The 72089-nt window shown below is 38.3% G+C and overlaps 1 protein-coding gene across 4 annotated transcripts; it reads left to right on the forward strand.

Moving 5' to 3' along the window:
- The first annotated feature begins 1209 nt into the window (after positions 1–1209).
- rabgef1 (RAB guanine nucleotide exchange factor (GEF) 1) lies at positions 1210–40975 on the forward strand. Of its 4 annotated transcripts, none has more exons than XM_043718538.1 (10): positions 1210–1362; positions 9837–10019; positions 10966–11123; positions 13243–13362; positions 19140–19312; positions 22392–22479; positions 28859–28991; positions 29526–29617; positions 37378–37634; positions 39087–40975. In XM_043718538.1, the coding sequence occupies exons 2-10, from the start codon at positions 9841–9843 to the stop codon at positions 39483–39485; spliced, it is 1599 nt and encodes a 532-aa protein (XP_043574473.1). In that variant the 5' UTR covers positions 1210–1362; positions 9837–9840; the 3' UTR covers positions 39486–40975. The 4 variants fall into 4 exon arrangements, with proteins under 4 accessions (XP_043574473.1, XP_043574474.1, XP_043574475.1 ...); XM_043718539.1 differs by having other exon boundaries at positions 1211–1362; positions 19143–19312; XM_043718540.1 differs by lacking the exon at positions 13243–13362 and having other exon boundaries at positions 1213–1362.
- The last annotated feature ends 31114 nt before the right edge of the window (positions 40976–72089 follow it).

Raw genomic sequence — 72089 nt, forward strand, 5'->3', positions numbered from 1 at the left:
ATTCTTTTCGTAACTCAAAATGGTACTTGATGTGACAGGACAAAACAATTCTCACTATATATTTCTGGATATATGTAACAACAAATGTAACAATAACTCACTCTCTCAAATTAAGCTATGGCCGGTATATTTGGAGAGTATAAAATAGAAGAATGGTCAGAAATAATTTTGTTCAGTGTACCAATCCCAACAATGGCGCTTTATGCCCTCAAACATCACAGGTAGACATCTAACGGCCAGAAACAACAGTCAGCAGGTTGAGATATCTTCCCAATTTACAGCAGACAGAGCATCATTGCATTGACGGGTTCTCTCTGAAATGAGAGGACAAAATTGCCTGATCACGAGTTGCATTCATTGGAAGCTCTGATGGTTGGGAACAAAAAGGGGATGGGGCGCAGATACAGGTGCTATCATTTAGATGAATGGATAGGCAATCCGTCTTGATATGAACTAGTGCAGTGGAGCTTGGAGTTACACAACATTCGTTTTATGTGTTGGCCAGGGCAGTTTTGAACAAAGTTAAAAATCACGCAACTCCAGGTTATAGTCCAACAGGTTTATTTGGAGGCACTAGCTTTCCGAGCGCTGCTCCTGATAAGCGCAACCACCTGATGAAGGAGCGTCGCTCCGAAAGCTAGTGCTTCCAAATAAACCTGTTGGACTTTAACCTGGTGTTGTGTGATTTTTAACTTGGTCCACCCCTAGTCCAACAGCGGCTCCTCCACATCATGGCTACCATAGTCTTGTACAAGTGCTGCGGATGCCCACAACCAGACCGTTGAGAAGGTGGCACAGTGGTTAGCACTGCTGCCTCACAGCGCCAGAGACCCGGGTTCAATTCCCGCCTCAGGCGACTGACTGTGTGGAGTTTGCACGTTCTCCCCGTGTCTGCGTGGGTTTCCTCCGGGTGCTCCGGTTTCCTCCCACAGTCCAAAGATGTGCAGGTCAGGTGAATTGACCATGCTAAATTGCCCGTAGTGTTAGGTATGGGGTAAATGTAGGGATATGGGTGGGTTGCACTTCAGCGGGTCGGTGTGGACTTGTTGGGTCGAAGGGCCTGTTTCCACACTGTAATGTAATCTAATAATCTAATCTAGTCACCATGTTAGACCATAGCGCAACTTCCCCAATCGTGCAACTTTGATACTTTACGGGGCGGGAAGAAACTGTCCAAGGGCCGTGACGTCAGTGCGTCTACACGTCACTGCGCGGCTCTGTGCGCGATGACGCAATGAGGCCCCCACGCCCAGGAGTCGCGCGCCTCAGCGGTTGGTGAAGCGAAGGAAGAAAATTCCGCCGGGAGCTGGAGCTGGAGGAAGAGGAAGAAAGAGACAGAGAGCGACTCGGACAGCGATCCAGGTGAGACCCGCTTTCCGATGGTGTCGCACGAAATGATTGATTGCGGTGTTAGACCGATCTTCACAGCCCGGTCCGTGTCGATTGAGTCGGGTAGCGGCAGTTGGGGACCGGCCGCCGGCGAACAGGCAGCTCCCTGCTCCGCAGGGCCGGGCTGTCCTCCCTTAGCAGCCATCGATTGCTGTGGGGAAAGGGTAGGCACCGAGGCGTGGTGTGGGTGTGGGGAGCTGGTACACAAACACCGAGAGAGAGATGGGAAGAGTTAATGCGATCTGTGTTTAACTGTACTACTACATCGCAGTGTTGATCAGGTTGATAGCGCTCCTCCTCCTCCTCCTCCTCTCAGAGTAGGTCACAGGTTCAAATCTCAGTCCCGAGACTTGAGAACGTAAATAAACCCGGATGAGCCATTTAAACTGAAGCAAAACAAAACAAAGTTAAACGTACAGCGGGGTCAAGTAGCTAGCATCTGTGGAGAGAAGCAGGCGTTTCGATCGAGATTGTCTTTAGTCAGGACTGAAGCCTTGATTTTAATCTTCGACGGGGATCCACGGCACTTGTCCAACTCCAAGCTTCTCCCGCACCAGTTCACATCCAGATGGACTGCATGCCCTTTCAGCGAAGTGAATCCGGCCGCAGACGCGCATCTTCTCTCCCGGGGTTTCCTATCAGATGTCACTGTGACCCGTGAATTTAGCCCTCACGTTTTAGAGACCTCAATCCCATGTGGGTTGGAGAATAAGTTACCAGAACAAGTTACTTGTACTCAAAGTGGCTGCTGCATTTCCCTTAATTTCAACTCTTAACCCTTGAAAAATAGTCCAACAGGTTTAATTGGAAGCACACTGGCTTTCGGAGCAACGCTCCTTCATCAGATGATTGTGGAGGGCTCGATCGTAACACAGAATTTATAGCAAAAATTTGCAGTGTGATGTAACTGAAATTATACATTGAAAAACTGATTGTCTGTTAAGCCTTTCATCTGTTAGAATACCGTGATAGTTTCACTTCTTTCATGTGTAAGTTAGCTGTTAACAATGGTGATAGCTAGACAATATGTTGAAGGTGTTAGCCCCCAGTGCTCTCTGTCTATGACCTGATGTTTAGATTGATTCTAATCTAAAAAGTGAGATAACAGAGTTTTACATAAATTCATGCAGTTTTTGAGCTCAGAGTTCTACATGAATGTATGCAATTTTTGAGCAAAATGCAATGTAACACCTTCAACATATTGGTAAAAACAATGACTGCAGATGCTGGAAACCAGATTCTGGATTAGTGGTGCTGGAAGAGCACAGCAGTTCAAGGAGCTTTGAAATCGATTTCGAAGCTCCTTGGATGCTGCCTGAACTGCTGTGCTCTTCCAGCACCACTAATCCAGAACCTTCAACATATTGTCTAGCTATCACCATTGTTAACAGCTAACCCGAGAATGCAACTTTAAAAAAAAAGGGTTTGGTGATTTACACATGAAAGAAGTGAAACTATCACTGTATTCTAACAGATGAAAAGCTTAACAGACAATCAATTTTTCAATGTATAATTTCAGTTACATCACACTGCAAATTTTTGCTATAAATACTGTGTTACGATCGAGCCCTCCACAATCATCTGATGAAGGAGCGTTGCTCCGAAAGCTAGTGTGCTTCCAATTAAACCTGTTGGACTATAACCTGGTGTTGTGTGATTTTTAACTTTGTACACCCCAGTCCAATACCGGCATCTCCAAATCTTGAAGAGTAGGCTGTGAAGTAATTTGCAATGCCCTGGGTTCTCGAAAGGAAGGCAGTTTTTTATACTTCCGTTAGAGATGAAAATAATATGCAGAATTAAACATTCTATTTCCTCACCAGTTGGGTCCTGCTTGAATAGTTTGTGAAGTATTTTGAGTTGTTTCTGCAAAGTGTTGTAACGTCCTGTCTAATTAGACTTTGTCTCTCAGGCGTGAGTCAGTAGGTCGTTACTTGTCACAGAAACTGCTAGTGTTTTGACATACTCTTGTAGCTATTTATTTATCTGACTGGTCCTGTAGTAGTTTCTGATCAGTAGTACTCTCCCAACTGTTTATATTGGATAATTTGGTGATAATAATGCAATCAAACCTCAAGGGCTGGTGGTTTGATTCATCAAGGCAATGAAAAAGTTATGGCTCAGATTTAGACTAAAGACAAAAGTATTTTTGGGCAGCAGTATCTGGTGACTGTACATTTACAGTGAAAACTGGTAATGCCACTGAGCAATTTGGCATTGAAATAAATGGAAGGTCATGGAGTTGCAGTGCTTTTGAGATTATACCATTAAAATTCCTAGAAAAATTGGGGCCTGCCCAGACAGTGTAGCAACTTTTAAACAGCAGGTTGTTAATTACTGTACACCAGACTCTTCCAACACTGAAAATTAATTTTCATCTAATTTTAATTATAACTGAAGGTCTGAAATAAAATTTAAATGCTTATTTGTTTCAGAGTAACTTTTTCTTTCTTATTTCTCTAACTTCTGTCTTTCCTTCACTCATTTTGCTTTTTGCACACGATTTGACTATGTTTCCTGGTTCAGATTCTGTGTAGAATCAAATTGTTTTGGTGAGACATGATTGCTTACTCAGTTCCCAAAAATCCCAGATTCCCCCCAATACAGGTTGACATATTAAAAATGGGAGTGAGGTGCAGGGCTGGATTGTAGGGATGCGGAGCTAATGTTATTTAATATTTTGTTTTGCAGAAAAGGTGTAATTAAGGATGAAAGTAAGGGAACTCCAATTATTGACTCTAAATTACTGATCGAGATTCATTGGTACAGGAACTGTCTGTTTATCTTGTATGCCGCTGTAACTTTTTTGGAAATGGATTTTACATTAAAAGAGATTGATCACAGTAAGAGCCATGCAAATTGCCAATATTCAGGCAGAAACAAAGGCATATTCAAACAAATGTAACATTAGTGGGCAATTAAGTATTTAACTTCAATAGCTATCTTCACATCTATCACAATATTTCAAGGTGACTGATTTTTGTTTACAATGTTTGGCTGCAGGCCTCAGCTGGCAAATTGGAAAGCCCCTGTTTTTTTTATGCTGTTACCATGACCTAGTTGTCTGTCCTGTACTTTAATATTGGCAAATACTGAGGTACTACTGTTATTTATTCCAATGCATCAATATTCTGAGGAAAAATGCATATTCTTAATTAAATCTTGATTTAGCAGTGGCAAGTGGGAATGTTTATCCCTGAGGGTGTGGCTGTCTATTCAGCATCTTTTCTTTTGAGTTGGTATTACAATTTTCAGGTTTGTCTCGGGTATACTGCCTGGCTCAGTGGTACGTATTTCTCCCATAAGCAGTCCCCGAGTCTTGTGATAACGGATGGGTTCATACTTCCTACCACTTTAATTACATGATGAAACTACCAATGCTAATTAAAATAGTACCCTTTATGTGATCTGAGAAAATGTATTGTCTCATGTTCAGTTGCTCTAGTCAACACAGATCTAAATTGTTTAGATCTTTTAGACTTTAAGCAGATTACTTTTTTTCTGATTTGTATGACTGTTGTCCACTTTTATTGTTGACAGGACTCTTTCCAGTAGCGCTACCAGTTCTCACATGCACCCCAGGAAATTATCTCCTTACTTTCCTTCCTTGAAATAATGGGGGTACTCCGAATCCAAAGCTAGGAGGATAACCTGTGATACTGAATGAAATGCTGGTTTTGTACTCTACCGGGGAATTGCATTCAGTTTCAGCAGTTTCCTTTCTGAGAGGTGAATTAGGTTAAAATTGTTCCACCAGAGTCAAGGTTGAGTCAATTGACCTATAGTGTCTCATCTCAAAATGTATGAGTGCACTGAAATCTGTTACCTGTTGCAGCCACAACTGCAACATAGGATCAATGCAAAGATTACATTCCCAGTAGTTGTGAAGGTGACTGTGGCAATGAGCATTTGGGCTGGAGACATTTATTGCATCTCAGTTTGCCATGTGTTGTTGCATGAGGAAGGTCACTCTCACTCTTTCTGTTTGTTGAGAATTGACTACAATTGTTATAACTGCTCCGCTTGAGAGGGTCCTTAAATCATTATGATTAGGTTAAAGTGTGTTCCCAAGTAAGGAGGGATGAACTGGTTTTCCTTTTAGTTTGGGTTTTCAAGTTTTTTTTTAAAAAGGAACTCCTCCCCTCATGTATGGATATCTTTTTCCCAATCTGAATGCGTTTATTTAAAAGGAAGCCAAATTTACCAAGTTAGAGTTATTAACTATTAAAAACAAGAAAAGATAATAAACATGACACACACACAGTTTAGAAATATGAATTACGTAATCAGATCACAGTTAAAAAGACATGCAAACCAGTTCTTAGAAGCATGATGTTATGACATGGGGATAAGAAGCCAAACAAAATAACTCACTACCACTGGATTCACAACACAGTGAAATTAAAATATTTATTGACCCACAAATTTGCTCAAGTGTTCCCAACCAGACTTTATCTTGGGCACCAGGTTTGTAACTTAAACATGAGTTAACAATTTATTATTAGTAGCGTAACTTTAACAGAACACAGATAAACAACAGGTATTCTAATTAATATCTATGATCTAAGCCCAATCTTCTTTGATCATCTTACTGACGCACATAGTTATGGGATAAATTATAAAGGAAAATAAAAGAATTGTAATTTGCAATTCAGTAAATGTTTCGATGATGAATGAAAGGCTTTCATGAAATGCTTCGATGATTGGTTGTATTAGAGGCACATAGGATTATGTATCTTGCTTGAATTCTGATGTCACCAGTTAATGAAAATGGCCTCAGCAGAAGTCGTCTTAGAACATTCAACAAGTCAATAACCAAGCTGAAACCAGAGAGAGCAAGACAAAAGCAACACTGTCCAAAAGATTTCAAAACACAAAACTGCCTCCTGCTCAAAACCCAGACAGAACCAGTTTTTTTTATTTTCTCCTTTTTTCTTCAACATTATCTGTGATTAGCTGGCCAGCACCTCTCCTACTTGATTGACCAATTCAACATCCAACCAGCTGTCAGTCCCTCAGAAAAGCAGCGTTGAGGTACCAAATTGTCTACAGTATCCTTGGAACAGTAATTAGCCTGCATTAACTTTCTAGCCTTCTTTGTTCTCTCCTTGTATTATAAGAAAAAAGCTGATGTTCAAAGTTCAGTTCTCAATTTCAATTCTCAGTTTCAAACCAAAAATGAGAAAAATAAGTTTAAAAAAGTGATGATCCCAATGGTGAATGTGACATGTTGAAGCTGTTGATGCTGATAATTCCAATGTTGGTACTGTTGCGGTTCCTTTTGAAATTCTTGGCTTAGCAAGTTACCTTAACAGGCTTTTGTGCGGTTTCCTTTTTAATGGTGACTTCAGTGCTTAGTTTTTAACAACCAGTATGAGAGTGTCTTTCTTTACTTGCAGTGCAGAGATATCTAATGGCTGTTTTCAAGCTATGAGCTTCTAAGCACACTGGCACATCTGCTCATATACACACATACAGGTCCAGTTGTTGCAGTTGATTTTTAACCTCTTTTTGTATATTCTTCAAAGGGTAAACACAAACATGCCTGCACTTTAGACCATAATTCTGCTGAGAGGGGTAGTCAGTCTTTCATTGTCTTTGCAGCAGCAAGAAATCACAGTGTATTTTGTTTTGAATTCTATCTCCTGCTCTGAAGGTTTGTTATTTGAAGTTCCTTTGGCACCTTCTTCAAGTATAATATTTCATGGTTCCTCTTGGGGCTTTGTGATCCACACAAGGATTTGCCAGACAACCATTAGTAATATGCCCTCTTCTTTGAAAAAAAACTTTGAATGTTTAGTATGTCTGTGCGTAGTGTGGCGTGATAACCATTATCATGAGTACATTTCATCCTCTCTTAACCTGAAAGATGCAGGCAGAGTGAGAATGCAACTTTGCTGGGATTCTCAGTTTCCTAATACGCATGTAGCTGATATGTGATCACAGGCAGTGAATCATGCAAGTTAATGTATAAGATGTACTGGAGCTGACCATTGGTGTGCTGAAATAACACTTCACTCATCAGACATTGTTGTGCTTGCGCTTCATCTGTGCTGCTGAAGTTGGACCTTAAAATCATAAGACATAGGAGCAGAAACTGAACCATGGAGTCTGCTCTGCCATTCAATCATGGCTGATAAGTTTCTCAACCCCATTCTCCCCATAACCTTTGATCCCCTTGACAACCATAAACCTAGCTATCTCTGTTGTAAATATACTCAAAGACCTAGCCTTCATAGTCTTCTGTGGCAATGAATTCAATAGATTCACCACCCTCTAGCAGAAGAAGTCTCTCCTTATCTAGGTTTTAAAGGGTTTTCCCTTTACTCTAAACTATGCAGTTGGATCCTAGAATCTCCTGCTAATGAAAACATCTTCCCAACGTCCTCTCTGTCCAGGCCGTTCAGTGTTCTGTAAGTTTCAATTAGATTATCCCTCGTCCTTCTCAATTCCATCAAGTATAGATGAGGGCCATTATGTGTTAGGTCTTTCATTCCTGCGGTCATTGTCGCGAACCTCCTCTGGACTCTCTGCAGGACCAGTACATCCTTACTGAGGAATGGGTCTTTGTAGGCTTCCAACTTGGCTTCCAACTGCCCTTTGCTGCATTATATGTTTTCTCTTTTGCTTTAATGCTGTCTCTGACCTCCCTTGTCATCCACGGTTGCCTCATCCTCCCTTTTAGGTATGCTTCTCTTTCCTCAGGGTGAATTTTTGCTGTGTTACTCCCAGAAACTCTTGCCATTATTGTTCCATTATCTTTCCTACTAGGCTCCTTTCCCACTCAGCTCTGGTCAGCTCTTCCCTTCTGCTTTGGTAGTTGCCTTAATTCAGTTGTAATACCATTGCATCTGATTCCACTTGCTTCCTCTCAAATTGTAGGTAAATTCTATCATGTTATGTTCAATGCCTCCTAAGGGTTCTTTCACCTTAAGCTCCCTTATGAAGTCTGCCTTATTGCACACCACTATATCAAAATTGCCTGTGCCCTTGTGGGCTCCACCACAAGCTGCTCCAAATAACTTTCTCGTAGACATTCCACAAATTCCCTTTCTGGCAATCCACTACCAACCTGATTTTCCCAGTCCCATATTGAAGTCCCCCATGATCACTGTAACCTTACCTTTCTTCCATGCCTTTTCTATCTCCTGATGTATCCTGTGCCCCACATCCTAACTACTGTTTGGAAGCCTGTGCATGATTCCCATTGTGACTTTTTAACTTTTCGGTTCCTCAGCTCTACCTACACAGATTCTACATCATCTGACCCAACATTGTCTCTTGCTGTTAATTTAATTTCATTTCTTACTGGTGAGGCAGCCTCCACTCTGCCCACCTGCCTGTCTTTTCGATAGGATGTATATCCTTGGATATTTAACTCCCAGTGCTGATCCCCTTGCAGCCATGTCTCTGTGATAACCACCACATACCTGCCAATTTCTATCTGCTGCAAGCTCATTTACCTTATTTCATATACTGAATGCATTCAGATACAATATCTTCAGTCCTGTATTTGCCATCTTTCTTCTCATTGTCATCCCTTTATTCTGTGTGCTTGAAATTTGCATCCTAACCCTTTCTCAAACACAAAATAGGGCAGTGTGTTTGGAGACTTTAATAACTGCTCCTGAGTTCTCCTTTCTTTTATTTTTTTTTTCATCCTTTTCCATGCAGTTGAATCCCTCCCCACATACGTTAACCTGCTGCTTTGTTTCCCATTGGCCATGACACTTCTTAACTTTTACCTTTCCCTTCACCTTCACTTCCTAGTTTAAAGTCTTGTTGACACCCTATTTACCCTTTTCACAAGAACATTGGTCCCTGCTTTATTCGGGTGGAGACTGTCCCAGTGGTTCAGATCTGTCCTGTTCCAGTAAAGTTATGGTTGTTTATAAACCTGGACACACATTCTTACTGATAATGTGCAAATCCCTATGCCAAAGATATGTTGGGAGTGCTCCACTTTCCTGGCTATTGGTCAAAGGATGTATGGAAGGTCTCTTCTGCGGCAGAACTCCGATGCAAACATGCCCTCCTTCAAGCTGGTATATGCACTATCTGAGCCTCTTATTTGGCTGCAATCATGTGCCCATATCACCATGTGCAAATCCCACCTTCATGTCATCTCTAAGTTACCCAAGTATCATTGCCTGACATGGTGACTACAAGCGTAAGATCAAGTGATATTTGTGATGTATTCATTACTCTAACATTTTAATTTTATTTTAAAGCTGTGCTCTGAATTTGTAAGCCTTTTGTTTTTAATATAACTACAAGAAAGAAGTCAATTCAATGACCAGTAATTTTATCTGAACAATCATTATTATTTTAGGATTTAGTAAATTATTTAATGACCTTTTATCAGTGTTACATAGCTGTTTTATGCAGACCTGTGTCTATCAGGTTTTAGTTTGTCTTTACTGTAACTTTGTTTTGTTTTCCAATAGAAATATGAGCTTGAAATCAGAACGAAGAGGAATTCATGTGGACCAGTCAGAACTGCTGTGTAAGAAAGGGTGTGGTTACTATGGAAATCCTGCTTGGCAAGGTTTTTGTTCCAAGTGTTGGAGAGAAGAATACAGCAAAGCGAGACAACGACAAATTCAGGAAGATTGGGAGCTTGCAGAACGGTAGTGCTTCTGATTTGATTATTTTGTACTCTACCAGCAATATCCTTGACACATTCCAAGAATGACATATAGGAATTTTTTTTTTTTGTCAAGCATGACATCTGTCAACATTGCTAGTTGCTTTTGTTCATCTGTAGTGAGTATTTCTTTAAAGAAATAAATCCCTTAAACAATAGACATATTGGGGAAAAAAATCTGTCTTTAAATGCCAAATGATAGGGGGGTACTGGTGATGGACTGGGGTGAACAAAATTTAAAAATCACACAACACTAGGTTATAGTCTAACAGGTTTATTTGGAATTACTAGCTTTAGGAATGCTACTCTGAAAGCTAGTACTTGCAAATAAACCTGTTGGACTATAACTTGGTGTTGTGTGATTTTTAAATATGATGTGGTTCTAGGCTACATAGAACAAGTGTTATAGGTCTGGAACCCTTATTATGCTGAAGTTTACAGCATGGTAACAGAGCACCAAGCTAACAGAAAATAAAGTTGAGTGGATATAACGCATTCCACATTGTGTGAAATGTAGTTCGAACTTTTTGAGCACCAGGACAAACTCTTTTGCATTATTGATTTAATTTATGAAGCAGTTAAGTTTCTGGACTAATGTTCCCATTGAATTTGTGCAGCGTTTCTCTGATTTTTGCTTTCTCCTGTACATTTTTTGCAATTGGTGTCTCTTTCTGCTTTTGCTTCCTTCTGAAGGAATTCTTGGACATTGTTTTTTTCCTTATGTCTGTAATTGAAACAACCTTTCTATTTAATCGAAGTGGATATTTCTGACTAAGTAGGTTATTGGTTAAGCAATAGGTTAAAAAAATTTAAGCATGTAAAATCTATCTAAGCAGGTTAGTTTGTTACATAAGATGATAGACCCTCTGCAGTATGCATTAAACATTTGCTTTTATATTGTATATTAATCTAATATTTTGAATACAAAGTTTACAGCGTGAAGAGGAAGCTGCTTATGCTAGCAGTCAAGGGGCTCCATCACTCACCTTTTCTAAATTTGAAGAGAAAAAAACAAATGAGACAAAAAGAAAAGTCCAGACTGTCAAAAAGTTCTTCAGTCCATCATCCCGGGCTGCACCAAAGAAAGGTAAATAGCTTGGAAATGCTTGAACTGAGCATAAATCTTCTTGCTTTTCTGAGAACAAGCATCTTTTACAATTTAGCCTTGTGTTTGCCGAATATTTCTGATTGCAAATGTTAGTATAAAGTTCTTGTACTATTTTTAAAACTATAAAAATAATTCTTGTGTCAGTGTTTTGCATACTTACGTGTGGAGTCATTATATTGACAAGAATCAGGAAGTGAAGCTATTATGGAAACTCTAAGAATGAAATTGACGAGTGATTTACAGGATAAATGCAGTGTATGTTTACTCCCTAATTTCTTTGATCCCGGTGGAAAACAATAAGCTGTTTACACCATTTCAATAACCCTTCAAAATTACACCTCTTGTTCTGGATGTTATGATTTAAAAGGTGGGTCTTGTTTTACATAATGTGCCCACAATAAATATTTTAATGAAATGTTAATTTTGTTTGAGGTTTATCATTTGATTACCTTCCAGTTCTACAATATAGCTGATTTGAAAAACATTCTGAAAAATGATAACATATTTCCTATTTCCCATTTGCTGAGTGTGCCCAGTATTTTGCATAGAGGTCAGATTTTCAGCATCTACATAATTTTTTACTATCTATGATCAGGAGCAACAAAATTGCTATATTAAAATGGCTGTTGAACTGTATACAGCCATTAAAAACAACTTAAGATGGAAAACTACTTCAGAGAAGGTGATACCACTACTAGTGCAGCTTGCATCTCTGGTCCATGCTAAACTGAGAGTTTAGTTACGGGACAGGACAAAATCTACCTTAATCCGGTGCTTCAGGTTCCTGTTTGTTTTCTTCCCAGTGGCACCTTTATTCTGTTTTCAATTTAATTATATTTTCTTTCTGTAATGCATAATCCCAAATAGATTTCAGCTTGTTCTTACTCCCCAAGTATTATCTACTCAAGAAGAGAAATGTTGGTGCTTGGGAATTGCACACTTTGCATTAAATATGCACAGTGGTGATAGAACAAGTGCTTCCATTTGCTTTCTCACCATCTTGAGGCCTGTTTTGGTGGGTATTTCATGTTCAGGTATTTGTGGACAAATGACCATGAATAAGATTGTTTCAGGGAAGCTAGATGGTGCAGTGATTTCTTTGAAATCTACACTTAAATCCAGTCTCTTGCACTCAAGATTAAAATTTCCTCAGCTGGCTATAAAGAATTTGTGTTAAATTAGTTTGCACAGCTTCCATTCATATCTTAGTTGACAAGTCTGCACTGTTACTCATTTGGCACAAATTAGCAGACTCAGCCACTGGGGTCATAGGATGTCTACCATTCACAGCACAGTTTACTTTGTTTCCAAAAAATCTGAAACCTTTTCTGGTTTTCAAGCTAAAGCTTACTTAAATAACTTAATTTTTCAGTAAGTACGCTCACTTATCTGCACATCATTAGTTATATTCCATGTTTGGGCTCAGTTTGCATTTCAACATGAGACAATGATATTCACAGTGTGAAAATAGGCCCACTTTTACTTAGTTTCAGTATTGCACTTTCTTTCAGTAGATTTCCTATTTTCTTTTGTCTAAATCTATTTGAAAAAATAAGTGGTTTATTTAAAAACTTAATTTAATCCTGTAGCTGTAAAATTCCTCTGAGTTGTTCCAATTCCCACCTGTGCTACGGTAGTAAAAAGCATGTTTGTATGCATAGGTTGGCTTCCAACATATTTCCAGCAAAGTAGTGCCATTAGTTTGGGAGTAACTGAGTTTTCCTGTCCTTGTAATTAAGGAGGCCATTATTTTTGAATGGTAGTTAGATGTATTTTAATTTCCAAATTGCAATGCTGCTATTTTCCTAAGCTAATGATAGCTCTCCAGTGGAAATTGTGTTTAAGAATAAGAAACAAAAGCATGAGCAAAGAGGAAATTAAGTCTATTGCATCATTTCATACTTTTTAGTGTTGTCCTCTCAATTGATACAGGATGAGCGTATCTAACAGCTGTTGGTATTTAATTTTCATTCATTGTCTTGCGCTGTGTGATCATGCTCTGGATAATTACATGTTTTTTTTGTGAATTTTTTTTACCCATTCATGGTATTCTCCCATTTGTCTCTTGCTTTCTGTTCTCTTCTGCATTTGTATTCAGTGAATCAAGCCAAAGTTCATAAGCATGGATTAGGTGGGAGGGAATGCAATGCGGATAACATTCTTAGGGATTTGAAGGAGATTTTTACTCCACCGTGGGAGCTGGCTTCTCCTACTGAAGGTAATGCAGCACTGCTGCAAAGCTGCCTGTGTATGCTGACTGGTATTGAGAGTTACCTTTGCTTAGGTAACTGGGGTTACTTTTACTGTCCATAGTTGTTGAACAACTAATTTGGTAACTTTATTCAAATCAAACTTTTATTTCATAACTAATTTTTCACTTTTTGTGAGGAGAGCTGAGATGTCATTGATTAGAATTCAAATCAATGAAAAATAACAAATTCAGAAGTGAGATTTAAAATTTTATTTCTTCAACCATGATATGAAAATTAAAATACCTTCCATATTTTAACATTTATACCCATTGTCAAGTGTTATAAAGTTACCTGGGACCAAGTCTAGTGTTTACTTCATTATAGGATTGCTCAAGCTGCAGCCCCAGAAGTTTCTGTTCTTTTGCAGACAGCTGTATTTGCTGATTTCTTTTTTGTAACCAACCCTGGAAGAGCATAATGAGGTGTTCCTCCTCCGTTTGGTGAAATACCTCCCTGCTATTATCAGAAGCTTGTTGTGTTTTGAAATCCCGCGACTTGATGGCAAACTATTAGAGCAAAAATGTATTATGTTCTGATAGTGTCAGATCTGCTCACTGGTTCCTATCTTTGCGAGCTGGTGGAAATAAAAATGCTAGTTTCAATGAAACTATTTCAGGATAGTTAATCTGAAGCATTAAGTATTTTATTGAAATTTTTGATTTTTGAATAATTTGAAATTATTCTAGATTTTGTATTCCCTTTTATATATCCATGGCCATATATTTTTACTAAGCAAAACCGAAAGTCAGAATAAACTATTTTACCTATTTTTCTGATCACCCTGTTATTACATACCTCTGGAGCAGGAGGGTCTTGAATATGGAAGCCATATCACGGTTAGGGATATTACCATTGTGCCACAATCTACTTAGTTATTTTTTATTTAACCTCTTTTTTTTAAATAAACCTGTTTAGAGATGTTACTACACACTTCTAAGGCAGGTGGGATTTGAACCCAGGTCTCTTGGTCCAGGTGTAGGGACACTACCGCTGCTTCACAACGTATTTGACTTTATCATTATTCCTTGACATTTGCTTCAAATGAGACTTATTTTATATATTTGCTGTTTAAATTTGGAACAACTATGGTTACTAAAAATTGAATCCCTGGTGTCTCTGTTTTAAAATGTATATTTTTACATTAAATATACATACCTATTTTCTTCCTTAATCCTCAATGTACTGCTTGTAGAATAGATAGATTATTCAAAGGAATTTTTTGTGAATGATACCAAGATCATTAAAATTATTGCATTATAATGTAGTGTAATCAAGTATCAAAGTATGTTCTGAATTTAGAAAAATGTAAAATAAATTTTATATTCAGGAAATCTAAGTTCTTGGGTATTAATAGGCAACATATGCTTAAAGATGGGTTATGTTGCTACATCTATTCATAACAGCAAATTAGATAATTTTAGCTGGATGAGAAGTTATCTTATGAGGAAAGGTTAGTCGTGTATCCATTGGAATTTAGAAAAATGAGAGGTGATGTTCTTGAAACACAAAATCCTGTGGGGATTTGACAGAAAGAATACTAAAAGAGTGTTTTTCTTTTTCTCGGAGAGATTAGAGCTAGGAAACAAATTTAAAAATAAGGGTGCTCTAATTTAAGACAAATGAAAATTTTTTTGTTGTTTTGAAACTGTAGAACTCTCTTCCTCAGGGAGCAGTGAAGACTGGGGTCATTGAATACTTTAAGGCTGAGATATATTCTTGATTGTTGGGGCAGTCAAAAGTATCAGGTTTGCCAAGAAAGTAGAGGTGAGGCCATGATCAGATCTTATTGAATGGCAGAGCAGGCTCCAGTGGACTACTCCTAATGTGTCATTCCAGATTTATGCATGAACATCTAGTTTACGTTTCCAAAATTAGTTTTGGAAAACTAGTTAATTTTGGAAATGAAGTTTTGAATCTACAAACAAATTAGTGTACCCAACCCTTAGGTTAGTCATGGATACATTTCTACCAATACTATGATTATTCATACAATACTATCAGACAGTGCTTTTACTCACTACTCCAATGAAGAGCTTTAAATTTAACATATGTGTAAAGTAGAACATGTTGAGAATTATTGAAGTTATGATTTGAGTTGAATAGTTTGTGCTGTCTTGAATTGGATTTATGGAAAGCTAGTTAATTATTCTTTTGAGAGGTTATCACATAACCTTGCTGTCATGTTTATATAACCAAATATCTAAAATAAATTTTGCCAATAATGTTTCAGTAAGATCCTGAGATTCAGTTATAATTTCCTGTAAATGTCTGGTGTGGTTGGCTAGATATTGGTCTTTCCTTCTGAGATTTGAACCCAGCCCACACTATTGTATCATTTCTGGCTGTAAAGGTTTCTTGTAAAATGAATTCAGCAGAAAAAAATCCAGACCCTAATGAGCATGGATTGCAATATTAAACCGTCCATTGGAAAGGTAGAGCGTGCCTGGTGTTGGAGAATGTCAGTGATGCAAGCAGAGTAATAAGGCCCAACTGAATTTGGGTGATAGTACATGTAAGTGATATATATGTAGATTAAGTCTCATTTGTAGTCCGAAAAGCAGCATGTTAACTTAGTGATTGGAATGTTAGCAAATTGTATGATACAAATTCTGATTTATAAACACTGCATTTTTTTGCAAAATTGCTTTCATCTTGGTGTAAATTTCTCACTTGGTTTTCATATACATGTATGTGAAGAACATGTGTTTCCTTTTCTGTTTTTTTTTGCTTGTGTTCATTTGTTACTATCTTTCCCTTAATTCACTACTGTATTTTGATGATGAATTGCAAGGTAGGTGCTAATCAATTTATCATGGGGCTCAAAATTGTTACAAAACTGCCAAAACAATTTGTCTTTTATATTGCAATCAGTTTTTAAAATCTTATTGATTCAGGATATATATATGCAGTCTGACATGAATTAAAGTTGTATTAGTTAGCAAAGTTGTAGGACAAGTTCAATTTATTTTGCAAATATGAAAGGATTGTATCTTTCTTACGATGAAATGTTTGCCTAAAGTTTTCAATGTGAGAAAAAGGTGCTGGCAAGACATGTGCATTATCAAATTATCCAGCCAATATTTTTCCATCAAAATATGACTGATATCTAATTTCATGAAATGTTTACATATGTATAACTACAAACATTGTACTACAACTGCATAGCTGATGTGATGTGGCAAAAAATTGTAAACAAGTTTGTGATCAGCTTTTAATTACAAAGGAAATGCATTAGTTAATAATGTAAACACCAAATAACTCTTTTTGCATTTTAAACTTGAAACCAAGGCAGAACTAAATACTAATTTGTACCTAATTGCAAAATTAAAAATTAGGAAAATAATGTTTCATTTCATTATTCTTTTTGGTCTATTTTTCCTTGATAGGAACCATGAATAATCTTTCAAAACTCCTATTAAATTTAAAAACAGATTCACATCTGCTGCAAAAATAAACCTAATTTCTGCAGCTCAGATTATTCTGCATGATGGAAAATATTACATCATTGTGGGCTTAAAATGATGCATCAGTTTTATAGCTTTCCCACATTTCATACTGTCATCAATAAAATTACTTCTGTATATTCCTTACATATGATATATCTCAAATTAAGCTTTCAGACTCTGATACAATTTAAAATTTGTGCTTTGACAAGAAAAAAATGGTAATTGGGTTTTCTTCCTGGGAGTTAACTGCATGGTTATTTTTTAACCTGAAACTAAATTAATAACAGTTCTGAGCTCTTTGTCTCTTGTTAGTAATAACTTGCTTTTTTATGGTTATTTTTCTGTAGTAATAGAGGCCATTTAGTGGGAACTTATTTACACAATTATTCAATTAAATATGTTACATGTTCTGTGTGAAATATTTTATGAACATGCCAAAATGGTGCTTTAAATATTTTACAGACTTTACGTTATATGAAATAATGTTATTGGTGTTCCATTATATTTTTCAGCTGTAAAATGAGGGTAAAATTTGCAGTTAGTAATGGTGGTGAATGAGCACATTGTCTTCTTGTGTCTGCTATTTTATGTCGGAAAAAACCCATTTATTTTAAACCAGTTTATAAATCAATTGAAATATCTGATAGGAATGATATTAACAGATTAGTCTGCTAAATGTACAAGAAATTCAATTTTTTGGCAGATATTGACCTTTTCCAATAAAAACTGAATCTTTCGTGGTGAAAACTATGTTGACTTCTGCTGTGTGAGTTCTTTATGATATATTTGCTCTTGCTATTGAGATTTCTTTGCCAACACAAGAACAAGAAAAGAGGTGATGTGGCTTCTGAGATATTATTTAGTGTCACAACAATAATCGTTGGAAGTAGAAATTGCTTAATCACTCATAATAACCATTGTTTTAGTTTTACTCTTATTGCATACTTGCCTCTCACAGCATAGATCATAGAGATGTACAGCATGGAAACAGACCCTTCGGTCCAACCTGTCCAAGCCAACCAGATGTCCCACCTGCCAGCACCTGGCCCATATCCCTCCAAACCTTTCCTATTCATATACTCATCAAATGCCTTTTAAATGTTGCAATTGTACCAGCCTCCACCACATCCTCTGGCAGCTCATTCCATACATGTACCACCCTCTGCGTGAAAAAGTTGCCCCTTCGGTCTCTTTTATATCTTTCCCCTCACACCCTAAACCTATGCCCTCTAGTTCAGGACTCCCTGACCTGAGGGAAAAGACTTTGTCTATTTATCCTATCCATGCCCCTCATAATTTTGTAAACCTCTATAAGGTCACCCCTCGGCCTCCGACGCTCCAGGGAAAACAGCCCCAGCCTGTTCAGCTTCTCCCTATAGCTCAAATCCTCCAAGCTGAAAATGTATTGCTGGAAAAGCGCAGCAGGTCAGGCAGCATCCAGGGAACAGGAGAATCGACGTTTCGGGCATAAGCCCTTCTTCACCCGAAACGTCGATTCTCCGGTTCCCTGGATGCTGCCTGACCTGCTGCGCTTTTCCAGCAACACATTTTCAGCTCTGATCTGCAGACCTCAATTTCTCCTCAAATCCTCCAACCCTGGCAACATCCTTGTGAATCTTTTCTGAACCCTTTCACGTTTCACAACATTGTTCTAATACGAAAGAGACCAAAATTGCACGCAATATTCCAACAGTGGCCTAACCAATGTCCTGTACAGCCGCAACATGACCTCCCAATTCCTGTACTCAATACTATGACCAATAAAGGAAAGCATACCAAACACCGCCTTCACTATCCTACCTACCTGCTACTCTACTTTCAAGGAGCTATGAACCTGCACTCCAAGGACTCTTTGTTCAGCAACACTCCCTAGGACCTTACCATTAAGTGTATAAGTCCTGCTAAGATTTGCTTTCCCAAAATGCAGCACCTCGCATTTATCTGAATTAAACTCCACCTGCCACTTCTCAGCCCATTGGCCCATCTGGTCCAGATCCTGTTGTAATCTGAGGTAACCCTCTTCGCTCTCCACTCCACCTCCAATTTTAGTGTCATCTGCAAACTTAGTAACTGCAATTAGGAAAAATACAGTAAGTATACGGTGATAAACGTTGCCAAGTTTAAATAAAATCCATTGATTAAAACTGTATCACTAAAGCAACATTACAGATATTGTACTAAAAATGTAGTATGCTGTAACAAGGTTATATTTTGCCTTCAGAGACACTAAATCTGAAACAAACCAAAGGTATTTGAATACTGGGTTTCTCATTTATAATTTTTTTTCTTGTCGAAAGTAGCAGACAGTCAGGAAGTTAAAGCCTCAAGTCCATCCATAAATAGGCAAACCAGCCTAGAAACAGAACGAGCATCTAAGGATTTTATTGATTTCCTTAAGAGCTTTCGCAAGCCTGGTCAAGATATACTAAAACAATGCAGAGGATTTATTGAGTCAATGCAACATAAAAAGGTAACATTTGAAATCACTTCATTTCAGCTATTGTTGTATATTTGTATTCCACCCTGTCATATGTCTTCACGCAATAGCTCAAACTGCATTTGTCTACTCTGTTTCCATGTCCATTCAACCATTTTACATTTGTCCACTTATATAATTTAGTTTTGAATGTAAACATACTTTCTACCTCAGCCACTAACTTTGAAGTAAATACGTTAACAGTTTGTATAAAGAAGTTTTTCTTGCTTTCAGGTCCAAATCTTATATTCAAATGCATTTTCAAAGCCCAATATTACTAGTAGAGGAGTCAAGAACAATTTGCTTTTGTCCACCCTGTTCATCTTTTTCATAGTTAAACCTTTTAGTTCATTTGTTCTGTTCTGATGAACAGAAGCAGATTTTACTTCTGTTTGAATTTTGTCATATTAGAGTACCTCATAGAGAATTTCTTCACTCTCGAAAGCTTCAGTAGTCTTTCTGTACTGTAGAGTCCAGGATGGCAGACAATTGTATTTAGGTACATTCAGTATTAACTATAAGTAAGCAAATTTTGAGAAGATTTGTACCTCAGGTTGATGATAAGTATGTAAGTTAGCTCACTGAGCTGGAAGGTTTGTTTTCAGACGTTTCGTCACCATGACTAAGTAACATCATCAGTGAGAGTCTCCAGTGAAATGCTGGTGGTATGTCACGTCTCTCTATTTGTAGGTCTTGGTTTCTTAAGGTGGGGGATGTCATTTCTGGTTCATCTGTTTTCAAGGGAAGGTAAATGGGATCTAAGTCGATGTGTTTATTGATGGAGTTCTGGTTAGAATGCCATGCCTCTAAGAATTCTTGTGCATATCTTTTTTCGCCTATCCTCGGAAGTGTGTTTTGTCCCAGTCAAAACCTACCAACACACTTAAACAGCAACTAATGAACCGAAAGGATCCATTTGATACTACCAGCAAAACTAACGTCATTTACAAAATATCATGCAAGAGCTATAAAAAACACTACACCGGACAAACAAACCGGAAACTTGCCACCAGGTTACATTAACACCAACTAGCCACCAAAAGACATGACCCACTATCACTAGTGTCCATACATACAGACAGAGAAGGACACCATTTTGGCTAGGACAACACACACATTCTAGGACAGGTGAAACAAAGACACGCACGAGAATTCTTAGAGGCATGGCATTCTAACCAGAACTCCATCAATAAACACATCTACCTTCCCTTGGAAAACAAAACTGGAAATGACCTCACCCACCTTTAGAAACCAAGACCTATAAGTAGAGAGGCGGGACATCTCACCAGCATTTCAACAGAGACTCTCACTGATATGTTACCTGGTCATGGTGACGAAACTCTGAAAACCAACTTTCCAGCTCAGCAAGCTAACTTATTTACTTATTAACTATAGGTATATATAACATTTGGTTTTGAGTAGATACAGATTCCAGTTTGATCTTAGTAAAATTACTGCCCCCAATAAATATAACTAAGATGTATAAAAGTTCAATACTTTGTAATTGTGATTTGTAATGAATATATGTAATTCATTAGATATGAACAGAGATCTAAATGTGGAAAAAATAATTAGGTTGAAAGAAAAGGGAATCCATGTAAGCACTTTTGCAGTGTTGTCACTGATGTAATGTGAGGAAATCCAGCAATCAATTTCTGCACAACCAAATCTAACATATATAAGCTTTAGTGAAAGTGTTTAAGGAACAGTTATTGGCTATAAGAGAATTCTTGTACTTCTCTTTGCGTAGGCACATCTATTACATCCACCAATGCTGGATTGAACATCTTACCTGAAAGTCAAGGTTGCAGCACTCCCTCATTGCTGCATGACGAGACCAATTTGGATTGTGTGTTCAAATCTATGGAATTGGCCTTGCACCCACAATCTTCTGTCTTGGAGGTGGGGTGTAATCACTGAGCAAAGGCTCATGCTTAAAGCTGTTTTTTTTTAATTTAGTCACTGTAAATTCACATAAACTAGTGCAAGAAAATTTTAAATCTTGTCAAACAATGAAGGATGGTAACTGCACCAATTAAAATCTGAGCTCACAGTTAAAATATTATAAGCTGTTTTTGCTGGTGAATCTCAACAATTAACATAGCATCTTATTGCACAGATGGAGGTAATTTAGTTCATCAAGTCTTTAGTGAGCTTTCTGAAAGCTGTCTTATTCAAACTAAAAAACCCTATGGTTTGTCTGCATCCTTTTTGTCCTAAATCAAATATCTATTCACTTTTTTTTTGAAGCAGTTATAAATTCTGCTTTGATTTGCTGTCTCAAGTAGGGCATTCTATATCTTAAGTGCAAAATGCAAAGATTTATTTTTCCCAGCATTTTAATTTTTAGTTTTTGTTAAATATCCTCTTTAGTTATAACATTGCTGACCTGTTCGCTTTGTCAAACATCTCTATTAAATCTTCGTTGTCATGAAAAGTGCTATTGTTTATTGAATTGTTTTCTCTATTTGCGAATAAAAGGTCCATCATTCTTGTGTCTCAGTAAAACTCTTGTACACTGCCTCCATGATCTTGAAATTCATGCTATACTAAGGGAATCAAAACTGGACCAGAATTTTTTTTGTACACGATAATGTCTTAGGGGCCATCTCCAATATTAAAATAATAAATACTGAATTAGTAACACTACAATTTAAAGTTTGCTGAATGTTGTGAAGCTTCCAGGTCCTTCACATTGATTTTCTCACCAGTGAATGAGGTAATGCTGTCACTGAGTGCCCCTGTCCTATCTCAGTACAACTGCTGCAGAAAACTTCATCCATGCCTTTCACATTTCTATCAGACTCTTGCCCCATTATTTCAATGACACTCAATAAATGCCTTACAGAAAATGTGTTTTTCCCACTTTCTCAAATTCTTTCTACATGTTAATGTCCCTTATTGCAACTTTAAATTAATTTTAGGTGTTCATTTTTACTCTTAAGGCACTACAGAATTGCAAGTTATTCCATTTGTTACTGTAAATCTGTGGTTGGTTTTCAGTTATACCAGCAATAAGTTATTTGCTTGTATTTGAACTAAAGTTGTGACATTTGAACTTCTTTCTTCCTAGGAATTGAGCATTGAGGAACAATCTGAGTGTGTTCAGGACTTCTATCAAAATATGGTTGACCGACTGCAGACACACTCCACTTTTAAAGGTACCATGCTCTGAGTAACTTTTTTTTTAAAGCAGCCAAGGGCATAAGATTGACTCAAGGATATTTTGATATTCCTGACTTTTATAATATATACTCTGAAGTTAAAACAAAATTTTTCTGAGCGCTCTTCTAAAAGTTTTCTCGATACTGTTTTCATTCTCACAGATGAACTTCTTTCAAGTTGCATTTCCAAGATAACTTAAGGTTTTATTTTAAAAAAAATGTGGCGTCTCAGCTCAGACAATGCATTAAAGATGTGAGGTTAGAGTCTGTCTGTATTCCAAACTTAAGTTCGACAGGTTCTGTTTCCAAAGTAGGAATTCATAAAATGTCACATGGACTGACTTTGTTCAATACATCACATCAGTTGTGTGACACTGATCTCTTACTTTAAATTCTGTATCCTATAATCCTACCCCACTAGCTACCTGATGAAGGAGAGGCGCTCCAAAAGCTTGTACTTTCAAATAAACCTGTTGAACTATAACCTGGTGTGCGATTTTTAACTTCATTCTCACTAATTATGAGGTGACAGTATTTAAACTTGCGCAAAAGCAAATTTGGAATAATAGATCCAATCCAAAGATGTGCAGGTCAGGTGAATTGGCTATGCTAAATTGCCCATAGTATTAGGTGCATTAGTCAGGGGGAATGGGTCTGGGTGGGTTACTCTTTGGAGGGTCGGTGTAGACTTGTTGGGCTGAAGGGCCTGTTTCCATACTGTAAGAAATCTAATCTAATCTTCATTCAACACCATTTCATTGGACTTAAAGACACAGCACACAGGCAAGTACTAATTTCCTAGACACCATGTTGTTAAAGTTAGCACAAGAAAGTAATCATAAGTTACCAGCAAAAATTTATTCTCAAACAAAATCGACTGACATATGTTTCTGTGCAAAAGTCATCAATCTACATACTGGTGAGGTAACTGCTGATGTATTTCCATTAAGCATGCACAAAACTGGAAGCTTTTAACATTCAAACAAATGATTAGGAACAGATGTAAGCTATTCCAGTCCTCAAGCTTGTTCACTAAGAGCAGTTGATCCATGTTCCCAACTATTGCTAATAACTCTTTACCCACTTGCTTTCAACAAACTGTCTACGTCTGATTTAAAAATATTTAAATACACTCTTTCTACCAACTTTTCAGGGAAAGAGTTTCAAAGATTCACAACCTTCTGAGTTTTTTTGCTCTGGCTTATATTGATGACTCCTTATTTTTGCAGTGATCCTTAGTTCTAGATTCTGTCTAAATGAAAACATCCCTTCAACATCCACCCTGTAAAAGTCACTTGGGATTTTATATGTTTCAACTAAATAGCCTCTAGTCTAAACCCCAGTGGATTAAACCTTAGCCTATCCAATTTCTCTTCATTAGACAGCTTATTCATTTGAAGTATTAGTTTAGTAAATCTTCTCTAAACTACATTCAATGCATTTCTCTCCTCTTTTTATAAGGAGATGAATACCTTTTGCAATATTCCAAAAGCAAAAACAGAATTTCTGTTAAAATGTAACGGGTCTGGAAGTATCTGTGGAGAGAAAACAGACTTAATGTTTTGGGTCCAGTGACTTCTTCAGAATGAACTTGAAATGTGAACTCCATTTTCTTTCCACAGATGCTGCCAGACCTGCTGTTTTTGTTTCGGATTTCCAGTATCCACAGTTCTTAGCTTTTTTTTATTGTGCAGTACTCCAGACGTGATTTCAGTGATGCCCTATATAACTGAAGCATTGCTGCCCTACTTTGGTATTCAATTGCTCTCACAATGAACAATAACATCCTATTAGCTTTCCTTATTAGTTGCAGTATTATTTTTTGTGGTTCATTACCAAGGCTGTTCAGATTATTCTGTCTCTTGGAGCTCTGCAGTCTCTCACCCTTTAGAAAATGGGCTTTTCTTCTTGTTCTTCCTGCCAAAATTTCCAACAATCCATGCAGTTTGGCAGATTCTTGCCCACTATCAAGTGATTGTATATAGATTATGTCTACTTCGCAAGTAACTCTTCTACCGAGCTTCTGTCATTAGCAAATTTGGCAAACATACCTTCAGTCCCTTCTTCCAGCTCATTTATATAAATTGATAAGCTGCCAGAGGAAGTGATGGCAGCTGGTACAATTGCAATATTTAAGAGGCATTTGGATGGGTATATGAATAGAAAGGGTTTGGAGGGATATGGGCCAGGTGCTGGCAGATGGGACTAGATTAGGTTGGGATATCTGGTCGGCATGGACGGGTGGACCAAAGGGTCTGTTTCCATGCTGTACATCTCTATGACTCTATGTTAAAGGTGAGACTCTACTACATATCCCTGTGGCATACCATTTGTTACCTTACCAACCAGAAAATGATCCATTTATGCCAAGTCTATTTCCTATTAGATCCTGATTTTCTATCCAAACAAAAATTCTACACTTAAAACCCATGAACATTTTTGTTTCTGTAATAATCATTGTGACGTTATCAAATGCCTTTTGAAAATCTAAACACCGTACATTCACTGGTTCCCCTTATCCACAGCACATATTACTTCCTCAAATGTTAAACATGATTCCCCTTTCACAAAAGCGTGTTGGCACAGCAAGATTACTTTAAACTTTTCCACGTGCACTGCCATCTCCAACAATTTGTTCTGTACTAATTTCCTTGTAGTTGTAGTTTTCCATCAGGTTTTTCATTTTCACTTTTTGATTTAAAGCTAGTTCTGGGATATTACTTGTATTCTGTATAGCAAAGACCTATGCAAAACATCTGTTCAATTCATCTGACATGTCCATTTTACTTTTTATTATTAATTTCTGTGACTGACTTTCTGCCAATGCCCACTTCGTTAACTTTTTCAAGAAAGAATCTACAGTAAATCTATTCTTCCTTACGGTTAGCTTTCTCTGTAATATCTCCTTATTAATATTTTTGTTATTCTTTTATGTTTTTTTTAATCTGTCCAATTTCTGACATGCCACCAATTTGTTTGTGCAGTTATATGTTTTCTCTTCAAGTTTGATATTGTCTTTAACATTTTAAATTAATCATGGATGTTGATACTTCCCTTTTGGAATTTTCCTTCTCTTTAGAATTTATCTATTCTGTGTATTCTGAAATATCCCCTTAAGTGTTTGGCTCTGCAACTCTATTAACCTTTCCTTTAGCTTTGATTTGCATTTTTTCAGCTAGCTCTGCTCTCACTTTCATAATTGCCTTAATTAAAGTTTAAGCCATGAGCTACTTGGGGCACCTTCACTGTGTGGTTATAGATTAATCCAACTCATAAAATGATACCATGCTTAGTCTAACTTGCCCTCTGGTTTGCTCCAAGATGTGCAGTTCTAAGGAACTATCCTGCAAAAAGTTATGTGAATTCCTATTTTGCAGGCTAAATGTAAATCAAAATTCCCATAATTGATGCTGTACCTTTCAGATAAGCTTTAGCTGTTTCATCCATTTTACCATGTGGTTACTGATATAGGGTCTGTATACCAAAGCCATAAAGGACTTCTTGCCTTTATCGTGTCTCACCTCGATCTAAACCTCCCTGGTTTTCTGAAATTCGGTCATTCTTTTCTATTTGACTAGCTAACACCATATTATATTAATAGAGCCGCTCTTCCACCCTGTCCTTCTTAAATCCTTCAAAAGTTCCCAAACTGTCATCTTGCAGCCACGCCTCTCTAATGGCTGTTAGTTTGTGCTGTCAGCTTGTTTATTTTGTTTTGAATTTTATCCTATTATTTTTATAATCTGTAGTCATATCTGTGAATTTACTCTTAGATTTGTACTGTCTACACCTTCCTGTCACGGTTTATTTATTATTTTCCAAATTAACACACGTCTGTCTTGTGAGATTTGTATTCTTCAAGGGCTCTGTTTGTCTTCAGTTTCCTAAACTTCATGTATGCCTCCTTTGCCTTTTTGAGTAAGTTCTCAATTTCTCTTGTCATTCCAAGATTTCCAAATCTTGCCATCTTTATCCTTCAATTTCACAGGAACATGATAGTCCTGAATTCTAATCAACTGGTCTTTAAAAGATTCCCACATGCCAGATGTGGATTTACTCTCAAACATCTGTCCACAGTTTACATTCCTCTATTTCTGCCGAATATTGTGGTAGCTAGCCTTCCCCACACAAGGGCTATTCTTACCCATAAGTAACTTAAAACTTACAGAATTATGGTCAGTCTTCCCAAAATGTTCCTCCCATCAATAGTACAATCCCATCAATGTGATTGCATCCTTCCTATTCCTGAGCTCTACTCATATGGTCTCACTGGACGAGACATTTGAGCTATGATATTCTCCCTTATCAGTAAAACAACTCCCCCACCTTTTTTACATCTCTTTCTAACATGCTGGAAACGTCTAAATCCCAGAACGTTATGCTGCCAGTCTTGATCCTCTCTCAACTAAGTGTCTAATAGTGACAACATCATAGTTATATATATATTAATCCAAACTCTAATTTAATCTGCTTAACCTGTCATACTCCTGACCTTAAAATAGGTACACTTCTGACTGCTAGTCCTGCTCGGTTCAGTAACTTCCCTTATTTGTTTTTCCTTTTAGTCTTACTGGCCTTAGTCTCAAATTCCTACACTGCCATTTTACTTGTTGACCTGTGGTGGTTCCACCCGCCTCAGCCACATTAGTTTAAATCCAGGATTACAACCCTAGAGGTCCTGCTAATCAAATTCCTACCTGACATGCAGGACCATCATTTTATGCAAAATCCCAAGTAACAACTGCCACAAACACTACATTGGGCAGACCGGCAGAAAACTAGCAACCCAGTACACAAACACCAACTCTTGCTAAAGTCAATACCCACAGACAAGGAGGGCCATTAATTTGACTGGGCTAATGTAACCATCTTAGGACAAGTTAACCAGAGACATGCATGGGACTTCCCAAAGATCTGATTTTCAATCCAGAATGCCATCAACAAGCATGTAGAAATAGACCCCATATACAAACCACAGCATAGAAAAGCTGGAAATGACAATACTCACCTTAACAGACCAGATCATATAGATATCTTTCTGCCTTTATCAATTGGTACCAACATGGACCTATTTCAGGTTGCTCACGCTCCCACTTCAGAATATCCTGTGCCCACTCAGATACATCATTGACCCTGGCATCAGGAAAGCAACACACCATCCTGAAGTCTCACTTATGACCACAGAAAAGCCTGTCTGTGCCCCTGACTATAAACCACCTTTCGATGCTCCCTGTGGTACAACAGTGCCAGTTGTGGTGCACTGATCTGGCTGTTGCTATCTCCTGAGAAGCCATTTCACAATAATATCCAAAATGGTGTATCTGTTTGAGAGGGGAATGGCTACAGGGGGCTCCTGTACTGTTTCCAAATTTACTCATCTTCCTGGTGCTCACCCAGCTCCTCCCTGTCTGTTTAGCCCTTACTGGTGGTGTGACCAGGTTGCTAAATGTGCTATCCATTACATTGTCAGCTTCATGGATGCTCCATAGTGAGTTCATTTGCAGTTCCAGGCACACTCATGTGGCAAATAAAGAGCTGCAGCTGAACAAATGTCCTGCCTATGTCATCACCATGGACACTACTACTGGGCACCTGTCATTAGCACACCTTTTTTTCTTTAACTTAATTTCAATCTCCTTCATTGTTCAGGAAGTTCTATATTTGATTATCTTCCCTTTCCCTTTGGAAGGAATAGATCTTTATGCTTGAACTATCTCTAAGGATAACCAATTGTTCAGCTACTATTTCTCCCACCAACCTTTGGTTCTGGTCTATCCAGTCAGCTCTTGCTCCATTGAATTTGGCTCTCCTCAATTTGATTACCACTCTTAAGTTGACCAATGTATTTTCTACTACTAACTTAATTGTTAGTACAGAATTTACACCTTCCACTAAATGTTCACCTACTGTCAATTGATTGGCTTGGTCCACCTCTTGGCAAGAGAAATTGTAATTATTTGCTAAGCCAAATCAAAATGAGGTAAGAAAACTATCAAGGCTTTGCTTAAGACTCTCCTTTTTCTTCCCACCCCTCAGCACAAATAGTATTCCTCAACCTTGTCTGCCAGGATTTGAAAATAAGTCATGCTTGTCAGTTTTTGTAGCTAACTATTTGCATGCTGAATTTTCAGTTGTAAGGAATTGCACAGGGCTGTGTGCTTAATGTTGTTTCCATCATAAGTGTTTTTGAAAGTCAGTGATCATTTTAGATTTCTTCTGTTACAGGTTGCAACAAAATCGCAAATCATTTACTGTCCTTTTGCAAAGTATTCACATTTTAGAAAATCAACTTTCGTTTAGGTTGTGCAGTTGTTATCTGATAATAAAATTATCTTTACCCTGCAGGCAAGTTTTATACATCTAATTACTGTTCCAGGTTCCTCTGAGCGGATAGACAAATTGATGGACCAGATTGAAAACTTCATCATGACGCGACTGTACAAGAATGTGTTTTGTCCAGAGACAACTGATGATGAGAAAAAAGATCTTGCAATTCAGAAAAGAATCAGGTAAGCATACTCACTTTGGATATTCAAAAATATCAAGTGCTTTGGACATCAAATTAAAGATTGTAAACAAAAATAATTGTTCAAGCCTTCTGCCTTTTTGAATTCCCTGGGAATTTGAGAAACTCTTATTCCCCTTTGCTTTCTCCAAGGGAATAACTTGACCAGTTAGAGTCCTGATAAAGGGATTTTGCCTGAAACATCAATTTTCCTGCTCCTCAGGATGCTGCCTGACCTGCTGTGCTTTTCCAGCACCATACTCTTAACTCTAATTATTAGCATTTGCAGTACTCACTTTTGCCAAGTTGATATTAATAGAAGTTGTTGTCATTTGAAATTTGGTCCTCTTTCATTTGTCCTGGCAAGTGCAAAAAGAAAAGCTTTGGGAAGAAATCTCTTTTCAGCAATATTTAAAGACGAGTATTTAGTAAGTTCACAATCTGGAAGATATTTTAGTCATTTTTGCCCTCACAGATGAGAGGTTCTGCAATTTTAGGTTGACAATACTTTTTCCTCTTTTTATTTTATAACCTACAGGGCATTGCACTGGGTGACTCTTGAAATGTTATGTGTTCCAGTGAATGAAGAAATTCCTGAAGTTTATGAATTGGTTGTGAAAGCAATTACAGGTTTGTTCAAGTTTTTTTTTAACCAGTAAGACTATCTGTTTTACTACAATAATGCAAATTTATTTTAAGATCTCTGTTACAAAATAAAGGTATATGTTTTCTATGGAAGCAAAATATTGCAGATGCTGCAAGTCTGGACTAAAAACAGAAAACATTCTGTGGTGTGGAAATACTTGTAGAACGAGAAAAATAGTTCATGTTTTAGGTTCTGAATGTCACCAATGCAGAGAACCACCATCATGTGGAATTCAGGCAATTTGATTGATAGGAGTCTGGAAGGTGAACAGTTGAGGTTCAAGAACATAAATGTCCATTTTGGCTGTCACTGAATTCATGGGGCTTGAAATTTGAGGAAAACCTGGCATCGGAGTTGTGGAACACTAACGGAAGGGAAGAGGAGAATTATGGGACATCAAGGGAAGCTATGTGAATGTGGTTCAGAGAGGGGAGATGAAAATTGGGAAAATGTGCATACTGTAGAATGGGGAATTGTTAGTGGGGTTCACCAGGAGTTGAACATTTAGGAGAAGGGAAGTTCTGATGGAAAAGTGACTGTTGATCAGAAATTGGACTAAAATGTGTGTTAGGACCAGCATATTCAGAGAGTCAGGGGCTGCAGTTCAGAAGTGTTCTGGGAGCAGCCAGCAAAGATGTAAGTGAAAAGAGACCTTGGTGAGGGCAAGCGACAAGAGATTAGTTCCATTGATAGGCAAGGTGGGAATTTATGAATGGAAAATAGTGATTCTAACGGGAAGAAACAAAGGGAAAGGGAGGATGATTCTTGAACTGACGGTTATCAGACCATGACTTAATCATATTGGACATCAGATTAATACTTTACTTGAAGGGAATGGGATGTTTATTTGTACAGTAGGAACGTAAAAAGATTTTGGAGTAAAGATGGGGGAATAGATCTACAGGAATGCAAACAACAGGGTCAGGTTATAGATGCTGTTCTTGTACTGTGGAGCTTCTATAATCAGATACTGTAAAATCTTCCACTTATTAAATGCAAACTCCAAGAGTGTTTTAGACCACTGTTGTTGACCTGAGTTTAGATGAATACATCTTATGAGATGTGTTCCAAATATTGAGCCCCCTCTAATCTTTGGTTTAAATGACCCTCTGGACCCTGGTTTTGACATGCGATATCCAAATGCAAATCAGCTTTGATTAAGGTTTCCAGCTCAGGAGTTTAATATATGTTTGGGAACTCAGATTGAAAGTGGAGGAAGAATAAATTTCAGTCATATTCTGTATGGTGACTTTTATAGTAATAAAGACAGCTGAAGACTGCTTTTCTAAAAGAAAGCAAGTCACTCGAGTTAAATTGCTCAATCAGCGACTTGGGAAGTTTATTACTAAAGATTTACAAAGTTGAGTTTTATGGTATAGAAACAGATGGTTAGGGGTTACCAGACTTCAGAAACTGGGAAGTCATCTTAACAGAAGGGCAGTTTCTTTTAGGTTGTAGAAGTTTTCTGACTGTGACCCTTGGTAGAAATCTCCAGATTGTCAGAACTGAGGCGAAGACATCAGTCTGTCTGAGCAGAAAAAGAGCTTCAGCTATCCAAGGAAAAGGTCTGGAAGGAGTCATTTGCAGAAGAAATTAGGGTCGCCTGATATTTCACTAGGTTTGAGTGGCAATAAAGAATATTGATGGGAAAAGGGTTGAACATTTTAGCTGTCTATGTTAAATTCTTTGTAAATTGTTTTATATTGCTTTTAATCTTTTAAAGTAAAATTGTGTTCTTCTGTTAAAAGAATATTGGCAGCCTTGTGCAAATGTATTCAATAATTGTCCACTATGATGATTAAACTGCTGAAAATATACTCATCATCTATCAAGCCAGGTTTAACTTGGAGATCTGACTTACCCAGCTGAGATCATAACGTTATCTGCTCTGATAGTTGATGTGTTAAAATATAAATTTTTTACATTTAGAACAGCATCTGGAGGTTATCCTTTGGCCAGATTCCATACCATCAGACTGATTGACTAATTGTAATTACTTTGCCTGCATGGGAACAAATTGATTACTACTTAGTCATGTGAGGTCAAGGATGATTTGGTTATACTTATTTCAGGGAGTACGAAACTGGCAAATAAACCTGATGCATGATCCATAGCTTTTACCACAAGTTGTGTTTGAATGATCAAATAGTTACATTGGAAGTTATAAACTCCTTCCACTACCTGGACTTTGTTTCTGTGTGCTGCTATTGAATCATCTCAAGCTGGTCAATGCCTTCTCTGAATACTCCTTCTCCATTTTTGCCTCTTGCATGACAAAGACTCCCACGAATCAGTGGGGATCTTGGACTCTTCTAAGATGCTTTGAGAGCATCTCTAAAACTTTTCCTGTTCTGGGAGTCTATTGTTGACATGAAGTTCTGAGTCGAGCAGCAGTTTTGGGAATCTGATGTCAAGGATGCAATTGACCCAACCTGACCACCAAAGCTGCTTTTAAGCTGATGAGTGCTTTGATGATAGAAATATTGGTTTGGGAGAGGATATTGCCATTAAATTGTCCATCCTGCCAATGTTGTTGGTACATTTCCATTGCCTCGATGTCAACTATAGATGATCAAAATCTTTGAAGCATGTAGGAGTGTGAGGGTCCCTGCAATTGGTACATTATAACTTCAGTCCTGTGTTTGATGCTAAGTCAGCTAAAAGCTGAGGTGACACAAAGGCAATAGTGGTGGACTTTGCCATTGATGTCTTCCTTTATCAAGCAAAAGCTCCTATGTTGAAAATTATTCATGGATCAGTGCAATGGGCATTGATGTTGCTGAGGAAGTGAGTTGAAAGAGGTAACAGTGAATTGGAGTTCTGTCTCCCAAGGTGAGCACATTCACCAGCTCTGGCTATGAACTGGAGCTGTATGACCATTGTTGGAATGATGATAATCTTGGAGTGGAGGCCATGAAGGTTGACTTAGTTTCTGTTACTCTGTAGATCATCTCCACTGGTGTGAGAAACTTGCTGGAGTAGAAATGCAGAATTGCAGTAAAGAAGGTGGAGATAAAGATTGATATGATGGCACTGCTTGTCTTTACTGAACTAGGGACCACTACCGACCTTTCAGTAGGAATTTAGATTTTGTCATCATAGAGAATGGTGACAATTTGCTGAAGGCAGACAAATTTGAGGACTCTTCATAAACCCTCATGATTGACAAAATCAAATGTTTTAGTGATGTCAAAAATTGCTGCGTACTGTTCAGGAGTTAATGCTACTTTCTGCATTTTTGCTGGATTGTCTTGCAGAGAAGATCATAACTGCATTGTCACTCCCTGTGGCTGAGATCCACATTACAACTCTTGGAGAAGCTCTTCAGCCATTGAGAAGAGGGTGTTTTTAAAGAAGAAAAGACCTTTTTACGTCAAACATTTCTGACCCTGATATTAATGACACACAACATCTTGAATATTAAGCAATAGGACACACAATGACACTGGTTGTTTAGATGTCATAAGAACCAGAGTCTGTGTCAGGTGGTCATCTGTCAACAGATATCCTAGTGTAATTTTGAAGCAGCTGACCAAACTGCTGTTTGCAGCAACAAGTAATTTATAATGTCCATTTTATTATGCGTTTTTACTATGAATGTACCAAATAACATAACACCCAGTGTTGGCTCATTTAATTGATTTTACATTACTGTCATGTTCCAAGCCGTCCCCAGATGTATTCTCTCTGGTCTCCTCAAGGTTATACTTGAAAAATCATAGGCAGCTGTCTGGGTGTTATCCACAACACCCTCATCGATATATTTATAGAAACAATAGGGCACAGTTCCCTTACATCTCCAACACAGTTTTTGAAATTAATTTTCAGACTTTTGGCAAGAATCTGTGGATCTTCCCGATCTCCCTTCCTGATCTCACAATGCACTTCTTCAGTCAGGATACCAATTTCTTCAATGCCCATCCTGTAACAATGAGACAAATCCAGTACAAACAGCTTCAGCTTTACTAGTTAACGTTCATTAATAAGAAAGAAACAAAATCACAGTTGCATGATTCAAAGTGATTAATACACAGAGCTTGTGCGTATTTATGTGTGTATTGGCTAAGGCAATTGAAGAGAATCCTTGCAGTGATGCTCTGTGTGCCAGACATCAGGGAGGCTTGCTTATAAGTGCTGCATTTGGTCTCACTCTTCTTGGAAGTGGTCATGATTACAGTGTCCCTTCGATCCACTGGATGTATTTCTGCCCCCAGATAAGGGATCTTAGGTTGATCAATCATACCCTGAATGTATCTCCAACATATTTTAGGATTTCAGCAGCAATTTTTGTCTGCATTGGCAGGCTCGTTTATCAGCTGATAAATGGATTTTTTTATTTTATTCTAAATTGGGCTAACACTGAGACTTGATGTAGCGTATGAGATCGAGGCTAGTCAGTTCAAAACTAATCTCATACGAGAATATGAATTAAGAGCAGGAAAGGAGTAGGCCACTAAGCTCCACAAGCCTGATCCATCATTCGATTAGATTGTAGCTGATCTGATTGTGGCTGCATCTCAACATTCCTGCCTACCCTCTGAATCCTTTGGCTCCTTGTTAGTCAACAATATATGTACTTTTGTCTTAAAAGAATTAAATAAATCTGCAGATACTGTTTTCTGGGAAAGGATGTTCCAGAACCTCTGTTGAGGATCTCTACAAAATATACTCTGCGAGTTAATTGTCTCTCTGTCCTTGATAAGGCTGCTCCATTCTTGTTTTTCAATGTATGCCCACCATTATTTTCTTTACATGCCACAGGTTTTAGTTGTACCATTGCCTCAGGCACCCCCAACTCCAAATAGACCACACCACCAAGAACATCTCCCCTCTCAACTCCTCTCTGCCTTCCACAAGGACCATTCCCTCTGCCAGTCTGGATTACACCACTCTCCCCATGAACCCCCCCCCCCACACCACCACCAACCCCCAGGTACCTTACCCTGCAGCTGGAAAAGATGCAAAACCTGCCAGTACACCACAACCCCCTCAGCTCCATCTGGGGCCCCAAACAGTCCTTCCAACCTAGTTTACTGCATTAGGTGCTCCCGATGTGGTCTTCTGTACATCAGGGAGACCAACCAGAAACTTAGGGAAAGGTTTGCCGAGCATCTCAACCAGGCCTGCTGGAGCAGAACGGACCTCCCAGTCACCGACCATTTTAATTCACCTTCTCACTCCCTTTACGACATGACCATCCTTGGCTTCCTTCATTGCTAAAAACTAGACCACGAATTGGAGGAACAACACCTCATCTTCTACCTGGGCAGCCTACAGTCCAGAGGATTCAACATTGAGTTTTCTAATTTCAAATAACCTCCCTTCCAGTCTCTTCCCCCTCCCAGCCACCTACCGGATTCATTCTTTCATTGACCAACCAGGTTGTACCCTCTACCTGTCTTAACCTATCACTCTGCCCCCGCCAACCCCTTTATTTGCTTCTTCCCTTACACCTGAAGAAGGGTTACATCTGAAACGTTGCCTTCTCCACCTCCTGATGCCGCCCGCTTGCTGTGTTCTTCCAGCTTTCTGCTTGTCTACCTTGGGCACCAATAGCTGTGCTGCTTTTCTCTTGAACTGTGCTGATGCTTTCAGTCTCCAATTGCTTTGTACTTGCACTTTAGTACCTTTGTTTCTTGGAAACTTTTGGTCGCCAATCTCGTGTATAACATCTAGAGAAGCCAAGAACCTCTTCACCAATACTGATGCAGATTTAAATGATTGTTTCATAAGTTTACAAAATACTGAGTAATTGTACATCATTGTTAACTCGAAAAGCAAAGCATAACTTTAGCTTTGCCTAAATCATGTCAAGATTTGAAGAAATGATATGTTTAGGAAGCCTTAGATCTTTGTCTCTTAAATCTGTAAAAATATATCTTCATGTATTTTATTTATGCAAAGGGTTATGGTAGAGATAGGAAGTAGTACGCAATTACACAATGGCAGAAACAGAGCTGAGTTGGCGATATCAGCTAAATGCGTGAACTCTGAGACAAAGCATTGGAAATACACTTGTTAATGGTTATGTATGGCTGAATTAATTAGAAATTGTAAGCCAGTCAAGTACAGTAAAAAAATGCTTTTAACCTAAAAATAGCTTGCAAAGGCATATAAACAAAAGCATTGTTAAACCCCATGGTGTGCATACTGAGAGGTAAAAGTCCACTCAACTGGATACAGCAGTCAGTCAGAACCCTGCAAATCAATGGTTAACTGGAATGACTCTATATTACTACTTTATTAATAAATCTGCTAGTATTGTTTTCAATGAGCATACTCACATGGTCCATGGTTAGTCAGGAGTTGGTCTTTCATCCCGATTTAACCAGACATTTGTATTGATTCTGGTTTGACTTTGACCACAGACAGCAACTCCTGTTGCCTGGAAGGTGTTGGCTGAAAAGAACTGTCTTTGTGGGATACTTGACCTTCAATATTGAGCTTCTTATTACATTGTTTCAGGGTCAGGTTGATGGAGCCAGTGTAAAAAATTAGACCATCATCAGTCCCCTGCAGCTGTCAGACATGCACCCACAAATTGAGGTAGAATAGTACACCCATTCATATAAATATACTATGGAGTCTACTCATAAGACCATTCAAGTAACCACATGTCAAAAATAGAATATACAACTTTTGGTATCATTCCTTGTTTGACATAATGTGGGTAAATCACAAGTTACCTTGAAATCGGCCACTTATTAAGAAATCTCACAGACAATCAAGTACTGAAACAATGATTTAAACTTTATTGCATGTAGCAACCAAAATAAGATCCCTCAACTAAGTAAATTAAGCCTCACGACCCAGCTTAGCTATTACCCAATTAATGGTGGAACTTGGCCATATTTACATCAAAGTGTCTTCTCTAGGTGTAATCAGAGTTTGATCCTTATGCATTATTGTTCTTCAAAACTCTGCGAAAGGGGGAGTTCTGATGTTCAATTCTTATACAGATCTTTGTCCTTCAGGTCTGTATGTTATTATTGGTGAGATTTTAAAAAGTTCTTTGATCCAAGATACTGCAAATCTGCAATAAAGTAGCTTCTTTGTTCCTTTTTACATTTGGCCTGTTTTGTTTTTTAAGACACTGTTTTCCTGCAGTTAACACTTTCCAGCCAGCAGTATACTTTTGAATTAGTAGTAATTGTAGTAATACAGGAAACATGGCAACCAAATTGGATGTAGCAAGTTCCTGTGATGTTGATCTGAGGTAAGAATATTATTTAGGGAACTGGGGATAACTAATCCACTCTTCAAAATAGTGTCAACATGGAATGTTTTCATTCACCTGAAGGACAAAGGGACAATGTCATCTAAAAGATGGCATCTCTGGCTGTACAACATTCTCCATGCTACCTTAGTGTGTTGGAATTAACTTTTGCACTCAGTTCCTAGAGTGGAGCTTGAATCTGGAAGCTTGTGATTTGGGTATGAATGCCAATATTCATACTGCAACTAACATTGGAATAATCAGTATAGAAATTAATCATGGACATTGATGCAAAAGGTAGTATTTGATCCTTTGCAGTCAATGGAATTATGAGACATTGTGTATAACAGGCAACTGATCCAACATCATCTAATCAGATTTTGATCATTTTATTTTTGTGAATTGAAATTTGGCTCCATCATACGTACAAATTTTGTTTTTTAAAGGAACAAAATAAAACTGAAGATGTGAATTTATTGTGGTAAAATTAATTTAATAATGTAATGAATTTTGTGAATTTCTTTATAGCTGTTATTGAAATGGATTCACGACGTGTTCCCCGTGAAAAATTGACCTGCATCACACAATGCAGCAAGCAAATATTCAATGCTATAAAGATCACAAAGAATGAGCCTGCTTCTGCTGATGACTTCTTACCCACACTTATCTATATTGTTTTGAAAGCTAATCCACCTCGCTTACAGTCAAACATCCAGTACATTACTCGATTCTGCAATCCAAGCAGACTAATGACTGGAGAAGATGGATATTATTTCACAAATTTAGTAAGTGTTCTACCCAGAATTACACTCTTAAAATAAACAAAAATAGTTTACTATTTGATAAAGTCAAATCTACAATTCTTGGTTGATGCAACCGAGGCGCACAAATTGTTTTCAAGAAATTATTGTTGAATTTTGGTAAAACAAACAAGGGCAAGACTTACACAATTAAAAGTAGGCTTTGAGTAGTATTGCAGATCAGAGAGACCTAGGGGTTCAGGTGCATAATTCTTTGACATTTGTGTCACATGTAGACAAGGTGGTTAAAAAGGCATTTAGCATGCTTGCCTTCATTGCTCAAACATTTGAGTATAGGAATTGAGATGTCATATTGAGATGGGACAGGATATTGGTGAGGCCTCTTCTGGAGTATTGCGTACAATTCTGGTCACTCTGTTATAAGATGGATATTATTAGGCTGGAGCGGATTCAGGAAATTTTACTAGGATGTTGCCGCAAATGCAGAGTTTAGGTTATAAGGAGAGACTGAATAGGTTGGGACATTTTTTCACTGAAATATAGCAGGTTAAGGTTTATAAAATCATGAGGGGTGTAGTTAAGGTGAATAGCAGGTGCCTTTTCCCTAGGGTGGGGGTTTTCAAGACAAGGGTCATATTTTTAAATTGAGAGGAGAAAGATTTAAAAATGACTTGAAGGGCAACCTTTTTACACAGTGGTTCCATGTCTGGAATGAATTTCCAGAGGAAGTGGTGGCTGTGGGTAGAGTTACAATATTTAAAAGACATTTGGATCAGTACATGAATAAGAAATGTTTGGAAGGAATGGGCCAAATGCAGGCAGGTGGGACTAGTTTACCTTGGGATTATGGTTGGCGTGGACTTATTGGACTGAAGGGTCTGTTTCCATGCTGTAGATTCCTTGACTCTGTGTGACCTAGGATCCTAATGCAATACTGGATACCTTTTGGACTCAGATTGACTACTGACCAATATATGTGAATTTTAAAGAGAGTTTATGCAAGGGAATATCAGACCCTACTAATTTTTCACATTGGAGATCTGTGATGGGTTTGCCCCCATTTGTGCACTAATTCCTCAAGTATTGTGGGAAAAATTTGATCCAGTCCTAAGCCCCTTCCAGTAATGTTTTAAAATATCAAAAGGATGTAAGATCAGAATGAGTGAAAAATCTTTAAAACAAATTTAGGAACAAATGTACCTGGTTTAATGTTTGTATATTTACCATTAGTTAAGAATACAATTGAGATGATAACTTGATAAATTATAGCTTTGAGATTTACCTGATATTTTGGTATATATTAATCATGTTTTATTTATAAAAGTATTACTTAAAGGGCTGCCACCTGATATTTGATAAATCAGTTACTGTATAGTGCTGTTAACTTTTTTTTAAACATTACTTCCATTTTTTTTGAAAGTCATGTTCAAACTGTATTTGCAATGGTTTTTAATATGGCATTTAATTTGTTTTCAGTGTTGTGCTGTTGCCTTCATTGAAAAATTGGATGCCCAATCTTTGAACCTGACTCAGGAAGATTTTGATCGCTATATGTCTGGCCAAGCATCACCCAAGAAGCAGGACTCTGAAGAATGGTCTCCTGAAGCATGTCCAGGACTGAAGCAGATGTACAAAAACTTAAATCTTATTTCTCAACTGAATGAGAGACAACAAAAAATTTTGTCAGATGCTAAGCAGCTTGAAAAAGATCTAATTGACTGGAGCGAAGGTGTGACAAAAGACATTGAAGATATTATTGAGAAATATCCACTTGAAATCAAACCTAAGGGCCAACCAGTGGCTGCAATTGATTCTGACAATGTAGAAAATGACAAGCTTCCACCACCAATCCAACCACAAGTATTCATTGGTTGAAAGAATGTTAACTGAATGTTAAACTTGAGCAAACTCTCCTTTGATGTTCAATCTGTTCACTGCTAACTGCTAACTATGGCTCTGGAACATACATTACAGGAGTACAGCTGTGTTCAAACTACTGACTTTGTGAAATGTTTGCAGTAATATTTGCAATTCAGTTGTAAGGTATAGATTTGTTGGAGATTTATAACAAAGGCTACTTCAAAAGTTAATGGCTGATCTCTGATTTTTTTTAAAAAATAGATCAAAATTGTAATGTTATGATTAGTACCTTTTTTAAATGAGAAATAAAAACCAAGGAATGACGGAATCCTTCAGCGACTTAGGCAGCATGCACAGAATCTTCAGTCAAACCTGACTTGACTAGCTAACCTGTTTAGTGTTTGCCTTCTATTATTTTTGATTTCCAGGATCCAGAGTATTCTGTTTTTGTTTCCCTCTTTAATCCGGCATGCAAATTTCAAAGTGTATTTTATATTTACTAAATTCTCTGCAACACTTTTTTTCCTTGATTTGTCACTGAGAGTAGTTCATATTCAGGGATTCTAGTTAAAGTTACTGAGTAAATTAAAATTGCTTCTAATGTGTTCAATTCTAGGATTTACTCCATGATTCATTTTTTTAAAAAAAATCAGAAACCATTATTGATATTTCTTCGATAATCTCAACTTTAATGCAATGTTTCATTGTAAATATGTTCATTGTGCAACACATCGATAATTTGGCATATAGTGTGGAACAATCCATCCTTTAAAGCAAAAGGATAAATCTTTACATTTTTCATTTCATTGCATGTTATATTATGCAAAAAGAAACAAAAGATGTTTCACTTTTTATCATCTTTGCCAACATCTTTATCCCCTGTTTTTATTTTGAAAACACATCAGCAATAAATATGACCTAGTTGGAGGTTTTCTTTGTATGGGCCAATTGTGAATCGTATGAAATGCTTGATGTATTATTCATTTACATGGTCCATTTGCAATAATTTAACCTAAAATGTGGTTGATGGATGTTAAAATTGAAGCAGAGTTCGGACATTAACTTGGTGAAAGTAGCTCTTATTTCTGTACAGAATACAGTTTGCTTGGGCTATCTATCAATATTTTTAGTTGCTAAATTTTGAGTGGCATATTCCCATTTATCACTGGTTGCTGACTTCAATTTTCTGGGTATCTGTTTTATTTACTTTTTAGTCTCTAAAATAATTTATGTACATAATATTCTAACAAAGTACTAATGGAAACAGTGCTTACTTTAACTTTGGCATTGTAACGTTTTATGTTCAATGACTAAAATATAATAGGCAATTTTGCACAACTTCACATTAAAGGTCCATATTCCGCAGTTAACTTTTATTTTCAAATTTCAGTATAATAAATTTAGATTGCTTCTCCTATTGGTAAGCCTACATTATACAATCTGGAGGGTTCCATCAATAAGTCTTCATATTTCATTAAAATGCTTTAGGAGGCCCTGATGTTGTAAACGGTTTTTTCTATTTTCTATTCTGGCCTGTATTAGCTGATTTCAACTGACACAGAATTTTTGTCACATGATTTTAGTATCCTGACATAGGCAGTATTTCCATTCCTGATTCCTGTCCATTAGTCCTGCTGGAATGTGTGCTCTGTGATTTTCTGTTGAGAACAAGGTCATCTTTGCAGTGATGCACATGCCATCAACTGGTGTGCTGATTCTAGACAGCTACTATAAAAATTGACCACCTTGGTGTGCTCAAGGATTGAACTTTAGCATTACTGATGCTAAGTGCTCCACATAGCTTTCATGTATAAGATATCTATAAATTCTTTTGAAACTTCTGACTGATCTTTTTCAATCAGTTTTAAGGAGAAATTACTGAAATTACCAAAGGACAATTGCCCCTCTTGTTTTTTTCCCCTCTTTTCAAGATAAACAATTTGTACAGAATTTAACTTTTGAAAATCTTTTGTCATTTGTTTTTGATGTTTTTGTGTATAATTGTAAAAACAAAGTAGTGAGCACAGTGATATGAAATCTCAGTAAATAATCCACACAATATTGCAGTGGGTATACAAAATACCTTTTGGAAACAAATCCATTGTTCGTATAAAGAGAAAAATATTCTTATTTATGCTAGAAAACCAACTGCCATTTGTGGGTCACAAATTTCACCATAGTTTAGGATAAATACATAAACTCTCCTTATTTGTTACAATGTCAGAAGTTTTAACTTGATCACAATACATAATATTTCATGAAATAGCTAATAATTCAGTAATCAGTGAAGTGCAATTGACACTTCAAAAAATTAAATTGTCTTAGTACTATTTCATTGTTTCTTTTAAGATCTCTGCATAGAATAATTGCACTTTACACAAAACTTGATGACTTCTGTGACTGTTTAAACTTGATTATTTTGCGCTCTTGAGATTAGGTCACATAGATAAAGGTAGTACTCTTAATTTGTGGGTCAGTCTTTCACTTCTGCATGTGAACTTCTTGGAACATGTAAATCCCACTTCCTGAATGGACACAAAATGATCGTAATTGCTTTTGGGACAGACAGATTGGAATTAAACTATTTTTACTGGATAAGCGTCTTTTTTTTTATATATATTCTTCATCTGATGAACTTTGCAATCAATGTGCGTGTAAAGAATATTCAGTCGATATTGAAAGCCAAAGTCAAGAATAAGGTTATTGCAAGGGCTGTTCCAGCTTTACCTTTTCGATTCTCTCATAATACATAACAATCTTGTGAATTTAATTCACTTTCAATGTGAATAATTTGCATCAGAAAACACAGAAAAGGCTTAATGATTTTATTTCTAAAATAACATACATGAAATTAGATATAAAATCCTTATTAAATTGTCCAATTTTTAAATGAATATTTAGCTATGGTAATGCCCTGTGTCCTATTCTCCAGTGACTACTTTTAACTCTGACCATCACACCACCTGTTAATTTGAGAGATGTACAGTAAGTTGTAAAACCTAACCTTTCTTGATTTCTTGGGCTGAAGAGCACTTAATGCTTTTATTTGTTGCAGCTTCTCTATCAGCTCTTCAAGACTACAGATTTCAAAGTTAGGGTAAGTAAATCAGGCATGCACATCTTAAAACAGACTTTTGGGAATATTAATGGGAAGAATAACCAGCAATGAAGTGAACAACACAACCACAGGAAAAGTTAAATTGAAAGTACCTGTAATTCATATTGGCTCACATAGCACCGGATGAAGTAACAATGAGGGAGTGTCCTCTTGTTCTGCTGCATGCACATACCAGCTGTGTGCCTGTAAATCAAACAATGGTTTGACTTTTTGAACTTGGCAGGTCTTGAATCGATGAGATTGATTTGTTTTGCATTTCCCGTTGTGGGACAAGTGGTTTGAGCACCACATGTTTTGAACAAGCAGATAGGAGACAATATGAACCTGATTAAACCTCTAAATTGACTGAATTTTGGTTCCCTGGTCACAGTTGAACAGTACAATATTAAATATTGATATGTGAAAATGGCTAATAACAACTATTGGTTTGCTATCTATTTGGAAATTCAAAACTGAAACCTAAACAACTGGTAAATTGGTGCAAATTGAAGTTTGTCTTTATTTCCTGCTGAATGTTTTTCTGTATCTAAAATCAGTGTTGTGATTTTAAAATGTCATCTATGTTGAAATGTCTGTTTTTATGCCATAATTTAACATCTTGTACAGTGTTATTACAGTAATCTGAATACATTGTGTCTTAAGTGATTTTTAAATGATTAAGCAATGACAGTTTCTTAATTAATGAATTGCAGTTTGTAGCAATTAGACTTTATCTATTTCAATATTTAAAGTGTATAATAACTTCAGTTTAATGTCAATGTGAAAATAACCTGAATTTTTTTAACCAAGTGTAATATTTGAAATCTTATTTGAAGAATATGGTTCATCATTGCCATAATATTAAATGGTGTTTGAGAAATTCAAATGACCTGTGTTTTTTTTGGAAGTCAAATTTTGATTAGCAGTAGTAATTCTGATAAGAATTTCTATTTGTGAATAAACAGAATAAAGAGCAAGAATAAGCCATTTCATCGGATCCTGTCAGTTCTTATTATGGCCTTGACTGTATACTTGCTACACCTGTAAAACCAGTGCCACCACTTATGCAGATGACCACACTCCAAACTAATTGCGCTGGATGCTTACTATCTCTCCCCGTCAGCATTAATATTCCAGCTCAGTTATATCAACAATTGTAATACAGAAGTATGATCACATAAGGTACCTGCGGCAATCAGTTTATTTACGGTACTGGTGGAAAATATATCCCCAGACATCCAGGCAGAGAATTTGAGGAAGGGAAGTATTAACAATGGTCACTGTTATGGCAAGATAAGGATAAAAATCTGAAGCAAAGTTATAAGTGGGACAGAACACCAGCGCTTCACTGGAGGTTCACTGATGATGTTACCTAGCATGGCGATGAAACGTCTGAAAACAAACAGGCCAGCTCAGTGAGCAAATTTACAACCTGAATGTTTTACCTGTCTCAGAGAAAAGGTCAGGCATAGTTAAGACCCATACAGATTCCCACAAGTAATGCTGTTTGTTTGGAACAATTGAGGGAAATGAAGAAATTGTTCAGTATGACAAGTTCAGTCAGACAGAGGACAACAGTGGCATAACCTAGTTGTGCCATTGTTCAAGAAAGAAACTGATACTGGTGGGGGGAGATTGAATGAAAAGGAATTATCCTTTCCTTTGGTCCACAAAAGTAAATTTCCTGGGTCATTGGTTAAGCACTTAATGCCTGATGTAATGGGTTGAGCTGAAACAATGCATGCTGCACTCGATTGTACTGGAATTTTACAGTCGGTGTCCTTCTTTGTTCATGAAGAGTGAGCTATAAAGTAAGAACAAATGTGCGGTGGCTCAGTGGTAACATTCCTGTCTTTGGATCAGATGTTCCACTTTAGGAATTTATGCAGTAAATCTATGCTTATGCCCAAGTATGGCTTTTTGATTAAATATTAATCTGTGCTGCTAAATGTTGGGTGTACTCAGTAATTGGACATTAGTTGGAGACTGAACTGTGTTTCTGAAGCAGAGGACAGGATAAACAATTGTGGCTGTAAGAGCTGCTCCTTTTTTGAGGTATTTTAGGTGTTGGAAATGATTTTCTTGAATTCCAGGAGCAGCAATTGCTATCTTATATACTGTTGCATCATTTTTGAACTTTGTTTTGATCTTTTGTCCCCCCAATGGCACTTTAAAAAAGAGGACAGACAAAGGCAGTGACCACATGGTGAGAGAAAGAAACCAATATTGCAGTCTCAGACAGCAGCGAATCTGCACAGTTATTGCCTTTGCTGCTTGAGTTCAAATATCTCTGGACATCGGAGTGCATCTAGGAAAAGTGAACAAACAGTAAAGTTCACAACTGACCTTGGAGGAACCTGTGTGGGAGAGCTCACAGCATAGTTTCTTTTTAAATACATTTTATTGAAATTTTTTTAAAAATATAACAGCAAATACAAAACAGTAGAGTTCAAAAGAGTACAAAAAAAGCACAACAAAAGTGAAAAAACCGAACCTGCTTCCCATGTACAAATGTATAAATATACATTAAAAAACCAAACTATTTTACTAAATATTAACCAACAACAAACTAATAAATAGTAATAACTCAACTCAGCTAAAGAAGACACTCATACATTTAGAGTTCCTCCTCCCTGGATATTGGACTTGTAAAACACAATCATTATGGCTACATTAAAGCTCTTGTTAGTGTGGCAGATAAATCTGTGTCCGGGTATTCCAAAAAGGGCTACCATGTCTTAAAAAATTCTCAGTTTTGTGCTGTATCATACTTGTGTCAAAATCTAAAGGAATATGCTCCAAACAATCTTCCGCCAACCCAACAGGCCCGGGGTGGGGGTGTGGTTTTGGATACCCAACCTAGCAAGATATTCTTTCTTGTGCAAAAAGTGAGAATATTGAAAAGTTTTTTCTTATGTGCATCTGCAGGGAACACACTGGGCAGGCCCAGGAGAGAGATCAGGTTCTTCTCCACCCTGACACCCAAAGTCCTCGCCATTGCACCTGCCACAGCACTCCAGTATGTTTGAAGCCTACCACAAGACCAGAGACAATGGGTAAGAGTGCCCGTACAGGCCTTGCACTTGGGATATGTTTGAAGAAACCCCTGGTTTAAATTTTGACAAATGGTCTGGAGCCAAGTGGACACTATGGAGAATCTTCAACTGTAGAGCATGGGTCCCATTGCAAATTGATACCTTTCTTGCATTTTCCCAAATATCTTCCCATGTTTCTGAGGAGACTTTACCACCTAGCTCTCTGTCCCACACCCTGTAGATTCGATCGAACCCCCAGTTGACGATATAAAGTGCTAAAAGAAAGTGTACTCTTAGCACTGAGAACCCTCCTCTCTATGTCGGATTTGTGGGGATCAATCAAAAGTCTAGTCTTTTTCTGAATAAGATACCTAACTTGAAAAAAACGAGAGTCCCTGTTAGATAGCTCGGATTTTCGTGCCAACTGATCGAAGGACATCATTGCGTCTCCCTCAAATAACCCGCCCGTGCAAGACCCACCCCTAGCTGCCCAACGTTTAAATCCTGAATCTATCATCCCCAGTTGAAAACGGCAGTCCAACTATAGATGTAAAAGAAGATGTTTTGCCAATATTGCCTTCCCTCTGCTGAATTGCCCTCTATGCTTTAACAGTATTGATAACTATTGGGTTATGGCAATATTCCCTAACTGTCCTCATTTTGTCCAGAAATAGCAAGCTAGTAAGAGGGCACCTTGCCTGGGAGGCTTTGATATCTAACTATCTTGAAAATGGGTCCCCACGACCGAATCACTCACATAGGGTAAAAGTGAGCTTAGCTGGTAACTTATAATGTCCGGAAGGTCCACTCCACCCAAATCTGAGGCAGTTGCAGTTTAGCTAATTTAATGAGGGGCCACTTACAATGCCAAATAAAGGAGCTGAACCAGCCCTTTGGTCTCCTGAATATTTGTTTATTGAAAATCAGGGGAAGTATCCTTATAGGGTATAGCAAAAGGGGGAGAATATTCATCTTAATAAGTGTTATCCGGCCCAACCACGAGACTGGAAGTGCCTCCCATCTTTGAATTGGAGATGCCAGTGTTGGACTGGGGTGTACAAAGTTAAAAGTCACACAACACCAGGTTATAGTCCAACAGGTTTATTTGGAAGCACTAGCTTTCTGAGCACTGCTCCTTCATTAGGTGGTTGTGAAGGAGCAGTGCTCTGAAGGCTAGTGCGTCCAAATAAACTTGTTGGACTATAACCTGGTGTTGTGTGATTTTTTAACCCCATCTTTGAAAGTCTTGTTTGGGTTTGTCAAATAATTGAACAAAATTGGCTTTGAACAACCGATCCAGAATGGAGTAATGAATATGCCCAAATACACAAAATCCCCTGCGACCACTTAAATGGGAATTGATACTCACCCTCAAGACCTAGCACCTTTGTAAGACCACCACAGGCATAGCATCTGATTTTGCAAGAATAATCTTGTACGCTGAAAAGGCACCGAATGCACAGATGTATTGTATCAGGCGAGGCACTGAAACCACTGGATTTGACAAAAAAATTAGGACATCGTCCACATACAATGAAATCTTATGTAATTTTGACCCCACTTCTAGAGCTGATATATTCAGATCCCTACAACTGGCCTTCGCCAATGGTTCAATCACCAGCGTAAAAAGCAATGGTGAAAGGGGACAGCCCTGCCAGCTGCCCCTAAAAATGTTAAAATTGCTTGAATGTACCCCATTGGTGATGAACGCAGCGAGAGGGTCACTGTAGAGAACCTTTACCCATCTTATAAAGACTCAGTATAGAAAAGGTATGGCCATTCAAATCGGTCAAATACATTCTCTGCATCTAGAGAAATCACCAATCCCTGCATTGAATGTTGTTGACATGCCTGAATTACATTAAGCAGCTTCCTAACATTATTGGAGGATCTGTGGTTCTTTATGAAGCCCATCTGATTCTCTTTAACAAAATAAGGTGACACAGTGTCCAGCCTTAACACGAGAGTCGTAGAAAGGATTTTAAAGTCCACATTTAAGAGTGAAATGGGCCTGTACGAAGCACAGTCCTCCGGGACCTTCCCTTTTTTAAGAATAAGTGAAATATTGGCCTCTCTCAGAGATGGCGGGAGATAATCAAAGCTGTATGAACCATTAAACATATTAAGCATCGGGCCTGACAGTTTATTTATAAATTCCTTATATAATTCGCTGGGAAGTCCATCAGGACCGGGCGCCTTTCCACTCTGAAGCTGTTTCACAGCTTCCTGAACCTCTTGCTCTGATAAGGGGGCATTGAGAAAGGGTTCTTGTTTGGGGGGGGGGGGGCTCATGCCCGGGAGCTCCAGATCCTTAAAAAAGGATTCCATTTTGGCCTGCCCCTCCTCACAATCCTCAGATTTGTATAACGTAGAGTAAAATCTATGGAAAGCCACATTAATCTTTTTGGAGTCACATGAGTCACTTCTGTAATGGCTTGTGGGGCACTCCATTTCCTGGTGAGATATGCCAAGCGTTTGCCTAGTCTGTCACCATGGTTGTATAACCGTTGTTTTGCAAAAGTAAGCTCCTTCTTTGCTGTCTGTGAAAGCACGGAATTCAATGCAGACCGCAGTGCCGTAATCCTCTGTAGTTTGACCAACGAGAGCCTGTCAGAGTAAGCCTTCTCGGCTGCCTTCAACCGTGTTTCAAGGAGACAATGCTGCTCACCTTCCTGCCGCTTACTACTGGCAGAATAGGAGATAACTAACCCCGACATAGGCTTTGGCAGTTTCCCAAAGGACAGATGGGCTACTAACTGAGCCTGAGGTAATGTCTAGGAACGTCCAAAACTCCCTCGAGGAATACACCACAAACTTATTATTCTGGAGGATAAAGTGATCCATTTGCCAATGCCTCAAACCCACTGTAACGTCCTTAATCTTAACCAACAGGTACACTGGAGCATGATCAGAGGTGGTCATATTATCAATCATACAAGATGTCACCAGGTCCAGGGTTGCCACAGGGGTCAGAAAAAAAATCAAACCTGGTGTGACATCTGTGTGGATTGGAAAAAAAATGTAAAATCCCTGCCTATAGGGTGGAGATGTCTCCAGACGTCCACCAACCCTAACTCCACACATAGATCCACTAATTATTTAGTTTGTACAAAGGGTATCGGGGGGCCTTTGAGCAGCCTGTCTACTGTGGGATCCATGAGACAGTTAAAATCTCCCCCTATAATGATATGCCGGGACTCAAGACTGATCAGTTTAGAAAACGCATCTACCAAAAATTTGAGGGGATAAGCTTAAGGACAATAAACATTTAAAACACCATAATTCTTCCCCATCCATCAGCGCTTTAAGAATTAAGTCTTTAACTGGGAGATTTCTCCTAACCAATATAGCCACTCCCTTACTTCTGGTACTGAGAAGTAAACCCGATCAAAGTCATCCTGCTGCAGTTTCAAATGCTCCCTATCATCCAAATATGTCTCCAGTAACAAAGCAATATCTACCTTCTCCTTTCTAAGACTCAAAAAGTAACGTCTTCCTCTTAATTGGTGAGTGACTCCCCTTGATATTCCAGGTACACCATTTAATCAAGTCATTAGCCATAACTTTCTGCAGTAACATTTAAATTCCAGAGAGGAGGAACCACAAATCGCTGCGCCTTAGTATCACATGATCCATTGAACATGAAGACTACATAAACTAAAATCACTACATTTAACAAACCACCAAAACTATCAAAGATTAAAAACAACAAAAACCAAAAAATAACCAACATATAAAGCGCCAACGGTGCTGAATAGGCGAACTCACTCCCTGCCCAAAGGGGGTAACTACCCATCCAAACAGCCCATAAGTAGGCATCGAGCCATCCCAACTACTTTCCCTCCTCCTAGCTAGAGCCGCATCGCAAACACAAGCAGAAAATAAAGAAAATACATCATGGAATAGCAATATGAATAAAGAATTTTTTTTAAAGAAAACGGAGTAAATACCCCACCCATCCTTTGGTATAACAACTTTAAAATTGAAAGTACACATCTCAACTGCTGCCAAACATAGTATAAACCAAATTATTACCAAGAGAAAAAAAAGGAAAGAAAGTTCCAATCGCACTTCCACTGCTTTTTTTAAAAAAAAAGACATACCCAAACAACACTACTACTTGTACATACCAAATTGTTCAGATCAGGTTAATTTGTTCACAAAGTCTCTTGCCTTCTCTGGCATATCAAGAGATGTACAGATCCATCTAAGGTAAACCGAAGCACTGCCGGATACCTCAGGGAGTACTGAATCCCAAGCTCTCAGACTTCTCTTCATACTGTCATAGGATTTACTTTTCTGGATCACAGCTGCTGAGAAGTCCTGGAAGAACATGATCTTAGAGCCCTCGTAAATTAGGGCCTTTCGATCCTTCCCCTGGATTCTGGAAGCTTCCACGATTCTCTCCTTATCTCTGTAGTGATTGAAATCGTACCAGGAGAGGACAAGGACGTTGACCCAGACCTGACCTCCGCACCGTGACCCAGTGAGCCCTCTCGATCTTCAAGCCTCTCATGCCAGCCTCCGAGTTAAGGAATTTCAACAACCAGTCGTCAATAAATTCTGCTGGCTGCTCACTTTTCTTACCCTCAAGCAGACCGACGATCCGAATATTTTTTCTCCTGCTCCTGTTCTTGAGATTATCCACTTGGTCACGCAAACTACGCACCTTCTTCTCCAGGTCTTGGATCCTATCCAAGGAGGAACTGGCATCAGCTTCCACTACAGTAACTCTGTGTTCGACCTCATCCGTCCTCTTTTCTAGGTCTCCCAGCTGCTGTTCATGCTACTGCAGTATGATAAAGATTGGGGCCAGCTTCTCCTCTATCTGCTTACCCAGCATTGTGCGAGAGTTCACAAGCTCATTCTCCAGGGTCTGGGAGGTAATTGCGTCTGAGGATCCTGTAGGCTGGGCCGCGGGCCAAGCCTCGGACGCTCCTCCGCTCTTCTTCAGCATTTTTAGATGGCAAAAACGCAGGTAAGTCAATTTTTCAGTTTCCTGGGACTCCATAATCTTTCGAGAGGCCCAGGATATCGGGATGGTTCGGGTTGGGTGGTTTAGAAATTCGTCCCGCTTGTGCTGCAGTATGGAGTTCTGCAACATGATCCTCCCAGATCGCCACCATCATGGATCCCCTCAGTGCATAGTTTTTCAGTGTAGCCATGCTGTAAATCTACAACAGTGAGTAGAGTGGGTTCTTTCTTGATTATATGTTTTATTGAGATCTGTCTCTTAATTAAATTTTAAAAATGTAAGCTATAAGTATTAAGTTAGCCTTAGTTTTTTTTAGAGCAATAAGATGGTGTTATTTTCTAGGTCTTAGATTGTTAAGGTGCAAAGATAACCTTTAGTAGAGTGATGTGCTCTTCCTGTCAGATGTGGGAGTTTAGGGAGAGTTTCCATGTTCTTGATGATTATGTCTGCAGCAAGTGTCTTCGGTTGTGAATCCTATCAGATCGCATGGATCAGTTGGAGCAGCAGTTAGAGGCAATAAGAAATTTACAGGAGCTAAGGGGTGTGATGGATGGCAGTTTTGGGAAGGGAGAAAAGTGGCAGGTACAGTCAGGTAAATGGATTAACTCCAGGAGAGGTTAGGGGTAGTAGGCAGGTAGTGCAGGAGTCCCCTGTGGCTATCCTCATCTCAAACAAATGTGTTGCTTTGGAAAATGTAGAGGATGATGGACTCTCAGGGGAATGTAGCACGAACAGCCAAGTTTCGGGTAGCAAGAATGGCTCTAATGTAATGGGGGTAAGTCAGGTTCCAAGCGATTGATTGTGATAGGGGACTCTCTAGTGAGGGTACAGACAGATGTTTCTGCAGCCAGCAGCAAAAAAATCAGAATGGTGTGCTGCCTCCCTGGTGCCAGGATCAAGGATATCTCGGAGAGGGTGCAGAATGTTCTCACGGGGGAGAAGAACCAGCAGGAGGTCATTGTATACGTTGGAACTAATGGCATAGGAAGGGAAAAGGATGAGATTCTGAAGGGAGAATATAGAAAATTAAGCAGAATTTTAAAAAGGAGATCCTCAAGATTAGTAATATCTGGATTACTCCCAGTGCCAAGAGCTAGTGAGGGTGAGAATAGGAGGATAGAGCAGATGGATGCATAGTTGAGGACTGGTGCAGGGGAGAAGGGATCATTTTTGGATCATTGGAATATCTTCTGGGACAGAAGTAACCTATACATAAAGGATGGATTTCACCTGAATTGGAAGGGGAATAATATACTCGCATGGAGATTTGCTCGAGCTGCTCGGGAGGATTTAAACTAGTAAGGTGGTGGGGTGGGTCCCAGGGAAATAGTGAGGAAAGAGGTCAATCAGAGACTGGTACAGTTGGGAAAAGGAACAAGTCAAATAGTCAGGGCAGGAAGGAACAAAGCATAGAACAAGATAGGACTCATAATTTAGACTGCATTTATTTCAATGCAAGAGGCCCTAACAGGGAAGGCAGATGAACTCAGGGCATGGGACTGGGACTGGGACTGGGATATCATCGCAATTATAGAGATCTGGCTCAGAGATGGACAGTTAATGTTTCAGGAAGGATAGAAAGAGGGGCAAAAGAAGAGGGGGAGTAACGTTTTTAATAAGCGAGAGCATTACGGCTGTACTTAGGAAGGATATTCCTGGGAATATATCCAGGGAAGTTATTTGGGTGGAACTGAGAAATAGGAAAGGGATGATCATCTTATTGGGATTGTATTATAGACCCCCCCAACAGTCAGTGGGAAATTGAGAAACAAACTTGCAAGGAGATCTCAGTTATTTGTAAGAATAATAGAGTGGTTATGGTAGGGTATTTTAACTTTACAAACATAGACTGGGACTGCCATAGTGTTAAGGGTTTAAATGGAGAGGAATTTGTGAAGTGTGTACAAGAAAATTTTCTGAATCCATATGTGAATGTACCTACTAGAGAAGGTGCAAAACTTGACCTACTCTTGGGAAATAAGGCAGGGCAGGTGACTGGGGTGCACTTTGGGGCCAGCGACCATAATTCTATTCATTTTAAAATAGTGATGGAAAAAGATAGACCTAATCTAAAAGTTGAAGTTCTAAATTGGAGGAAGGCCAATGTTGACAGTATTAGGCAAGAACTCTCAAAAGTTGATTGGGGGCAGATGTTCACAGGTAAAGGGACAGCTGGGAAATAGGAAGCCTTCAGAAATAAGATAATGAAAGTCCAGAGACAGTATATTCCTGTTAGGGTGAAAGGACAGGCTGGTAGGTATAGGGAATGGTGGATGACTAGAGAAATTGAGGTTTTGGTTAAGAAAAAGAAGGAATTACATATCAGATATAGACAGCTGAGATTGAGTGAATCCTTAGAAGAGTATAAAGGCAATAGGCGTATTCTTAAAAGGGAAGTCGGGGGACAAAAAGGGAACATGAGATAGCTTTGGCAAATAGGGTTAAGGAGACTCCAAAGGGATTTTATAAAAACAATAAGGACAAGGAGGTAACTAGGGAGAGAATAAGGCTCCTCAAAGATCAGCAAGGCAGCCCACGTGTGGAACCATAGGAGTTGGGGAGATACTAAACATGTATTTCACATCAGTGTTTACTGTGCAGAAGAACATTGAATATATAGAACGCGGGGAAATAGATGGTGACATCTTGAAAAATGTCCATATTACAGAGGAGGTGGTGCTGGATATCTTGATATGCTGAAGGGTGGATAAATCCCCAGTATCTAATCAGGTGTACCCTTGAACTTTGTGGGAAGCAAGGGAAGTGATTGCTAGGCCCCTTGCTGAGAAATCTATATCATTGGTAGTCACAGGTGAGGTGCCGAAAGACTGGAGGTTGGCTAACATGGTGCCACTATTTAAGAAAGGTGGTAAGGAAAAGCCAGGGAACTATTGCGGCACTATAGTGACTCAGTGGTTAGCACTGCTGCCTCACAGCACTAAAGTCCCAAGTTCAATTCCAGCCTCGGGCTGACTGTCTGTGTGGAGTTTGCACATTCTCCCCGTGTCCGCGTTGGTTTCCTCCAGGTGTTCTGGTTTCCTCCAACAGTCTAAAGATGTGCAGGTCAGGTGAATTGGCCATGCTAAATTGCCCATAATGTTAGGTGCATTAGTCGGGGGCAGTAGGTGGGTTGCTCTTCGGAGGGTCGGTGTGGACTTGTTGGGCCGAAAGGCCTGTTTCCACACTAGGGAATCTAATCTATAGACCTGTGAGCCTGACATTGGTGGTGGGCAAGTTGTTGGAGGAATCCTGAGGGACAGGATTTACATGTATTTGAGAAGGCAAGGACTGATTAGGGGATAATCAACATGGCTTTGTGCATAGAAAATCATGTCTCATGAACTTGACTGAATTTTTTTGATTAAATAACAAAGAGAACTGATGAGGGCAGAGTTGTGGATGTGGTCTATGTGAACTTCAGTAAGGCGTTTGACAAGGTTCCTCATGGTAGACTGGTCAGCAAGGTTAGATCTCATGGAATACAGGGAGAACTAGCCATTTTGATACAGAACTGGCTTGAAGATAGAAGAATACAAGGTGGTGGTGGAGGGTTGATTTTCAGTCTGGAGGCCTGTGACCAGTGGTGTGCCACAAGGATTGGTGCGGGTCCACTACTTTTCGTCACTTATATAAATGATTTGGATGTGAACATAGAAGAAATAGTTCGTAAATTTGCAGATGACACCAAAACTGGAGGTGTAGTGGTCAGCGAAGAAGGTTACTTCTGAGTACAATGGGATCTTGATCAGATGGGCCAATGGACTGAGGAGTGGCAGATGGAGTTTAATTTAGACAAATGTGATGTGCTGTATTTTGGAAAAAAAAAATCAGCGTGGGACTTATACATTTAATGGGAATGTTGCTGAATAAAGAGACCTTGGAGTGCAGGTTCTTAGATCCTTGAAAGTGGGGTTGCAGGTCGATAAGATAGTGAGGAAGGTGTTTGGTATGCTTTCCTTTATTGGACAGAGCATTGAGTATAGGAGTTGGGAAGTCATGTTGCGGCTATAGAAGACATTGGTTAGGCCACTTTTGGAATATTGCAATTCTGATAATTTTTTTTAGATTACATTACATTACAGTGTGGAAACAGGCCCTTCGGCCCAACAAGTCCACACCGACCCGCCGAAGTGTAACCCACCCCTACATTTACCTAACACCACGGACAATTTAGCATAGCCAATTCACCTGACCTGCACATCTTTGGACTGTGGGAGGAAACCGGAGCACCCGGAGGAAACCCACGCAGACACGGGGAGAACGTGAAAACTCCACACAGTCAGTCGCCTGAGGCGGGAATTGAACCCGGGACTCTGGTGGCGTTGTGAGGCAACAGTGCTAACCACTGTGCCACCGTGCCACCCATGATCTCTTTCCTGTTGGAATGATATTGTGAAACTTGAAAGGGTTCAGAAAAGATTTACAAAGATCTTGCCAAGTTTGGAGGATTTGAGCTGTAGGCTGAGAGGCTGAATAGGCTAGGGCTGTTTTCCCTGGAGCGTTGGAGGCTAAGGAGTGACTTTATAGAAGTTTATAAAATCAGGAGGGGCATGGATAGAGTAAATAGACAAGCTCTTTTCTCTGGGGTGGGGGAGTCCAGAACTAGAGGGCATAGGTTTAGGGTGAGAGGGGAAATATATAAAAGAGATCTAAGGGGCAATTTTATTTATGCAAAGGCTGGTGCATGTTTGCAACGAGCAGCCAGAGGAAGTGGTTGAGGCTTGTACAATTACAACACTTAAAAGGCCTCTGGATGGGTATATGAATAAGAAGAGCTTAGAGTGATATGGGCTGGGTGCTGGCAAATGGGACTAGATCAGGTTAGGATATCTGGTCAGCATAGACAAGTTGGACCAAATGGTTTGTTTCTGTGCTGTACATCTCTATGACTTCATGACTCAATGACAAGCCAGTTTCAACTGCTAGTTGTTCACTTTCAGATTAGTTATTTGTATGAAGTTTGATAAATCCAAATCGCTCATTTGTACCTGTCTATTTCTGGCTGCTATAGGAAGTACAAATTTAATTACTGTTAAGTTTCTGATTTTGCAGAGACATCCTTCCTTGTGCAGTAGACACATTACTCCTACAAAAACTAACGTAAATATATGTTGAATGAAAAATTAACATTACTTTTAAATGTTGATATTTATATCGTGGCAGGAATGATTTACACAATTTAAGATATCTAATGTTCATGCAAAAGAATGAGGCATTCTTGTTAATTAACTAGATGCTATGATTGCTGTTGTGTTTAGTTAATACTCCTTAGACATCTTAATTACCTGTCTACCTATTTCCTTGCCACTAGCTTTGTGACCCGCTCTTGATCACCCTGATTATGAAGTCATCTGCCACTCTCTGTATGGTTTATATCATTGAGCTTTAATAATTTGAATATTTCATTTTCCAGCTTAAAGAAGAGTCCCAGTGCTGAGTATTGTTTCCTTTTCAAATATTTTAATTTCTGGTTCCCTATACATCCCAGCAGCTTGGCTTATCCATATTGCAATCAGGGCTACAGATGCTGTATGTTGTTCCTCATTTCAAATGGTCTGGAAAGTTATCTGCTTTCTTGTTTCTGACTATATTAAAAATGCTTTTTGTAATTAGAAAGAAATGAAATGACCACCAGCAAATAAACATTTATATTTTCCAAATTAGGATGTGATATCATGTTGTCTTCTCTAAATCCTTGTGTAATATGCTTGGTTGGAAAACTACTTCGCCCAAGTACAAGCTACTTTTGTTCCAAGAGCAAAGTCAATGATATATAGGAATTATTTATATATTGTGAAACAAAATCATTTATTCCAATAGTCAACCAATTATCAATCTTGATATCATACCATAATTGTCTAATAAATGGACATTCACAAGGCAATACTTCTGTATCATGATGCAGAGTATATTCTATTTGTCATATTAGTAGTAGTTTGGTAATTTGTTAAAATGGGCATTTGTTGCAACCACTTCTGCCTTTCCTCAAGTTCCATTCTGTCTCCCCCATTTTTATACAACCAAGCCTTCCAAAGATTTCATTACAATAGCTGTTTAGGTAAGTCATGTGCAAATCGATAATATCTCCAAATTAGATCCCTTATTGTTTTATGTTTATTAAATGGCATTAATAACCAAGTCAACTTTTTTTGCATAAATACTGCATTAAATACAATGTCTTTCCATGTATATGATATGGTTAAAATCAAACTGAAATCATAGTGATTAAACCTAATCTTGTTATAGTGCTGAAACAGAATGACATTTTTGCATTGTCTTTCTGTTGAGATGCTAAACTAAGGCTATTTTCCAACTAAGTTTGATGCACAATTTGATAAGTTCTTCTGTTGTTGTGGCCAACAGTTTTCCCTCTAGTAATATCACACAATCAGAATATTTAATTAATTACTCATTTGTTAATTGTTAATCGAGATGCATTTCTTTGGAGTATTTGTGAGACATGTTAATATGTTATCCAAATATAATTTCTTCCTTTATTTTCTTAAATTATGCATTTTTGTTAAAGCTGCCTTTGGACCACAAAAATATGGCTTTATCACTATGGGTACATTTTTACTCGTACATCAAAAATTCAGCTAAAATTTGTTTATAGTTTTGTTAACAATATTATGAAGCCTTTAGTTTCACTTAAAAATACTATCATTATGACATGCAAATTTCCAGAACACAATTTTTTTTATTGTTAATGGTCTCTGTCAAGATCCAAATGCTGTAGTTATATTCTTTTAACAGTTAACCTTATTTATAGTATCTAACAGGAGATTCTTCGTATTAGTCAATATTACTGATTGTTGGTTAACTTTGCCTAAGTTTTTTAATAAGACATTACAAAGTCCTTAAGGGGGATTGATAGAGTGAATGATGAGAAATTATTTCCAACAGTCAGGGCCACGGAAATATGGGCCTAGTCTTAGCACCGGAGACTGACCATTTTGGATTGAGATGAGGAGCTATTGCCTCATTCGAAGGATTGTGAATTTTTGGAATTCTCGATCCCAGAAGGTTGCGGATGTTCTTTCATTGAATACATTTAAGGTTGAGATAGGCAGATGTTTGGTCTGTGAGGATCAAAGGATGTGAAGAATGTGCAGGAAAGTAGAGTCAAAGCCCAAAATCAGCCATGATTGCGTTGAATGGCAGATTGGGCTATACATGCCAAAGAGTAAGTCCTCTGCTTTTAATTCCGTGCTTCTTGGTCTTAACTTTCCTTTTCAGTTGCTCATAGCAACCTTCCATTTTCAATTTAATGTTGCTCTACTTGATCATTCTCATTCTCCCTCTTGCTTACATCTCTAATCATCCTTCCATCCAGCAAGCTCTCATGCCTTAAAATAAGGCCAATCGACCTGCCACCATTCTTGTTGATATTCACTAATGATCCTTCCTCGACCATCCTCACAACATCTTCATTGTTCTTATGTTCTCTCCAGCTGATCCACTTCATGCTTCTTCTTAAACACATTCATAACATTTTTTTTCTTGAAGGCTACATTTGAGCCCTGTACTACAAATCACTGTTTTGATAGTTCCTGAGTTAACATATCTATTCATTCCTATGCCGAACAACTCATTATATTTGAAGAATGCATTCCTTTTTAAATTGTTATTCTGAGCCTAATTTCTTAATGGCAGTAATCATCTTCTGACAAGGTGCTTCTCAGATAGTGAAATGGCGATATCTGTTCCAGATGTTTAATTTTGCTTTCCCACCATTATTTCTTCTAACCTTCACAAGTTGTATCTTCTTCACATTCATCTTCTTTCCATGACATTTCACCATTTCATTCTATCTATTAGTATCTATAGGTCTTTTGCTGTACTAGCACCTTGGGCTTAGTTATGTGCTGATCTCAGGACCGTCACCAAATTACCTCCTACTTTAATACCTTTCTGTATGTCATCTGATTATGTTCTGCTTTTATATGCAGGATCTTAGTAACACCTGAATTCAGGAAAATAGGTGAAGTGCCAAAGGACTAGAGGCTGGCTAATGTTGTGCCTTTTATATAAGAAAGGCTGTTATGAGTAGTTTGGGAATGATAGACCTGTGAGCCTGATATCAGTGGTGGGTATGGTGATGGAGGATTCTGAAAGATAGGATTTACATGCATTTGGAGAGACACAGACTGATAAGGGATAGTCATCATGGTTTTCTGTGAGGTAAATTGTGTCTCACAAATTTGATTGAGTTTTTTGAGGAAGTTACCAAATAGATAAATGAGGACAGAGTGGTAGATGTTGTTTACCTGGACTTGAGTAAAGCCTTCAACAACGTTCTGCAAGGTAGACTAATTAGTAAAGTTAGATGAGGGATTCAGCTTGAGCTTGCCAATTGGATACAAAATTGGCTTTATGGTAGGGTGGTGGTGGGTTGTCTTATGGACTGGAAGCCTGTGACCAGCGGTGTTCCACACGGATTGTACTGGATTCCCTTTTGTTTGTCATTTATATAAACAATTTGGATTAGAATATAGGAGGCATGGTTAGTAAGTTTGTGGATGACACCAAAATTGGTGGTAGAGTGGACACTGAAGTATGTTATCTATGATTACAGAGAGATCTTGATCAATTGGGTCAATGAGCTGAGGAGCAACAGATGGAGTTTAATTTGGATAAATGCAAAGTATTACATCTTGGTAAAACAAACAGACTTATACAATTAATAGTAGGTCCTTAGGTAGTGTTGTAGGACAGAGAGACCTAGAGGTTCAGGTACATAATTCTTTGAAATTTGCATCACATGTAGACAAGGGTGGTTAAGAAGACATTTGGCATGCTTGTCTTAATTGTTCAGACCCTTAAGTATATGAGTTGTCATGTTGAGGTTGTATAAGATATTGGTGATGCCTCTTCTGCAGTACTATGTACAGTTCTGGTCATGCTACTATAAGAAAAATATTATTAAATTGAGAGGATTGAGAAAAGATTTATCAGGATGTTGCTGGGAATGAATGGTTTGAGTTATAAGGAGAGGCTAGAAAGGCTGGACTTTTTTCACTGGAGTGTAGGATGCTGAGGGGAAACATTATAGAGATTTATAAAATCATGAGGGATATAGATAAGACGAATAAAAAGGTTGTTTTTCCCCTAAAGTGGGGAGTTCAAAACTAGAGGGCATATTTTTAAGGTGACAGAAGAAAGTTTCAAAAAAGGACAGAAGGAGCAACTTTTTTTACACAGAGAGTGGTTTGTGTGTGGAATGAATTGCCAGAGGAGATGGTGGATGCAGGTACAGTTACAACATTTAAAAGACGCTTGGATAAATACATGAATAGGAAGGGTTTGGAGGGATATGGGCAAAATGCAGGCAAGTGGGACTAGTTTAGTTTGGGAACATGGTCACTGTGAACTTGTGGAATGAAGGGTCTTTTTCCATTCTGTATGATGCTATGACTCTAAATAGAAGTCATTTTAAACATAGACTAACTGCATTTATTCTTCTTCTCACAATATTACTCAATATTCTGTCTCTCTCTCTTCTTTCCTTTGTCCAAGAGTGCATCAATAGATATTTCCAGCATTTTCTATTTTTACTAATATCCTTCAACTCAATTAAGTTTTGCATTCATTAAGGTCTGCCGAATTTGATTCCAACTACTTCTAACTGCTATTTCAATCCTTTTAACATAGCCATATATTTTCACAATGTGTTTTGTCAATTCCATATTTTGTTATCTTGGAAACTTTAATTAGGTCATTTTGAAGTCTCCTCTTTGGCAAAGAAACCAAGTTCAATTTACTTAACTGACCCATGGAACTCAAATGATCCTGGTTTGCAAACCAAACTTGTGACATTTGAACCTGCAATTTACATATAGAAATCAGAACTCCTTCACATTATTTCTTCTATTCACATTGTATTATTTCTGTCCAATAAAGCTATATTAATATTGGCAATTAATCACAAGTAAAGAACAAGTTGACAGGGTTAGGAACTTCCCACGTTGTATGAAAGAACAAAGCAGAGGCCAATGTTGGTATATGGATTAAAAGCAAGAACAGTAAACTATGCTGGGTGGGTTTAATTTCATTCTATGTTCTTTTTAAATGTCAGGCAAGAAACATGCTAAAGTGATTTAAAAGTAACATATTGTGGATGATGGAAAACTGAAATAAAAACAGAAAGATTGAATTTGGTGACACCACAACTGCAGAGAGCACCCTTTCTGTACATGTACTGACGTCAAAGACTGAAACTGCATCCTGCAATTGTCAAAACTTGTTCAAAGATAGATATATCATTTGATTACAAGACTGTTACCTGATAATTGAATGAAAACTGTATACCATTTTCACTACGATGTAAAAAGATTGACATCTATCTCAATGAATTTCACTTTGCAGCTCACATATTTTATTCATTCCTGTTTGTTTTATCATCCTCCTTTCAAATATGAATGATTTGGGTTTCACAGAGCCTATCAGTAGCCAGTCTAACTGAACACAATGTGAATAGCAGCAATAACAACCGCATGATTGCACTTCATTAACGAGGCAATGATCCAATCTCTTCTATGTATTCTCACATTCAGTTCAGTGTACTGGTGCATTGGGTCAAGGTGTCCTGCTGTAAGATGCAAAAAAATTAATTTCTCAGAGAGAGAGAGCAGTGGAGATGGTGGACAAGAATCTGGTAAGTGCACGAATCACAAAAAACTAATATGCAAATACAGCAAGTAATTAGGAAAGCTTGTATAATGTTATCATTGATCATGAGGGCAATTAAATTTAAAAGTAGAGAGGTTATGCTTCATTTGTACAGAGTACTGGTGAGACCACATCTGCAGTAGTGTGTACAGTCTTGGTCATTTTGTTTAAGGATGGATGAAAGTGCTTTGGAAGCAGTTTGAAGAAGGTTTAAAGGCCAAACACCCAGGAAAAGTGGGTTGATTTATGAGGGAAGGTTGGACATGCTAGGCTTGCATGCACTGAAATGTAGTGCAAGACTCAACTTAATTAAACATATAAGATCTTGAGGTTCCACAGGGAACTCTAGGACACTCTGGTCTATTCTCCCACACTCCCAAAACCTCCCCACAGCCCTATTATACCTTCCCATGCAATTTTAGAAGATGTAACACTTGCCCATTTACTTCCTTCCTCCTCCAGTATACAAGGCTTCCAGATGAAGCAGCAATTTACATGCACTTCACTCAATTTGTATTCACTGCTCACAATGCAAGCTCCTTTACATTGAGGAGATGAGATGCAGACTGGGTGACCGCTTTGCTGATCACCTACACTTTGTCCAGCCACCTGCCACTTTAACACACCATACTAACATTTCTGTCTCGGGCCTCCTGCAGTGCCCCAGTGAGGCTCAATGCAGCTGGAGAAACATCACCTCCTTCCATCAAGGTACCTTCCAGCCTTCTAAATTGAACAATTTCAGAACATGAACACCCTCTTCTATGTTCATGACCTCTTCCTCACATCCACAGTTCCAGTGTTATATGGACTGCTTCCTACAGCCAACCCATATATAAGTGTTTGCACTTCTCATTTGCACACTACCTGCCATTTACATCTCTCTCAGCTAATGATCAGCAATCTCTTGTTTCCCTTTTTTCTTTTTCTCACTCTCTCTTTCTCTGGACCTTGTCTCCATGTATTTTATTAATTACCTCAGCTGCCATCGGCATAAATACCATCATTTCCCAGCTATTTTGGACTCAAGACATTAACTCTGTTTTCCTCTCTAAATATACAGCCAGACCCAGTGAGTTCTTCCAGCACTTCTTGTCGTTAAGATCTCAATGGGTGTTGTCAGGATAGAGGTGGAGAGGATGTTTCCTGTTATGGAATAGTCAAGAATCACTGTTTAAAAATCAGAGGTTGCCCACTTAAAACCAGTCAGGTGAACTTTTTTCTCTGAAGCATGAGTTTTTGGTACTCTTTTTCTGAAGAGTCAGTGGAAACAAAGTACTTGAGTATTTTTTAAGGCAGAGGTGGATATAGTAGTTCCCTCATACCTGTGGGGAAATGCGTTCCTAAACCTATCGCAGAAGCCCAAAACCATGGAGAGAACCAAACCCATTTATTTCAATGGGGAATTTATCTTCCCGGCAGCCCCCAGTCCCTGGTTTCAGAAGTTTCCCTATAATATGTTCTGGCTGTGGTAAACCACAGGTAACTGAAACCACAGAAAATGATTCCACAGATACGGGGGTCGATTCCACAGATACGGGGGTCGCCCTGTATATGTTTGTTAAGCAAGGGGACGATAGGTAATTGGGGTACGAGAGAATGTAGATATTAGGTACAATCAGATCAGCCATCATCTTACTGATTAGCAGATCAAGCAAGGATATTTAAAGAAACATTTAACACAACACAAAACCAGTTAAAGTCCTGAGAGGGAAAAGGTCCACTGCACAGAAAAAAACACAAGTATGGATAACTAAAGAGATAAGTGCCAGCATAAAACTATAGTGACTAAAAGGGATTATGAAAGGAAACTTGCAAGGGACATCAAAATCAATAATAAATTTTATGGTTACAGAAAGAGAAAGCAGGTGGTCAGGAGCAATGTTGGCTGACTGTAAGATGGAAAATGGTGATATTATCAATGACTATGGGGAAATGGTAGACATGTTGAATTATTACTTTACCTCGGTATTTACAGTAGAAAAGGAGAATTGCTTGCCGGAAATCCAGAGGAAAGTAATAGTGGATTGGGAAGTGGGACTGAATAAAATGATTGTCAGCAAAACAAAATGAGGAAATTCATGTACTTAAAGAGTCACAAACCTGAGGGTGTTAAAAGGACGGAGGAGTGTATGTAGTAGACACCCTAACTGTAATCTTTAGGAGGTCCCTAGATACAAGAGGTATTCTTCTGGATTGGAAAATTGTACACGTCACTCTGCTTATTAAGAAGGGCAAAAGAGAAAAGTACAGGGAAATTGCAGACTAGTTAGCCTAACAGCCGTGGTGGGAAAATTGTTGATGCCCCTCATCAAGCATAGGGTATCTGAACATCTCACAATCAGGGTGAGCCCGCACAGATAGGTGGGTCATGCCTGTCAAACTTCATTGAATTATTTGAAGAGGTGACTCAGATTAGCGAGAGGGGAATGTCTGAAAGTTGTTTATGTGGACTTCCAGAAAGCAATTGATAGATCCCATATTAGGGATGATTAACTGGGATAGAAGGCAACAGAACTGAGGGCAAGTTACTGGTTTGGTTGGGAAATTGGTTGAGTGGCAGACAACAGAAAATAGGGATAATGGGTAGAGATACTCAAATTGACAGTGGTGTCCCTCAAGGATCTATGTTAGGACCTCAATTATTCCTATTATTTATTAACAACTTTGATAATGGCACCAAAAGTCATATATTCAAATTTGCCAATAACACAAAGTTAGGCAGCGTTGCAGGCAGTGTAAATGGCAGCCCAAAATTAGAAAGGGATATAGATAAAATTAAGTGAATGAGCAGATGGAGTTCAATGTAAGCAACAATGTGTGAGGTTATCCACTTTGGACCAAAAAAGGATAAATCAGGGTAATTTCTGGATGGAATGAAGCTAAATACGGTGGATGTCCAAAGAGGTTCAGGTGTATAGATTTTTGAAATGTCACAGATGCAGAAAATAATCAAGAAAGCCAATGGAATGCTGACCTTTACACCGAGAGCACTGGAGTACATGGATGCAAACGTTATGTTACAGTTATCAAAATCCGGGTTAGACCCTATGGAATACTATGAACAGATCATATATAACTTATGAAGGATGTATTGATTTTGGAGGGGGTACAATGTAACTTTATAAAATTGATACCTGGACTTTAAGGGTTGAATTATAAGGAGAGATTATACAAATTAGTCCTATTTTCTCTAAAGAATGTTAAGGGGTGATCTTGTTAATGTCGCCAAGATATTAAGATGAGAAGACAGGGTAGACAAAGATAAACTATTTTCACTGTTTGGAATTCTAGGACTACGAGGCATGGTCTGAGAATTAGAGCTAGTCCGTTCAGGAGAGATGTTAGGAAGCACTTCTAAGCACAAGGGGCAGGAAATGTTTTGCAACTCCCTTTCACAAAAGTTAATGGATGCTATATCAGTTGTTAATGTTAATTCTGAGAAAGATATATTTTGATAAAGTAAAGGTGTAAAGGGGCATGTGCTAAAACAGCTATATAGAGGTACAACACAGATCAGCTATGATCTCATTAATGGCAGAAAATAAACTGGCGGGGCTGAATGGCCCACTTCTGTTCCCGAGTTCCTAAGACTGGATATCCGTTCCTTGCTTGTATGTTAGCATGTAGCCTGCCCCCAAATTTTGTTTCCAAAAACTGTGGAACATTACAGCAAGGTCATTGTCTTCCACCTCCCTGGGAAATCTGCACTGGCTGCTTCTCTTACTGGAGGCTATGCAGTAGGGTCGGATGTTGTTCTTTTTGCTGGGCTTGCTGACAATGTTACAATTGCACTCCCCTCTGATGATGCCTTTGCCTGTGCAGTAAAGCTTCCAAGAATCCTCCAACTGTAATGCCCATATCAGATGCATAAGTTGAAAATCTGTGGGAAAGATTGGAAATAGAACTGTGTTCTCGTAACACCGCTCTGGCCCCTCATTTTAATCTCAATGAAGCTTAATATTATGCCCTAAAATATATGCCATGGAGACTTCACAAGAAGGCTAGTATCTGCCTTGAGACAGAGCTCAGAGATATGTAACCTTCTCCAGATGTCTGGTGCAGAACCAAACTGTTCATGCTACTTTGGGGGATTGAAACGCTGCCATTAATCCACTGTGACACATGCACTCCAAAAGAAAAGACACCCTTCAACAGATCATTCCTTGCAAATATATAGTTCAATGTGTGAATAGGACAACTCCAAAGCATTGTCTCCAGTTAGTAGAATCATCATAGACCCAGAGGACCACAAGGCTGCCCTGTCATTAGAGGGAGACACCTGCTTGTGGTTTAACCCAGGAGATGCCATACCTCAGGTGAGGGGAGCATGTGAGAAGGACAGTTCTTAATGGAACCTCAGTAAGTATGGGAATTAAATCCATGCTGTTGGCATCTACAAACCAGCTAAACAATCCCCTGTCTCCAGTATCAGATATGAGATATGGTTCACAAATGGGAACCCAGGTTATACATTTAAACTAACCTCTTCATAGATTTCCCTATCTGACATGACAAGGAGCCAAAAAGAACAAATTGCCAATGAATTGCAATTTGATGCCAGATAGGTGGCATTACTGAATCAGTGGATGTATGATCAATGAGAAGCATTTCAAATTTCAATTATTTTTCTTCCTCCCTGAAATGGAAATCAGTAATTTCTCCACACATTACGCATGCATAATCAGTTATTTGGTCTTGTAGTCATGTAGCTAATTTTTAATTGAAGTTGGCAAGGTTTCAATTTGTGTCCATGTGAATCACTTGCAGGTTTTGTCTCAGGTGTAGAATAATCTCATCCTTTGCACAGGTATTTCAATTTTATTTGCTAGTCCTATTTCCTCAATGACCTTTCAGCCTACCCAAGTTTCCATTCCCCCCCCCCCCCTTTTACAGCTAATGTCTCCAATGTACATGCAGAACCCATGGCTTTATAAATTGCTGTGCCCTTTTTGGCCATACACTCTCTCTTTGTAGAAGTCTGAGCTGCTACCAAATCTACAGATGTGATATTGACGTAGCACACTGCAATGCAGCTATATATCCATTCCTTTTGACTGTTCAGGGCTCTGAATAAGCTGTATGCCTCTCCCTCTAAATTAAAAAGCAATGCAAGCCACAGAGGCTGATAACATTGAAGAGCCAAAGGATTGAACAACAATGAAAGCCAGAGGCTGGTAGATTCCAAGAAGTGTTAAGTGAATGAGCACTAAAAATGTAAGCTCAATTGAAATTGGAGAACTCAATATTGAGTCCTCTGGACTGTGGGCTGTACAATCCCCTGCAACTGGAAAAGATGTAAAACCTACTGATACATCACCCCTGTCACCTCCATCCAGGCCCCAAATAGTCCTCCAGGTGAGACAGAGGTTCACCTGCTTCTCTAACAACCTAGTTTACTACATCAGATGCTCCCGATGTGACCTCTACATCAGAGAGACCAAACGCAAACTTAGGGAATGGTACACCAAACATCTCAACCGTGTCCACAGGGGCTGACCGAATGTCCCAGTCACCGCCCATTTGAATTCCCCTTCCCACTTCCTTTCTGACATAATCATCCTTGGCCTCCTTCATTGCCACAGCAAACCACAGTGCAAGTTGGAGGAACAACACTTCATCTTCCGCCTGGGCAGTCTACAGCACAGAGGACTCAACATTGAGTTCTCCAATTTCAAATAACCCCCTCTTCCCACCCCATCCCCTCCCTTCCCTTCCACTCCTCCCTGCCACCAACCGGATTCATTCCTCTCATTGACCAACCAGGTCCTACCCCCTACCTGTGTTCACCTATCCCCACTTCACCACCCTGCCCTTGCTGCCCCTTTATCTGCAGCTTCCCTTACCCCCATCCCCAGTCCTGAAGATGTGTTTCACCTGAAATGTCAACTTCTCCACCTCCTGATGCTGCCTGACTTGCTGTCTTCTTCCAGACTACCAGGGTGGTAGTTATCGAACAAAGGCACTAACTGCTGTTTTGATAGTTGAGGAAAAGGAGCAGATGTGTTGTGAAAGTAATTGGCTCACTACGGGAGTAAACAGCAATCTTATAATTTTCTTGTTCTTGGGTTTAAAAGGAAAACCAGATTTGCAGTTTAAATTGCAAAGAGAACAGAAGGAGTCTTGCTGGAAATTTCAGCCGAGAAAGATAAGTGTCATTCAAAGAAGCAACTGGTGAACTGATTGCTGCCCAGAATATAAACATTAGTTTTTACTATAGAATGTTAACTGCAGCATTTATATGCATGTATTAATCCTTTCTCTTGCTGACAAGAAAGTAGCTACTTTAAACTGGTCTCAAGTATGTTGCACTTTTCCTCTGCATTTAAAAAATGCTAAAAGTATAAACTTAACTTATGATATATATAAAATAAAATGTTGACATTTTTGCATTAAAAATTATGAACTCTGGCCCATTGCAAGGACTTCCATACTTAACTATTCTTAAAGGCAGTCACTCATGATCGAGGATGACTTGCTTCTACTCATCAGTCAATGCATTCTGAGATGGCTGATAAATCCATTGTGCAATTGATAGATTCTGCCACATCTTAAAATGAATAAATATTTAATCTCATAAAATTGAAAACCAAAGTGACTGCAACTGGCCAACTATACCACTACCTACTCAAAACATAGCCAACAATCAGACATCCACACCCAGCCCAGCTAGAAGATGCACTTTAGGCTCAGCTGACTGTGACACAATGCCTTATCCAACAGCCTTCATTTTTCTCTAATTGAGACATTCTCTGAGTAACACTATCTCTTTGAACTCTGACGTGACTCTTGGTTTTGTCTCATTTCAAATAGAGTAAGCAGCAGTCTTTATTTTGGTTATACTCTTTTATATTAATTTATACTCTTTTATAATGTAGTTTTATTGTCAAAAAAACTTCAGGCAATTGTTTCTTTGCTGTTTTAAGTTAGTTTTTTTCATTTTGAAATCTGAAGGTCATTTGCCACCCAAAGGGCTTATTATTTCTGTACTGTTTCCATTATAATTATTCTATGACATGTTTTGGATATAAACAACACGGTTAGCAGGTGAGGCATCATGTTCAAAACATTTTTCTTCTGTGGTTGCCATGACAAATAAACTTTTTGATAAAGTTGAGATATTTATCAAAAACTAATTTCACTACTCTGAAGTATTATGTAAAATCAATGTCAAACATGATATCTTAAAATATGATTTTGAAGGTTTGGAATGACTTGGTGTAATAAATCATTGCTTGTGACTGCAAAAAGCTATTGTGCAAATTCCACAACCACCCATTCATCAAATTAAGGATGGATCTTCCTGCTGGTGAGCAGGTGGCCATGAAATGAATAGATTCCTCACCTCAAACCTCAATTTAATGTAGGCTGTTGGCATCAAGAATATATAACATATGCAATGAATGTTGAAATTTCTGAACTGAACAACTGGTTTGTTAATTGCAACAGTAATTTATGGGGATGCTGTCCTGTGGGAAAATATTTTCAAATGCATTAAAATACGCTAAGTTGCTTATAATTATAGGATAGCTGTGCTATTTTACAACTGAATAAGTGTGAGATGGAATTTAGCAAGACTTGAGATAGATGTCAGATCACCCCACCAAAGGTAGGAAATTGGAGTTGCTTATAGATTAGTCTCAATCAAATTTTACGTTCCTAATATTTTACTGCTTCCCACTTGAATGCTTCCACTCTCCAGTCCCTAGTATGAGTCTTCAGCTTCTCTATTTTCTTTTATCTTCAACAGACTTTTCCATTTATTTCTGAATAGCCTATCTTGATTCTTTTTTTCAGGCCCACCCATGCTTCAAATCATGTATCTAAATTTGGAAGTGGCACGGGTTGATCAGCCATTTTATTTGCATGTACTGACCAAGTCACAGGCAATATCATACATTTCCATAAGCTGTTCAGCTCATTCAAAAATGAGTGAAAGTAAAGTGTGACACTTTTTGAAATATATTTATAGTCTTCCTTTTAGTTTCTTGTCTCCTTACTTACCTTTTCTAAACCTAAAGCAATGTTATTGCTTGATTCTGCTTTCTATTTATTGGCTGCTATCAAAACACTTAAACTTTGTTGGTAGCTATAACTTTTTGTTACACGTCTCTCTTTCTCAGCTTACTGTTTTCAGGATACTACGTGATTGTATTAATATTCTGTGATGTTAAAATGAAACAGTCAGAGGGATAATATTGAGCAAATAGATCCAATAATACAGATTTAACAATTGTAGGAACTGATTGGAAACATGGATTTTCCTAGAGTGCGAAATCTGATGAAGTTAATGATATTCTAGTATTTTAACTAGTGTACATGGCTTTACAAAGTAGCATTTAGTCAAATTTCCTTTCAGTGAAATTAGTAAAACTATGGTTTGATCTTTGTTTATCTTGTCTGTAGCCCATAAACCAGTCTATTCACTCATGAATGATAATCAAGTCACATAGTGTCAAAAATATACATTTATACCATGTAATATATGTGCATTAGTGTCATAACTCTATTTAGTATCTTCATTCAAGCACAATGAATATTCAACCTTTGATAAATTTCTGCTTAGGTTTATATCTTAATTAGTATCATAATAAGGAGAAATGTATGCTTGTGTTGAACCTTCACTAAAAGGTCCAAGTTCAGTTATTACTTCAAAGATCCATAAAGCAACCTTACAGAAAACCAATGTCTTGTTAAAATGTTTTTAAGATCCTGTTCTTAAGTGCCTGGCCCCTTGTGTAAACAATGAAGCAGGTCTGCCAAATGTTGTTGTTGGCAATAACATTCTCATAGTTTAAACAAATCTTTCTCTAGTTCCACATTTTATATGCTTTGTTATGATCCTCAGGTCAGAGTGCCAAATTTATGTTACAATCTGACTAGGCACCAATAACGTTCATTTTTAAAGTAGACCAAGTGTGAAATCCCGGTATGTATTAAAAGAATAAGGCCACTGGTTTCCATTGTTTAGAACAATAATAAACTTTGCTAAACAAAGTTAGAACAGCAGCCCAATCAACAATATATACTCATTTAGTAGTTTCAGATTTAATCATTGAATATAACTAAGATATTTTGCAATGCCAAGTTTTCTAAATGTTACGATGTTCACAACTTGCTGGCATACACAATGTAAGATGGTGCAAAAAAGGATTTCATCCCAGTGTGCAATCTACCATTAATTATTAATGACCTATCAATGACATTAATAAAGATAAATTAATGTGTACAACAATAACAGAGCAAACATAAGTTGAAAAGAATTCAGAAGATGCAAATCTTGTCCAAGTATTTTGAAGAAGGATAAATCCAAACAAACTGATTAGCATGAAAGTGTTGTGTAGCTTGACTTCCAGAGTTTTTAGCAAAGTTCAAGATGAAAGGCATCAAATTGAATTCAAAACTATGTGAATTAAGAGTAATTTCTGGGCATGAATAAGAAACTGGTTGAAGGATAGGGAAGGTATGGTTGTTTGAGGAGTTAAATGGAAATGAAGGGCAAATGCTGTTTGTCTATTTTTTGTCTCAGTGCTAGTGCCACAGTGGTGATCTAATTTACATAAGTGGCATAAACAATATAAACTGGCACTTGGAATTAAACTCAGCCTGGATTATGTTAAAGACAAATTATATGCAACTAATGTAAAAGAGTTCCTTGATAGCTATGGTGTGTTACGGTGGCGTAATCAATGCTGTGTACAAAGACATTCAAGAGCACATACCAAAGCACCCCTTAACAGAGTTGTTAGAAAAAAAAAAGCCCATGGGATAAAAGGGTCAATAGTGACATAGTTACAAAATAGGCTAAGGAACAACAGACAGGAAATTGGGACACAGTTGTTTTTCAAACTGGAGAGAAATGTGCATTAGTGTTCCCTAGGAGTTGGTGTTTGGATTGGTGCTCTTTTTGATATATTTTTATGACATGAACTTGGACATCCTGGACTTCTCAGCTGAAAGAAAACCGTTTAACTAGAATGTTTGAAAAAGAGTTGCAACCAGAATGTGAGATCAGTTGGAAAAGTTGAATCCTGGTTGCTGAGCAGTTATAGCTTCTTCCAATTGAAAACAATTTGACATTGGTTATTACAGTACTTGTCAGCCATTACTAGTTGTTAACAGTCAACACAAGCTCAGGCTGGTCAGCTATTACATTTTAGAAACGATTATCACTGTCTGCAACTACTCAGCTATTTCTGGTTAAAATATGGTCAAAGCTGCTTCTGACTAGTCAGCTATTACTGGTTGGAAACATAGACAACATTAATTGGCTTTTGTTGGCCAAAACTCACGTCATTGATTAGTCTTATTGTTACCCAAGTTGAATACAACTTTTGTACATAATGCATACAATAAGTACACAATGAACATGTGTTGCTAACTACTTAAGACCTTGTGCATCAGAACGATGTGTGCAATCCCAGTTAAGAAATTGAAAGGAACACCGACTGTTCCTGTAAGTTGCAAACCCTTATTGGGTGAATATGAATAAAGTAAAAGAAAAAACACAATTTAATCAATGGTTACACAGATCATACAACTAAACACATCCTTCATAAAATTTACATAGAAACTAATTCACCTCCAGGAAACATTATTTCGTGCTGAGATCTTGTGTTTTGTTGGAGACTCAGGCTTTTCTTGACCTTTTTTGTCACATTACGAAAGGAACAAACGAACATACAAACTAGAAGCAAGAATACACCACTCAGCTTGCACATTCTCTCTGAACTGCACAGCCATTTCGAGCATCTGCAAATACTGATCAGCATGCTGACACTATTCCCAGCCTTGACGTCCGGTTTTGGAATTCCCTATCGTGCATGGACCTCGGCGGTCTGCGC

This window comes from Chiloscyllium plagiosum, chromosome 28, assembly GCF_004010195.1.
Source record: "Chiloscyllium plagiosum isolate BGI_BamShark_2017 chromosome 28, ASM401019v2, whole genome shotgun sequence".
NCBI lineage: Eukaryota > Metazoa > Chordata > Chondrichthyes > Orectolobiformes > Hemiscylliidae > Chiloscyllium > Chiloscyllium plagiosum.

Bases quoted from the DNA above. Each gene is read 5' to 3' on its own strand.
- rabgef1 (XM_043718538.1), top strand. From the start codon at position 9,841: ATGAGCTTGAAATCAGAACGAAGAGGAATTCATGTGGACCAGTCAGAA. The intron at 28,992-29,525 runs GTAAGCATACTC...TATAACCTACAG, and splicing joins GCAATTCAGAAAAGAATCAG to GGCATTGCACTGGGTGACTC. The intron at 29,618-37,377 runs GTTTGTTCAAGT...ATTTCTTTATAG, and splicing joins GGTTGTGAAAGCAATTACAG to CTGTTATTGAAATGGATTCA.